We start from the raw sequence: 72,089 nt of genomic DNA, 5'->3' as shown, positions 1-72,089 counted from the left end.
TTCAGTCTGTACTTACTCTCTCTCTCTCTCTCTCTCTCTCTCTCTCTCTCTCTCTCTCTGCAATTGTACATATATTGCTCTACTTCTTTTACTTGTTCATAACTGTATGGTCATATTGCTGTAACCTGGCCTGGGAATATATGGTGAAGGGCAGGTAAGAAATCTTATTTATCAATAAATAACATTCCTCTTGTATGAGACTTAAGGGACACTTGGTTAGATCATCTGTATAATCTCAGATCAGTTGCCCTAATCATTATTCATTCACATTTCAATCAATTGAGGCACAAAATAAAGCTCGGCGCATGAACGGGAACTGCCTATAAAAGCAAATCATGTTAAGAGCAGCCAATAAGATACTAAATGAAAGGAAGAAGGGACAGAACGACTTTAATGTAATTGACCAACTGGCTGTGAAATATGCCAACAGAAGACATTGCTACATCTAGCTAATTAATCAGAGGAATGTCTATCCAACCCCGTGTTTCCAAGTGTCTCTGTGATCTTGTAAAACAGTTCATGCATCTCAAATTTGGGAAATGCTTTTAACAGTTGGGTCATCTCCTGGTAACGAGAGATGCAAGCCATTTTACTACTCACTTTTCTCCTCTTCTGCCTTTCATCCTTGGTAATCAAGCATTAGCACTCTAGTGGCTAATTGCCAGTCATATCAGTGAAGGGGAAGATAGATTGGAGGGAGGTTTTCACCTTCAGGAAACCATTTGCACATCACTTTATCTGCCAAGGATCCACAGCATGCTCTAGAACCATGTTGCCCTACATGATGAAGAATATTTCCGAGGATGTACCCACCACCCTCCTATACCTTCATGGGGCAGGAGACAAGGCCATATAGTTCAGTGGGTAAGCATGCATGGAGAAAGTCCCCAATTCAATCCCTGCAGGCTTGACCTTATAGGAGCAGGTGGTCTTCCCTATCAGCCTCCTTGTTATTTAGGTGAAGCCCTATTGGTGGTCCCTACACAGGATAAACTATGTGGTGTGGGGACCCAGGGGAAAGCCTTTTCAGGCTCCTCACATATGTAACTCCCTGCCTCTCAGGACTTTGTCCACCTGGCTTGGGAGGATGGGGCCCCAACTGACTCCAGCTACAAAAGCTGTGGTCCTGACTGACTCCAACTACAAAAGCTGAGGCTGCCGAACAGACTTTTGGGCTGGGATGTTGTTTGGAGGGTTTTGTTGGGGGTGGTTGTTGCTATCATTGGCGCTGCTTCCTCATATCTTTATTTCAGATCTTGTGATTTATGTGGAAATTGTTCAGTTTGGTTGTGTATTTTTTGATGTTTCATTTATTATTTACGCCTATTTATGTTTCTGTCACATTTTGGCTGGGACATTTAGCTGATATAAATGTGTATGGTTGCAATCAAATTCAAAGGCCGCCAACAATTTACCCAAATGGTAATGTTCATCCATATCTTTGCAAATAACATGAAGAAGCTATGCAAAACAGGTGGATGGGATGGGCATCATTACTGGAGTGAAGGCTTCATCATTTCCAGTTTCTAATTCTAGACTTAGCTGTATTTCACTTCATTTCTGCATATAATTTCTGGGCAAGTATGAGCATTATTCACCTTCTGCTGTCGCACTCAATGGCAGCTTGTGAAGGACAGAGGCTTCTGCAGGAACAATTCTGACCTTTTCAGCTTCCTGCCTTAGGACTGGCATGTTCTTCACATTGTGTTCTTTTACTAGTGACTCCTTCTATCATCTGATGGAGTCCATCTCCATTCAATTTTGATAGGAATCCTTGGGGTCCTAAAAAGCTGCTGTTTTCCCATTCCTTTAGTGCACTTTTCTTGCTTCTGTTTTATTTTCTAGTCCTTGGAATATCTGTAGTCTGCCATTTCTTTCCCCCCAGCAACCAAAATGTATCTGTCCTGTGATAGGCTCATCACAGATCAAGAAGTCCATAGAAGTTATTTACTGTAAACATTACTACACAATACGGGTGGGTGGATGTTAAAGAATCCCTACCCAAAAGTACAGTGGTCCTCAGGTCTACTCAAAAGTAAGTATTTGCGTTTAACAAGGTTTACTCCCAGCTAAGTGAGTATAGGATGGTGGCCTAGTCTTTGGTTTAGGGTTGGCATTGGGGGAAAGAAGTCTCTTGTGCCTTTAGTAGCTGTGTGTCAGGCAGAAATTCAACAGGTTAACCCTTCCCTAGTAGGGAAAGGCAATTATGGGGAAAGCTTCACCACAACACATCACTAATGCAATCAATTATAAATCATTCACAAACTTACTTAATGTTTGACTGTATTATTTGCATTGTATATGCACGCAATGTTTCTTGTGTGGTTGGAGTATATGGGGATTGTTCTATTTTTAGAAACTGAAAAATAAAGTTAGGAATATTTTTTTAAAAAAAATGCATTAAAAGAAAAAGACAACGAACTAATTTTAACACCAGCAGTCACACAATCTATTGAACTGAACAAGGCCTTTTTCTTGCTTGGAGTTTCACTAGAACCACACCAGGGAATGTGTCTAATGCAGGAGTTGCCAACACGGTGCCCTCCAGGTTGCAAACGACAACAGCCACCAGTCCCAGGTGCCATAGCCAATGGTTCAGGATGATGGGTGTTGTAGTCCACAACATTTGGTACACACCACATTGGCTTCCCTGGCTTAATCCATGAGTCCTGTAGTCTAATAATGTCCTTAGCATGTTCCTCTTTCTCTTCATTCTGGTTTAGAGAATAAGAAAACAGATGCTACCAGATCAGAACTAAAACCAAAGGCTTATTCCCCTTGCCATTAACACCAGCAAGAACTGAAGAAATTATATGTTGATTCCCCCCCCCGCCCCCCCGCCTTCAATGGCACAGACATAAATATATTTACCTGCAAAAATTGGTGACTCAAGCCACTGCTAAAGGCACTCATACCAAGGCTGGGTGAGAAGTAAGCAACTCTAAGTGGCAATTAGCTTTCGATGACATACTCCCCTCCCTTCCACTCCACCAGAATTTCCCTCCCAAGTCACCAACCCTCCCTCCCACCAGATCCCATGAATAGCTCACAACCTCTCCACATCATCTGCGAACGCCACCTTCAGCATTACAAAGGTGATCTCCATCTGTCTCTGAACCAGTTTAAGTAGCAGAGTGCTTGACACAAGTAGATGGCAATCATATAATCAACAGGTTCCGCTCTGCAGAGGTATCTCTCTTCTTCGCATACAGGACTTGCAACCAAAAGAAGCAGGGGGAAAGGTACTCTTTGATCTGAAGTACAGAAATATTGTGTCAAGAAGTACGAGGAAAAGAAAGAAAAGGGAGGGAGGGAGGGAGGGAGGGAGGGAGGGAGGGTAATAAGCTAAGCTCTAGCCTACCCAGAAAAAAAAATATTAGTTTTCCATAGGGATGTGCAAGAATGGTTTTGCTTTGTTATTCTATTCAATTTTTTTGTTGCAGAAGTTTTCTTTAGATACTGTTCTGTTCTGTTATTTATTAGAACCTTTTTAGGTTCATGCACACATCTGGATTTTTGAGAAGAAGAAGAAGAGTTTCGATTTGATATCCTGCTTTATCACTACCCGAAGGAGTCTCAAAGCGGCTAACATTCTCCTTTCCCTTCCTCCCCCACAGCAAACACTCTGTGAGGTGAGTGGGGCTGAGAGACTTCAAAGAAGTGTGACTGGCCCAAGGTCACCCAGCAGCTGCATGTGGAGGAGCGGAGACGCAAACCCGGTTCACCAGATTACGAGTCTACCGCTCTTAACCACTACACCACACTGAGCAAGTCCCGTGGGTGGCATCCCCTCTGGACACATCAATAAAATTCATCTGAGCCTTCAGAAGTACATAGAGCTGAAAGAGGAAGTGAGTAGGAGTGTCAGTCTTCCCACTTCCTCCTTCAGCTCCACCTCCTGACCAAGGGGGCAGTGAGGGATTGTTCACAGGCTTTGTGGGCACCAAGAAAGACACTGAGGGCAGGACTGGGGCCATGGGTGCCGTGGTGGCAACCCATGCAGTTAAAAGCATGTTTCTGTAGCTACTTACATTAGTTTCAATAAAGTTCCCCCACTTTTTAACCTCTCTCCTGCCCCCTAAATGCCTTGCAATTACACAACATCTGGGGCATTCTTGGAAACTAATGTGAGAAGAAGATGCCTACTCTTCAACATTGGGGCATCAGAAGAGGCACCTCTTTTGGTCCAGCTGGGTCGTCCCAGAGCACTGGAATGGAAGGCACTTTGGCGCAACCCTGCTGATGATCACCAGAGTGCCAGGCCAGAAGCTGCTCTTCACCAGGGTCATGCCAGAATGCCTTCTGGTCTGGCACTCTGGAGCTTGTCACCAAAGTGAATGTCTTTTGGTCCAGTGCTCTGGCACGAGGACGCAGGTGGCGCTGTGGGTAAAACCTCAGCGCCTAGGACCTGCTGATCGTAAGGTCGGCGGTTCGAATCCCCACGGCGGAGTGAGCTCCCATCAGTCGGTCCCAGCTCCTGCCCACCTAGCAGTTCGAAAGCACCCCTAAGTGCAAGTAGAGAAATAGGTACTGCTTTATAGCGGGAAGGTAAACGGCGTTTCTGTGTGCGGCACTGGTGCTGGCTCACCAGTTGCAGCTTCGTCACGCTGGCCACGTGACCCGAAAGTGTTTTCGGACGGTGCCGGCTCCCGGCCTCTTGAGCAAGATGAGCGCGCAACCCTAGAGTCGGTCACGACTGGCCCGTACGGGCAGGGGTACCTTTACCTTTACCGGACCAAGAAACAGGACATTTCAGGATCCAAACAGAAGCCAGAAATTGGCATCTGTGATCCTGGATGCCCTGCTTACAATGGGACACTTGCCAGGTATGGAATGCTGAACTAAATGGGTTGCTGGCCTGATCCAGCACGCTATTGTTGTGTTTTTAAGAGCCCTTCTTTGACTTTAGCCCCTTAGGGTAGAATGAGAGTTCCAAACGCTCCACTCTGCTGATATATAAATAAATAAATCCCTCCATGTGTTTTTTAAAAAGAAAAGAAAAGAAAAGATCTTTAAAAATGACAGCTCATCAGAAAAGAGGTTCCAGCATAGCCCTCTCTCGGTTTTCTTTTCAGGAAAATTCATTCCACGAGGGAGCATTCAACAATGCAAGCTGGCCTCTGGGAAGGACTGTACCACATTATTATGTTCTTAATGTAGAGCTGCTCTCGGAGGCAGAGAGCTGCAGATCCGGCGCCTACTGTGCTGAATCCAGGAGATGCTGTTTTGTGTGCTGCATTTGAAGTAAGGAATCAGAAGTGCAAGTCACCCTCTGATCTGCAAACCTTCCGGCTCAATACAGTGTGTCTAAATTGGCCCTCCGTCTCCTATCATTATCCCAGCAGATGCTCTGTCCTCCCTGCCCTCCTTTTCCTGGGCCCTGCCAGCTATTCCAAAGCAGCACTGAAATGGCTCTCCTTTTCATTAACAGCTATGTCTTGAGAGGAAACATTTTTTCCATCCCACACGATGGCGAGTGTCACACTTTGGCAACAGGGGAGCAAATAAATCCCCAAGCCCGGCAAATTGCGCTTGTCGGCTGCAGCTCTAAACTGCTCGAAGTCTGAGCTGCTTTGGAATCAGTTCAGCCGAGTTCATTTTGGTATTCATCAGTCCATGTCATTTTTATTTCCCCAGCAAAGCTGGCAAGCCTCAAAATATTTTCCCTCCCCTTGCTCCTTTTCCTTCGCTCAGAGCATTCCAAGTGCATCTAAAATCAACAAAGCAATGCACAAATCTCTGTCACCTTCTTGGAGTCATTTATCACCATCAAAATAAATGAATATTCCAGTTGGTTTGAATGGCACACATTAGAGATAATGGCCCTCCGTAAAATCTGGTGTGTAACTAAACCATTATCACTGAATGTGCAAGGAGAACTTTTATTTTGCCTTCCATCACAAAAAAAAATCCCAAAACTATTCCTCCAGGGATTTGCTAATAAGTTTCTGGATTGTTGGGGGTTTTTTTGGAAAGAAAGAAATACCAAACTTGATCAAGCAGAAGAAAGGGGTAGGGATTCTTCTTCTCTTCAGAGTTGCAAACAAGATCCAATCAGATTGTCAACAAGCATCTCAATGCATTTGAAAGGAACTCTAGGGTGTGTTATGGAGGAAGTAATTCTCATAAAGTAAATCTATCCTTGCTTTCATGAAAACTTCACTTACTGTCTCCCCCCCCCCATTGTCTTCTACCATGTCAACAGTCCTCAGCGTTCTCGCTCACTTCCACTGGTTACTCAAGGCTTTATGAGGCCAGCTCCTTAGACTAGCAAGCTGTGCTTTTTTGACAACTGGAACTGACCACCTGTCTCCTCAATCCTTGCCCATCCTGGCTCATAAAAGCAAGCCCGACATGGCTGGGCAACGGGCATTGTGGGGTGGTGAATGCTTCCCTCTGCAATGGATTCTTCCCAGACCCTCTTAAAGTTATCAAATCACTTCTTAAATAACCATCTCTGTGTGAATGTGCATGCTTGCAAATCAAATCTACTACTACAAACAGGACTTTCACCTCTCTTCCAACCTCCTCAAACACAATGCTTTTCATCAGAGCCCATTCAAACATCCCAATGATAATGGCACTCATTGTCCTGTAATAATTGTAGATCAATCAAATGCATTTTTCACATACATATGTATGAACGTAAGGCAAGCCTGCTGAATCAGGCCATGTTGGGATTCACAGAATGCTGTGTGAGATAGTAAGTCTGCAGGCTTGAGTTTGCTAGCTGATTCAACTGGCTGATGCAATCAGCCTGCAAAACTTTCTGTGGAAGTGCTGGGTCAAAATGACTTAGCAGTAATGTGCTAACAGTTGATTGGCTGTCATCGGTTTAAAAGTGAAACCCATCCAGCAGTAAAGGGGCGGTATAGAGGAGTGTGGTCAGAGAGAGAGAGTTAGAGGTCTTCCAATTTACCTTAAAGGTGCAGCCAAGTACTCTGTTTGACTGTATGAACTGCTCGTGTATTATAGCTTGTAGATATTTGTATATATAGCATTTCTGCTAAAGTGCCACAGAGAATTCACGACAGGCCAGTGGCCCATCTAGTCCAGTAGCCTGTTCCCACAGTGGACAACCAGCTGTCTGGGGAAAACCTGAAGGACCCGAACATAAGAGGACTCTCTCTCCTCCTGCAGTTTCCAGCAACTGGCATTCAGAAGCATTTTGGCCCTTGACCATGGAGCTAAAGCATAGCCTTCATGTGATCAGAAGAAGAAGAAGAGTTTGGATTTGATATCCCGCCTTTCACTCCCTTTTAAGGAGTCTCAAAGCGGCTAACATTCTCCTTTCCCTTCTTCCTCCCTCACAACAAACACTCTGGGAGGTGAGTGGGGCTGAGAGACTTCAAAGAAGTGTGACGAGCCCAAGGTCACCCAGCAGCTGCATGTGGAGGAGCGGAGACGTGAACCCAGTTCCCCAGATTATGAGACTTCCGCTCTTAACCACTGCACCACACTGGCTTCTAGGATGGACATACATGGTCCTAAGAATGTCAGAGCTCTGTTGGATCAGACCAAAGGCCTGCTTAGCCAGCATCCTATTTCCCCCAGTGACCAACCAGATATCTCCCAGAAGTTTACTAGCAGAGCACAGGGGCAATTGCCTTCTCCTGTCGTCGTTCCTCAGCAACCAGTATCTAGAAGGATGCTATCTCGGATCCTGGATGTGTCATGTAGCCATCATGTCTAGCAAACGTTGATATCCTTATCTCCCACAAATTTGTCTAATGTCCCTTCTCAGTGAGTGGTTAAATTAATGCAAGAAAAGCATGCCGGCATGATACCTAGGCAACTCTAAGTATCTCTACCAAGGGGTGTTTATTCAGACTGAACCAGGCCATCTGCTCTTCGGCATCGGTGAAGGAACATTCTCAAGACTAATCTTGACAATCTGTCATTTTACTTGGGTCCATTGCCTGACAGGGACAAGGTGATCTATCAAATCCTTCTTGACTGGACCCCAGTGCAATCAAAGCACAAGTAAAGGAGAGATAATCACAGGTGGTAGCGGCAGCGGCAAATTGTCTAGTACTCATTTGCTCCTTCTCCTAAAAGTAGTGCATGTCACTGGAGAGAGGTGCTGCTTGCCTTAACCGCCTCTGGCTATATTCCTCAATAGGGAATGCTCAACCCTTTTTTTGTGTACGTCTGCGTTAACAGCAGTTTTCTCCCAAGCGCAATGCTACAGCCTCACATTAAGCAAATGCCATTGCACACTATGATTTGCTAGCACCTAGTTTCCTAAATTTTTTAGCTTGTCCCTTTGTTCTTCCCTCTGCATGCATACATGCATGCATTCTATTCTTTAGATACCGTATTTTTCTGTGTTTAACACGCCCCTGTGTATAAGACGCCCCCTATTTGGGGGGACTCAAAATTAAGAAAATGCACTATGCCTATCTGTGTGTAAGACAACCCCTTATTTTAAACTTCAAAAATTTAGGGAAAAATATAGTCTTATACATGGAAAAACACAGTATATTGATGATGCATAAAAGTTTTTTCCCAGGACAGGGCTGAGGAACCTCCAGCTCAGGGAGTGAGTGTGGCCTCCAGCCTTCTCCATCTGGTCCTCAGAACTGTCTCCAGGCCATGTCTCCTATGCAAATCACACCCCTTCGCCAGCCTTCCTCCATGCCCACCTTGAGAGCTTTCACCTGTCTGGAATGTGTCCTTTGAGTATGGCAATGCCTCTTGTTTGGCTGGACAGAAAATGGAGCAGTGTGTGTGTGTGTGTGTGTGTGTGTGTGTGTGTGTGTGTGTGATGTGATGTGGCCTACTATACAAAGGTAAGAGTCTCATTGATTGCTCTGCCCCCCTTTTGGCTCTATCGCCAGCCACTTTTTGACTCTCACCCCTCCTGTCATTGGCATGCAGCCCCTAGAAGTTTGCTCTTGAGGGAATGAGGCACTTGGGATGAAGAATAGTTCCCCATTCCTATTCTAGAGAATTAGAACTGCACCCAGTGGCATCCTGGTCAGAAGGCATCGGCTTGGCTTCTCCCACCAGACAGAGGTACCAGCAATGCCCCTGAGACTGTTTAATCCTCTCCTTGGGCACTCTGCGCCAAAAAAAGTTGTGCAGCAGTAGGATTTCCAGCTTGGGAACTTCCCCTGTATTCACCAAGCCTTTAGCATCCATCATCTCAAAGGGGCAAATGGTGTTCAGCCACTCAGGAATAAGCTGCAATACTTCTGAGATGCCACCAGAAGTCCAATGCTGGTTGAACTTATGGTTCAATATGTGCCTGATCTATATAGATGTCTATGAAAGGTATGGGTTGAGCACCATTGGTGATGAAGATCAGATGCTCCCAGTCTTCCACGTGAGCTAAGGGATTCACATCAATTGTAGATCATGAGCTCACACTGTCCAAAATTATTGCCATTTATACACATTGTCCATCATGGTCATGAAACCTAGCACGGCTAGGGGAAAGGAGGAGTGGCCCTCCAAGCATGAATAAAAATTCCAAGTGAAAAAGACATACACAAATGCAATATATCAAGTGAAATGCTTGCAAAAATATGAATATCAGCCAAAATTTCATACCCAAATGTGTGTGTTTGGAGGACTACACACAGAAATGCTGATGAGTTTTCTGGAGGGCTTTTATTCTTTGGGGGGGGGGGAATGCAAGCTGATGTGGAAACATGGAGGACTGTAGATTGGGAAAAGGAGAAACAGAGAGACTAGAATTGGCAGATTTGCCCATATCTTCAATAAACCTGACTAAACTTGGTCTATCTAACTATCTAGTCACCTATCACACTTTGAGGATGAGGCCTCAACAGATTCTCTTCTTCCTGTGATACATTTCCACTTGGGATCTTTATCAAGTACTGCTAAGTCTTTCCTCTGATCCTTCAGAGTGCAGCCTTCCTGACTTCCCATCGAGTGTGACAGCCAGCGTGCTCAAGTGTAAAGAGACACGCTGTACCAGGGTGACACCGCTGACACAAATAAGGGAATTTAAACTCTTCTAGCATTGTGTCAGGCTGTCTTGGGTGGTACAGGCGTAATTCATATTCATGGAGTATGGCAGGCAGATTATAGAAGCAAAGTCATTGGGGGAAACCAAGAGCTAACATTTTAAGACTGACAGTGAGGATGGCCCTTCAGCTCCAAATGTGTTAATTTTGCAAGGCTTGGTGATACTTTCTCACACTATTATTCCCACAAAGAAAGAAACGTTTTTGAGTTCAGGGAAATGTCTGTCATCACCGCAATAGCAAAGATGGGCAAGAATATACCAGGTGGAAAAATGAGAAATTTCAACAGAGGTTTCAAGTAAGTCACTGGGAAACTTCAAAAATGTTAAACTATGAACCTATGGGAATCTAAATTCTGCAATCAGATAACCATTTCATTCTGAAATTACACGCTTTGGTAATGCAAATGGGGACCAGTCATTTGTAGAAACACAAGTTACTTCTCCTCTCCACAAACTCCCCCACCCCGTCTCTGTTAACCACAAATTGTTAGGATTACATGCATGATGCTTTTGGGCAACTGAGCTTCCACATTCACTTCCATGGCAGAGGGAGGGGGCAACACCATGTGCACACCTAAAATAACAATAGTCTGGAAACTCTCCTAGAATGTAAATCAAGGAAAGGAAACCTGTAATCCTCCCAATATGATTGGCCTACAATTCCCATCATCCCAGACCACTGGTCATGCGGACTGGGGCTGATGGAGGGACACAGATTCCTCATCCCTAGACTAAACCATAGAATTGCCATATCCCTCCCCACACTGTTTTCAAATCAGGAAAATGAGGATACACAAAGATATTTGTAACACACCAAGAACCACCATCTGCAGAGAAGCCAGCTCTGATTTATACACTGTTAAACATTGCTGAACACTTTTTCTCTCTATCTGCTGTAAAGATGGATGAATCTGTCCATGCTGGTTTCTCATTTTTTCTAATGTTAAGTTCAGCTCTCCATAATTCCGCGTCAGTCTGTGATTTTAAAAAGTTTGCGATTAGAAAGGGGGGAAAGTCCTCGTGGCAATTTGTGGGCTTGATATTGCAGATTTCTCCCTACTTGGGGGTTTCCTAGGGGCATCTAGCTGTTTAATATGGAAAGCAAGAAATCATGTAACCACAGAGATGAGTCAGTGTAAGGGTTAAGCAGAGAATGGATTAAGGAACAGGAATCCAAACCACAAAAGTTAAGACATCCTGTTTAACTTTATTGATTTACAAGTATAACACAAGGCTAACAATGCATTTGATCACAAGGTCCCAATCACAAAAGAGGATATAAAGACTAAAAGGTTTGATCCTTTGTATGCAGGCTAAAGATTCAAGGTGCCAACTGCCACCGCCTCTCCTTCACCTGCCTACTCTATAAGACCTGCCTGCAAGCCTTACCCAGGTCAAGAGAAGGGGTATTTCCCATCTTATCCGCTATTTCTGGCCGCAACCTAGCCCCATGTCCTGCTGTAGCATTATTGATAGTTCTTGTCTTCATGGCATAGCCACTCAGACAAAAACTCTATTAGCCTTGCTCCTGGCAGATGCTAGATTACAATTAGCAGCTCGCTGGAAGGATGCAACCAGACCGCCACACCATGACATGGCTTGATAGAGTATGGCACATCGCCACGTTGGAGAAGCTGGCATGCCATGTCTGGTTAATGCAAAGCACAATAACAACAACAAAAGATTTATTCTTCTTAATATGGCAATCTTTCATTGACTTTCTAAACAAACATCAAGGCTTATGCCCTCCGACAAGTCATATTTCACTTTGGAGAGGACTTGTTAATGCAGTAGAATTTGATCGACTTGCCCCTCTGCCACCTACTTCACTTATTTCACCCTCTCACTTCCCCACCTTCTTGCAAAATCTCTCTCCCCACCACTTTTAGCCAGAAAGTTTAATGGTCTCTCCCCAAAACCCCTTCATTTTATTGATGTGACAGCAAGTTCTTATTTATGTTGTATGCCTTTTAAGTGTGTTAAAATTTCAATAAAGGTATTGGAGAGAGAAGGTTGAGGTGGCAGTGGTGGGCATTCAAGAGCATGTGGAAGAATAGTCTGAGACTACCTCTCCTAGCATCCTGTGGGCAAAGAGTTGTTGGGCAGTGGAATGGACCTCATCAGAAGGTGGTGGACCAAGTTTTATTAGGAATGGTTAAGGGAGTTTGGGGTGTTTAGAGAAGATAGGATAGCCATCTTCAAATGGATGGATCCTCCATCCTTAACATGGAGGATGGAGCAAGCTTGATTTCTCCTGCTCCAGAGGGTAGGACCCAAATCAACGGATTGAAGTTCCAACTGAACATCAGGAAGAACTTTCTGATGGTAAGAGCTGTTCAACAGTGGAACAGTCTCCCCTGGGAGGTTGTGGACTCTTCTTCTTCTAAGCAGAGGTTGGATGGCCATCTGTCATGGATGCTTTAGTTGAAATTTCTGCATTGCAGGGCATTGGACTAGATGACCCTCGGGGTCCCTGCCAACTGTACAATTCAATGATTCTTTGATAATACTGGGGTCATTTTCTACCAGGAAAATGGGGGCAGGTGCTTGAAGCTTGGGGTGAGCAGGACCCTGCTCCAAGACCACCCAGTATTTAAAACAGGTTGAAACAAATGACAGTCATAACACTTAGGAGCTAAAGAGGTATATGCAGAAGGTCCCAGGTTCAACCAGCATGGTCAGGTAGGGCTAGAAGAGACTCCTTGTCTGAAACTCTGGTGAGGTGCTGCCGACCAATGTAAATGTCAGACTTCAGGGAATCTGCTTCCTCCCCGTTGCAGTAGATAAACAGAACAAAGGAAAAGGAGTTTCTTACCCGTTAGAAACTTTAATAATCACAGCAAGAGAACAAAGAATCCATCTCCTAGAAATGATGGTGCTGCCAATTAAGTTCACTCCCCCCGCCATCCCTATTAATCTATGTCACTCCTACATCTTGTAATCTGAGCTTGTACCCTCTGTGTTTTCTGTTCTGACACTTTCTGAGCTCTCCGGGACTTTGAGGAAGTGGGGTGGATACTATCCAGAGACTGCGAATCTGTTGACTCTTTCTCTTCTAGTGTTTCTTCTGCTAGCTGTTCCCCACCCAGTATTTCCCAGCTTCTGCCTTCTGAACGATGCCCCTCTGCAAACCACGCTTCCAAATCTATACTGTCCTCCTGCTCCTGGGAAGATTCAGGATCAGGAGGAGCAGGGGGCTCCCACCATTCTCCCTCAGTGCAGCCCTCCTCAGCACTGTCCCTGACGGTAAATAATACTGAGCTAAATGGACCAATGGGTCTGACTCAGTATACAGCAGCATTTTCCATTCCTTCCTCTATTCCTAAAATGGGTGGTGCCCAGGAAAGAACCTCTGAGGAAATAATATCCTATAATAACTTTATATTGTAAAGTTACAAAATACTTCGGGGGCAATCAGAAACAGTTTCTTGCAAGCCCCATTTCGTTTTGACGTATTTCCAGGTCAGGGTGATTAGGGTCCACAGTAAGTGATTCAGAAGATTAATTCACTTTTGCGGTATAAAACCTTTTGATATCTCTCTTTTTTACTACCCTTAGCTGTCCTATAGACATTTTATGAGCCTTATTGATAGTTGTCTGGTTTTAATTGGACTTTCACATATGGAAGTGAAATTGCAGACTAGCTTCCCTGTGTTAGTATTATGGGCTAGCCCCTTTACATTTCCAGCTAAGTTTTTTATTATTAATTTTTTTTGAGATAGCTTAGAAATTGCAAGCTGTGATTACTCAAATTGCTGTACATAAGGTTGGTAGAAGGCAGCATTACTTCGTAAAAAATTCTGCAATAATAGGAACATCAGGTTGGCTCCAGTTATTGAACTTCAGTCCCAGTGAAATCAAAGGGACATATTAATCATTACCTCAATGGGAATGAAGTGCAAAAGAATGAATCTGGATCCAAACCATTGTTTGTGCAGTGCCATTTCCTAGTACTTATGCTTGGAAGAAGAAACTCTTATTCTAGTTCAGATAGTGGGAAACATGGAAGACACAAAACCGCCACACTTCTGGCTCCTGAACAAAAGACGAAGAGGTGACAATATGCACAGGAGGGAACATAACTCAAGATTATCCACTCACCTGGGGCTCCAGGTGGGTGGCCTTTGTCGCATGGTGAAGTCGAGGTGGGTCTGGCGAGACCACCATTTTCAGAGCAGCTAGTGAGGCAGTCATCTCAAGGGTGGGGAATACATCTCTGGCCACACTGGACAACCAGGTGTGTGCAGGCAGTGCCCATGTGGGCAGCCCATCCCTGGCCTATTTAAGGGGGCAGCCAGGTACAGGCTGCCCACTTGCTTGACCATTGCAGGATTCAGTTTGGCTGGTTTCAGGAAATAACTCACAGTCTGGCTTTGCCAAAGGAGAGAGAAGTTGGGGGATGGAAAGAGTAGTGGATAAAGGGTCTGTAAAAAGGTAAAGCTGGCACTGTCAGTCTGTTGTTGTTGTTTGTTGTTGTTGTTGTTGTTGTTGTTGTCGTCGTCATCGTCTGAGGCTCTTCTTTGTGTGACCCCCTCCATTATTGATCTGGAGGGAGGCAACACAAGAATGGGCCTTTTCTGTGGTGGCTCCCCATTTGTGGAATGCTCTCCCCAGGAAGGCTTACCTGGCACCTTCATTACATACGTTTAGGGGCCAAGTGAAACGTTTCTCTATAACCAGGCCTTTGGCTGATTAATTTTAAAATGTGTTTGTGGGAGGAGGGGTTATTGGTTTGTGTTTGTTTGTGTTTTATAATTGTACATAATTTAGTTTTATTATGTATTTTGTGTTTTCGTTTGGTATTTTGATGTTGTGAACCACCCTGTGAACTTCAGATACTACTACTACTACTACTACTTATTATTATTATTATTATTATTATTTCTCTAGTTTGCCTTGGGATCAGTAATTGATAATGGATGGGATACAAGAAATTAAACAGTCACACACGAGAGAGAGAGAGAGAGAGAGAGAGAGAGAGAGAGAGAGAGAATATGCTTCAATATAGCAAACTTACCGGTAATTGTAAGGAATCAACTTGCTGTAGGTAAGCTGTTGTGATACTGCTTCGAAATATGTTCAGGAATGCACCTTACTAACATTGCAAGTGAATAAATTATCAAGTGCTTAGATGCATATTACTTGGCTGAGGTCACAAAAAACTAGCATTAGCTGTTACATTTTACCACATGATCTAGAATACTGCAATATGGAATGTTTTGAACAGCTGTGGAGTTACAGATGGTAAGAGTTGTGAATGAAGCATCAAGAGTACACACCAGCCAAGAGGCAAAAGAGAAGAGACTAAGACAGATGGACTCCTTGCTAGATGAGCCAAGCAAACAAATATGAGACAGCTTCTGCCAAGGAGAACATTGTATGGACCCTGTCATCATGTCTGGTACTAAATTACTTCAGTATTTTCAATGGGATTCTACTACCAGAAGCTAGATACTGTACAGTTTAACAGTTTAACTGCTCACACAAGACATGGTAAGATACAGAATGTTGACAATGTCTTTGCTTCTTTGGGATCACAGGTGACCCTGTGGTCCATCATAGGGATAGAAGAATTTCTGTTTCTCTCTGTTTCTTGTTTTTCCAATCATCGGTTCTCTATATTTTCACATTAGGTAAAGGTAAAGGGACCCCTGACAGTGAAGTCCAGTCGCGAATGACTCTGGGGTTGCAGAGTTCATCTCACTTTACTGGCCGAGGGAGCCGGCATTTGTCCACAGACAGTTTTTCCAGGTCATTACGCCAGCATGACTGAGCCACTTCTGCAGAAACCAGAGCAGTGCACAGAAATGCTGTTTACCTTTCCACCACAGTGGTACCTATTTATCTACTTGAACATTGACATGCTTTCAAACTGCTAGGTTGGCAGGAGCTGGGACAGAGCAATGGGAGCTCACCCCGTCGCTGGGATTCAAACCACCGACCTTCCGATTGGCAACCCCTAGGCTCAGTGGTTTAGACCACAGCACCACTGTCTTCCTCCATTTCACATTAGTTTTCAATTTTTTATTTTTAAAAAATCCTTACGAATATCACCATTTTAGTGTGAATTTTTCCTATTCTACACCCTTTGTGTGCAGTTTTGCCTAATTGTACACCTTTCTTTTTTTTAAGGGACGTGGGTGGCGCTGTGGGTTAAACCACAGAGCCTAGGACTTGCCGATCAGAAGGTCGGCTGTTCGAATCCCCGCAATGGGTTGAGCTCCCGTTGCTCAGTCCCTGCTCCAGCCAACCTAGCAGTTCGAAAGCACGTCAAAGTGCAAGTAGATAAATAGGTAAATAGGTACTGCTCCAGCAGGAAGGTAAACGGCGTTTCCTTGCGCTGCTCTGCTTTGCCTGAAGTGGCTTAGTCATGCTGGCCACATGACCTGGAAGCTGTACACCGGCTCCCTTGGCCAATAAAGCGAGATGAGCGCTGCAGCACCAGAGTCAGTCATGACTGGACCTAACGGTCAGGGGTCCCTTTACCTTTACACCTTTTTTGCAAATAAATTTTCCCTAACATGATGCATTTTTGTACACTGTTATCACCAATATATGAATCTTTATGCACACTTTACCCTAGTATATTCAATTCTGTATACACATTGTCTGCTTGGAGAACTGCAGTGCAGTGCAAATTTCAGAGAAGTGTCGGTTTCGATGGAGAGCTGTGTTTCAGTTTGCATGTTGTTTCAGCAAGTGTGAATTGGGCAGGTTGGCTTTTAAGTGCAAATGAATGAGATTGCTCCCCCGACCCTAGTCTGTCAATGCCAAAAAGCAGATGAACATCGTTCTGCTTCTTGCAAAGAGATTCACAGCTCAGAAAAATATGTTCAGCTCTTTTCCAACCCCAAGCATAATTTATCGGGGCCAATACAAATTGATAACACTGCCCTCCTTTCCCCCTCTGTGAAATTGTCTGCATGGGAAAACTGAATTAGTGTCCTTTAGCTTCTTGAAGTCTTTTTCTTTAAGCTCCTCATCTTTCTGGCTGCCTAGTATGTGTTCATTATAGGACCAGAAGAGAAGAGTTTATGTACATACAAATTTAGCCATGCATCAGAAAGCATGGATTTTGTAGCAGGCACCCAACCTTAAGTTCTGTGCCATGTTGTCAGTAAACATCTTTTGCATATTAAGCTCTCTTCCATCTCAGTCTCCACACACCTACATAGAACGGGAGACTTCTTATATAAGAGAACTCAGGAAGACAAGTGGGAGTTAGGAGCTATGTTACATCTCTATCTCATTTCCTATACCAATAAAACTGTATTTATTGGATCTTCTTGCCTCTGGCACCATTTAACACTTCCAGATTACATTTTTTTTTTTGTATGAAGAGGCTAACATTCTCCTTTCCCTTCCTCCCCCACAACAAACACTCTGTGGGGTGAATGAGGCTGAGAGACTTCAAAGAAGTGTGACTAGCCCAAGGTCACCCAGCAGCTGCATGTGGAGGAGCAGAGACGCAAACCCAGTTCCCCAGATTACGAATCTACCACTCTTAACCACTACACCACACTGGCTATCCCAAAAGATACATCATTGAGTCTGTTATCTGATACAGAAGAGGACAAACAGAAACTGGCCTCCACTGGAGATGGAGGAGAAGACTGGTAACTTGCCAGAAGTGGAAGAAAACACTCTCCCCTTTAACATGACCTGCAGCTTAATATACAGAAATTAGCAGGCAAGATTTTCAGGCACACCAAAATTAAGCATGATCTCCGCCTAATAGCTGCACATTAAGCTGCTGTTAAAGCCACAGGACAACAGCTGGAGACAAAAGTTGGCAACTCAATGAGACAGGTGCACAGTAAACAGCCTCACCAAACAAATAGGTGATTTTCTTTTTTTATTATTATTCTTATTGCTTTACCAGAGAAAGAGAGACTACACGCACAGATGTGAATGAGTCTCTCTCAAAACTCTTTGCGGCAAATTGGCCCATTTCAAAAGTGACGCTGATATATATTCATGATGGCTTGAACCCAGTTCGCGGTGAATTAGTATTCCTCGTCAAATGCTTAATCACTGCGGCGTTCATTTGAAATTCTTTCATTAAGCTAGTTCTGCTAAATTGCAGGTTGAGCTAAATGTCAAAAAGCAAAAGATAGAAATACCTGATTAGCTAAGCACCTAAGCACTTGCTTTTCTCCACTTGTAGCTGGTAAATGTATGCAGGGACGGAGACAATGTATTGTTTATGCCAAGCCTAGTAAGCTTGTGAGCCCCAGATAAATAATTGTAATTACAACTGCGAGGGAAAGCAGCATATATAGGCTTTGTTTAAAGCATATGGGAAAGCTGCTGGGAGCTATTGATTGTGCTTTTTTCCATTCTTTACATTCAGCCTTTAGTTTTGGGATCTGCTGCTTTTATTATTATATTTATATCATGTCATCATGTTGCACATTATTGAGTAAGATAAGCAGGAAATGGATCACTGCCTTGAGGAACTTCCAATCCCATATAAATTTTAACAGTAACACAGGCTGAGAGAGGAAGACAATGGAGAGTTGGAGGTGAGACAAGGGAAAGAGAGGATGAACACATCCTATCGATGAGATTTCCTCCCCCCAAAAATCCCCCTCATAAAAACATCCTTCTCAATTTCTGAAGATCTTGTTTTCAAGGAACAAATGATGCACGAAGAACTCTCGGTCATACCTAACTTCTGAATTCTATACACAATATTGTATGCACACATTTTTCATGGCCTTCCGCCCCATTGGTTGGAACCTGCCAGGGTTCCCCATACGGAATCTGTGACCCTCCAAACGTTGTTGGACTACAGCTCACATCAACACTGGCCATTGAACATGCTGGCTGGGGGTTGATGGGAGTTGGTGTCCAACAAGATCTGGAGGTCTCCAGGTTCCCCATTTCTGAATTAGTTCATCCTTGTGCTCTTCTTTAATCAATGTGCACATTGACACTATATATATATATATTCTGTGTCCTCTGTGTCCATATGATCGTAGTTATGATTACATCAAGATTGTTTTTGTGCAGTGTATTACCAATACCAAGGATTCATGGAGGAGGAGGAGGAGGAGGAGGAGGAGAGGAAGAAGAAGAAGAAGAAGAAGAAGAAGAAGAAGAAGAAGAAGAAGAAGAAGAAGAAGAAGACTGATGCAAAGTCATATTAACGGAGCTTTTGTGTGAATGTAATCAGTGCCATATCAGCAACACAGAGGGGTATAGTTACAAATACAAATAAATTGAAGAAATAAAAGATTTTCTCCTATTTTTTACTCCATTTTCATTTTAGATCCCATTGCCCAATGGAAGCTGGTCCATTAGAGTGATGGGCCCCTGTCCCACCAACCTCAGTTTGTATCAAGGTGGAGGTCAGGAGCAGGCCAGCCATAACTCACAAGGTACCAGTGAAGTTAACTCTTAATTCAAAGAAACAAAACTGATCTGGCCTACTTATCACAGCAACTCTTACCAGTAGGTCTTGCCCCAGTGAGGCAGATGCAAGGACTGACGGTCTTTGTCTTCCCAGCACTCACTAAGACTCCTCCTCCCAGCAATCAGAGACTCCTTCATCTTGTTTCTCTTTACTCCACCCTCTTTGTTCCTTTTTGTGTTCTGGGAGATCAGGGTGGGGGGAAGCTGGTTGCAGCAGGAGGGGAGACTCCCTGGCTTCTTCAGCAACCTGCTCCCACTCCTTTCCAGCCTCCGCTTCTGCTTCTGAGTCTAGGCTTCTCTCTTCCACGGCCTCTTCCTGCTCACTAAACCCTGATACCTCTTCAGCTTCCAACACCTCCTCCTCCCAATCTGCCCCCTCTTCTCCCTCTGACCACTCATCAGCATCCCACCTCCAATCCCCCAGCTCTGAGCCTTCATCCCCAGTGGGTTCCCCACCATAGCTCTGTGTCCAGCCAGTCCATGACTGTTTGACCTCTTCTATTCCCCACCTACCTACCTACCTGCCTTCCAGTCCAATCGGTAGCCCTGCCTGTCAGCTTCCTCCTCCTTAGTGTAGTGTTGCCCTTGTGGAATTTAGCAGGGAAGAGGATAGCAACAAAACTTTAATTTGTTGACCATTGGCTCTGGCGCCACCTACTGTTGAACTCCCCGCCTTCCACCCTATGAGCACCATCAATCACTCCCGTTGCTGTTCCATAATGCCATTCCATTAAATCTGGTGAAGAACAAAAATACAGCTGTGTTCCCTCTGTCTCCTGCTCTGTACACACACACACGCACACCAGTGTTTGCTCTTTCCAACCCAATGTCTGGTACAAACTCAAAATTGAAATGAGATTAATCTTTGAATTTGATTTGTCAGACCTTTGGGGCACAAGAGCTTGAGTGTTTGTTTTTAAATTACCACAAACCAATAATGGATTCCGCTTCTTAGTGACACAGTAAACAGTAAGGAGTGCAGAGACCACAATCAAGGCTATGGATCTCCAAATACCCTAAAATTGGTCAATTAAACTTTAACCCAGAAGATATTGGCTGGGAAGGGAAAGAAAACATTTTTTTGAAAAAAAAGACTTTAAAACAGAACCAGGTATTCCTGCAATTTCTGGTTTGATTGTCTTGTAATTAGGCATTCTCAAGGAATTCAGTAGTTAAAGAATCCAGTACAAACTGACCTGGATGATTGTGCAGATCAGAACAGGATTAATCCTTGCATTTCACTCTTCTCCAAATTTTGTAATGCAGTTTTCCATGCAAAAAGAAATGTACCAAACTGCATGTAAGATATGATGAAATACATTTAGAAGTGCATATTTTGTGAGTTTATATTTTAAATGTCTTTTTAAATATGAATATACCATATTTTTCTGTGTATAACACGCCCCCATGTATAAGACGACCCCTAGTATTTTGGACAGCAGCAAAAAAATGTGAGCGGCAAACTGCCCAGAGTTGTTGAGCTTTTGGGGGGCGGGGGACCACCACCAATCACTCTGCAGGCTGCCCACCAATGATGCAAATCGCACGCATCACTGTGGCCCCCAATCACCTGCACACTCACCGCCAAAAACCCACCTGCACACTCGGCGCAACCACAGCTGATTGTATGCGCGCCTCGCCACTGCCGTAAATAGCCCGTCCAGTTGCCGCAGCAGCAGCCAATCATCAGCAGGCCTTGCCGCAGCAACCAATCACACACCCAATCGCTGCTGCCAATTTCCTGCCAGCTGCTGCCAACAATCGCCCGCTCCCCCTCTGCTATCTGTGTACAAGACGACCCTCAATTTTTGCCTATTATTTCTAAGGAAAAGATATCATCTGATACACAGAAAAATACGGTATATAGTTTCACAGTCACAATCAGCATCCGCATCCTTGGGCAGCTGCCGTGCCCTTGAAGCCTGGCAAGGCTGTCCGAGATTCTTCCATTCATTCTTCTGCAACTGGCAGGTAGCGATGGGGGAGAAATTTCTTTTGGTTCCCATTTAAAGGTAAAAGGTAAAGGGACCCCTGACCATTAGGTCCAGTTGTGGCCGACTCTGGGTTTGTGGCGCTCATCTCGCTTTATTGGCCGAGGGAGCCGGTGTACAGCTTCCGGGTCATGTGGCCAGCATGACTAAGCCACTTCTGGTGAACCAGAGCAGCACACGGAAATGCCGTTTACCTTCCCGCCAGAGTGGTACCTATTTATCTACTTGCACTTTGACGTGCTTTTGAACTGCTAGGTTGGCAGGAGCAGGGACCGAACAACGGGAGATCACCCCATCGTGGGGATTCGAACCGCCGACCTTCTGATCGTCAAGTCCTAGGCTCTGTGGTTTAACCCACAGCGCCACCCATGTCCCATTTAAAGGTAAACCTAATTCGCAATTTCCGAAACACCATGCAAAACAAAACACAGCTTTCAAAATCTGCACTTCTCCAGCCAAGTAGCGTACATAAAAAATGCAAACATCAGCGAACAAAGAACACCAAAATGCATTGCATTGGGGGAAATTGCTTTGTAAAAAAATGTATACATTGGAGGGATTGCATATAAAAAAGTGTATATTTGTAAGAAATTAGCACTAAAATGATGGTGAGCTTTTGTAAGTATCTTTTTTGTTCGTTCATTCATTTGTTTAATTCACAAATTGGTATGGAAATGTAGAGAGCTGGTTGAAAAACAGAGAAGCAAAAATTCCCTCTCCCTACCAGCAAAATCTAACCGCTGCCACTAGAGGGCCTCGTGAGAGAGGGCACCAATTTCACTGGCTTTTTTTACCCGATAGGACGCGGTTTTCCTGGTTGGGTTTACAATATACCAACTGGATCTCCATTCTACAGAGGTGGCATGGGAAAGACAGAGCATATGGCCTTTTGCTAGGAATGTTTCTTGGCCTGATTTGCCGAGATTTACGAGTGCTCGAGAGCTAAACATGAGAATGTATCACTGTCTGGCACCGCAGACATAAAAAGGATAAGTTTGAGAGTCATATTCAATCTGCTTTTGTTTTATGGACCTCTTTATAGAAGGAGCGCGGCAGGCGTGAGCGAGCTGTGTGCCTCCACAGATGTTTGCATGCATTTACCCGTCTTAGCGCACAATGAATGACAAGGGCCCAGTTTGGAATGCAGAGGATGCAGCTTAGGACAATCGTAGAGGGAGAAGGAGGACAATGAGAATGGAGAGGAGGGGGGTGGAGGGAAGAGGAAAAAGCGTTTGCCAAAAACATGGCATCAAGCTTAGACTTTGAATCAAAGGCTAAACAGTGTGTGCATGGATAAACAGACCCCGGCAGATACAAATAGCCATCTGTTGCGATGCCACAAAGAGAAACCCATTTCAAAACACACACACACACACACACAAATTGAGAGCGTGTTCTGGATTTGCATTGCCTCCTGCTTTCACTTGTTCGTCTGTTGAATCATAGAACTGTAGAGTTGAAAGGGACCGCGAGGCTCACCTAGTCCAACCCCTGCAATGCAGGAATCTTTTGCCCGGCGTGGTGCTTGAACCCACAGCCCTGACATCAACAGTCTCATGCCCTACCAACTGAACTACCCCAGCTGCTACGAATGAGATGTTGGTTAATCTGAAAAGCAGCTAATGAGCAGAGCTGTGAACATGAGGCTGCTGTCAATTTAGCAAAAAAGGGGGGGAGGGTATTGTATTGTTTATTTACCTTGCCTGGTTATTTGAAGTAATAGTTTCATAGCTTTCTGCAAAGCTTTATACAGTGTTGAGAAGTTGCTCATTCATAGATCCCTCCCCAGGCTCCAATATGCCATTGTTTTTATGAATTAACATCTCCTTCAATGCTCAACTGTTCTGTGTAGTCTTTGACTTAATTGAATTGAATTGAAATACTTTATTTTCACTTGTACAACTTGTATACAGTGAGATACATGAGCACCCCCTACTCAGCTCTCTTAGTCTTAATTCCCCTCATTTACTGACGCACACCCATCAAACCCGAAAGTCAGTTGCCCTGTTGTTCTTTTCATTCAGCAGGCTAACAGCCCACGGATAGAAGCTATTCTTTACCCTGTTGGTGCGACTAATCATGCTTCTATATCTTCTGCCTGAGGGCAGGAGATCAAGAAAGTGCCAGCCAGGGTGTGAATCATCCCTGAGAATTTTCCTCACTCTCCTGAGGCAATGTTCTAACAATGTAATCCTAACTATCTGCGCTGTGCATTGAAAGCAGTATCATACCAAGCAAGTATCATACCAGTATCAGACCTGCTCTTGCCTGCCCCTCAGGGCTGGCACGTCACACAAATCTAGGCCTCAGCAGCAGCAGCCGCTGCCTCTCGTCTTCCTCACCCAGTCTCCAGAGCCCCTATGAGCAGCCCAAGGGGGGAGGCCAGCAGCAGCAGAGACGCCATGGAGAGGCAACAGGATACTCCCTTTCTACTACCACTGCTCAGGATGAGTGCCGGCTCATCCTCCTCCCTAGCAGTAGTGGGGAAAACAGGGACATTCCGATACATTCCAATACAATAATCTTTATTGTCATTGTCCCATATAGATCAACAAAATTGGGGGGGGGGAGGAATCTACATAAGACATTCAAAACCAACAAGCCTACTATCCCAGCTATCCCAACCTGGTTAGCCCCCTAAAAACTCTGATACCCCATTTTTAAAATACAATATACTCCCACAGAGACTCCTTATACTGTGTTTAAAACCAAAATCACATTTGGATAGAAACTGTTTCTCAGGCAGCTAGTCCTAGTCTTTATAACCCTGTACCTTCTTCCAGAAGGCAGAAGCTGAAATCATTTCCAGGGCATGCACTATCCTGCGCTATCTCTGCAGCTTTCTTATAGCACCTGGAAGCGTAGATTTGATCCAAGGTGGGAAGAGTGCACCCAATTATTCTCTCCGCAGTCTTTACAACCCTGGACAGCATTGTTTTTTCCCTGACCGTGCAGCTCCCAAACCACACACAGACCATAAGTTAATACACTCTCAACAGTACAATGGTAAAATGCCATCAACAGGTGAGAGGTTGTTCCAGTATCAAATCAGAAGCCGGGATGGCATTTGTAATTCCAGGACTGTCCCTGGGAAACCAGGACACTTGGAGGTTATGTCACAATGGTCTATCATTACAGCTCAACCCTGTCTACTCTGGCTAGGTAGTGGCTCCTCAAGGACTGCCTCTTTCAAAATGAACCTACCCAGACCCTGAGACCATCTTCCGAGGTCCTCCTTCATGTGCCTCCTCCTTGAGATGTTCGGAGGGCAGTGACATGAGAACAGGCCTTTTCTGCAGTGTCTCCCCGTCTGTGGAATGCTCTCCCTAGGGAAGTTCGGCTGGCGTCTTCATTATACACCTTTAAGCGCCAGGCAAAAACACTCTTCTTTAAACAGGCATTTGGTTGATCCGACTTACATCCTATGCCCTTTTTAAATGTGGTTTTTTTTGGAGGGGGGGTTGCTGTTCTTATTTTTATTAGGTATTTTGTAGTTTTATATCGTGATTTTTTTTTCTGTGAACCGCCCTGAGACCACAAGTTATAGGACAGTAAATAATAATAACAATAATCAATTTTATTTAAACCCCGCCCGCCCTGGCCAGAGCCGAGCTCAGGGCAACTAACACCAGTAAAATTACAATAAAAACATAATAGGGGGGAAAGAAAAAAGAAAAAAACAATTTAAAATACACGTTAAAATGCAATTTAAAATGCAGCCTCATTTTAAAAGTAGCCCATGGATCAAAACCGTAAGGGGAGGGAAAACATAAGGGTCAGACTAAGTCGTAACCAAAGGCCAGGCGGAACAGCTCTGTCTTGCAGGCCCTGCGGAAAGATGTCAGGTCCCGCATGGCCCTAGTCTCTTGTGACAGAGCTTTCTACCAGATCGGGGCCAGTACTGAAAAGGCCCTGGCCCTAGCTGAGACCAATCTAACCACCTTGTGACTTGGGACCTCCAAAGTATTGTCATTCGTGGACCTTAAGGTCCTCTGCGGGGCATACCAGGAGAGGCGGTCCCGTAGGTACATGGGTCCTAGGCCGCGTAGGGCTTTAAAGGTCAAAACCAGCACCTTAAACCTGACACTGTACTCCACCGGGAGCCAGTGCAGTTGGTAAAGCACTAGATGAATGTGATCCCATGGCAAGGACCCCGTAAGGAGCCTTGCCACGACATTCTGCACCCGCTGGAGTTTCTGGGTCAGCTTCAAGGGCAGCCCCGCTTAGAGCAAGTTCCAATAATCAAGCCTGGAGGTGACCATCGCATGGATCACTTAATAAAAGAGCATAATGCTATGCTTGCTGGCTCAGGCTAATGACCCATCTAGCCCTACAACCTGCTCTCACGATGGCCAACCCAATGCCTATCAGAAGCATGCTAGCAGGACATGAGTGCAACATCATTCTCCCCTTCTGTGTTTTCCATCAATCGGCGTTCAGGAGCCAACTGCTTCCAACTGAGGGTTTTGAATCTGGAGCCAGGAACCAGTAGATCCTTCCCCACCCACCCACCTTTGTCCCTTGCTTTTGGAACTTGTGCTCTGCCACTGAGCAATGAAACGTTTGTTTTGCACTAACCAGGAGCTATGTTGTCCATTATTTCCCCTTTTCTCAACCGTTTCTCATGCAGCATCTTAGCTCTGCTACGACAGCTTCTGACAAGCAACCAAGCTATTGAAACCTGAGCATCTTTCAGTGCTGTGATGGTCATAATTATAGTTGCAATAGCAGTGATGAATGGTCAGGTGGGCTGCCCTTGCATCACACTAAACCCCGTAAGATTGCCCAGCTCGGCTTATGCATCCTGCTGTAAATCATCCTGCATCTGTAAGTACCTTCCTAGACTTGGATCCTTCCAAACACATCCTTCCATAGCAAGATAACTCAAATAAATTTAAAGGTCATTAAAGAAGTGTGTGAAATACGCCCTGCCTTCCGAAAATCCCAGCAGGAAACCAAGCTGAGACTTATTGGAATCGACATTATAAACAGCTGCTTAGGAATGTTAAGTGAGATTTACATAAATTCATATTGTGCGAACTTCCTGCTTTGCTTTAATTTACACAACCATGTTTTGTTTTGTGCCGAGGGACAGAAATCTGGCACGACTGGCGCCAAAGTAAATGCAATCTGTTAGGTGGCTGTTGCTTGTTTCCTTTTTCAAAGGCTGCTCGGAGCAATTCTAAAGGGTCCCCCCCCCCCCCGCTCTCCACCAGAAATCTGTTTTGATTGAAATCCCCTTTTGACTCCCACTTTCCCCAGCCGACTGAGCACTTTGTGAAATCTACAGTTCCGCGCTAAGTTTCCAAGAAGATGCCCCATGATCTGCATGTGGGAAAAGAAAGGGTTTTTGAAAACCCCATTGCCTTGCACAGAACAGTGTCCATGTATATGTAGTGTTGTGAGATTATCAGCCCAAGTCTGCAATTTCTCCCCACCCCATGGAATTGCCTCTTTCTTTACATTGGTTAATAAGAAAATATAATAATTATTATTTATTATTTATACCTCGCCCACCTGCCTGGGTTTCCCCAGCCACTCTGGGCAGCTTCCAACGGAATATAAAAAAAGACAATAAAACATCAAACATTAAAACTTCCCTCAACAGGGCTGCCTTCAGATGTCTTCTAAAAGTCAGGTAGTTGTTGTTCTCTTTGACATCTGGTGGGAGGGCGTTCCACAGGGCGGGCACCACTACCGCGAAGGCCCTCTGCCTGGTTCCCTGTAACCTCACTTCTCGCAGTGAGGGAACCGCCAGAAGGCCCTCGGAGCTGGATCTCAGAAAGAGCATGACGTGTCCCCCACCAGAGATACTATCCCCCCCTAACACCCCATATACACAAACATCCCCCAAAAATCATTTTAAGGCACACTAGAGCAATGGTGGGGAACCACACAGGTCAGGGGCCCACTGTGGCCCCCATTCCTCTCCATCTGGCCCTCAGAACTGTCCACAGGCCCCACACACCCCTGCTTTACAACTACAACAGAATGTGCCCTTGAATTAGGGCCGCCATATTTCAAAAAGTGAAAATCCATATTTCAAAAAGTGAAGAGCTTTGAATTGGGGTGGGGGAGGCAAAGGTGTTGAGCAATTTCCAGCCGGACACTGTTTTCGACTGCCAAATCCCAGCTATGTCTAGGAAATTCTGGGCGTGTGGCAACCCCTAACTTGAATTATACCTTGTTTGCCTGGATGATGAAGAAGAAGGGTTTAGATTTGATATCCCGCTCTATCACTACCCGAAGGAGTCTCAAAGCGGCTCACATTCTCCTTTCCCTTCCTCCCCCACAACAAACACTCTGTGAGGTGAGTGGGGCTGAGAGACTTCAGAGAAGTGTGACTGGCCCAAGGTCACCCGGCAGCTGCATGTGGAGGAGTGGGGAATCAAACCCGGTTCACCAGATTACGAGTCCACTGCTCTTAACCACTACACCACACTGAAGGATGGAGAGGGGGGTTGTGAAGTTGTATAGAAACAGTACAAAGGTGTTTTTTTAAAAAAAAATCATTTGTTGCTCTTTAGCCTCTAGCTCAGCCCACCACTGGAACATGGCCCTCAGAATGTTGCCTAGGAGGGAATGTGACCCCCGGGCTGAGAAAAGTACCCCACTCCTGCCATATGAGTAAGAAGTTCTCAAAGGCACATCCGATGATCTCTCCTTCCTAAGGGAGTCCAACTCAGCAGATAAGCACTGAAAGAAGGGACACATTAACAGTGTGCTACCTTGATTTGGGAATATTCCTGTAAGGATGAAAGGGAAGACCAATTTCCTTTCCTTCTGACAGCGAGCTTTTGTTTATCATATCCTTCCTTCAATATTTCAAAAAGGCATCAATACCGAGGATTGGGTGCTATGCAAATGTATTTAAATCCAACCAATTAACTGATGAAACTCTTTAAAAGGCAGGTGATTAATCAACTCCAAAGTCTTCAATCACTTGACAGCCCTAATAAATACATAACATTATGTAGCTGAGCTGCAAAACTCGTGTGGAGAACTTTAAAATCTCTTTTTAGGTATTTCCCTGTTCCTAAATATTATATACATATGCTTATGTTATTTTCACACTTGCATCTAGGATATTTACAGAGTGGACTTGCAAATGTATTTATTAAAATTACAGCATGGAATGAAGATCTTTTTACACAAATGCACACACACTTACTTGTCACTTTGCCAGCAATTCTGCATAAAATATTAACCGAGGTACCATTAAAGGGCATTAAACTTCTTCAGTCGTTTCAGGAGGGAATAAATGATGCCACCAAAATAATGATTTGCTTACTCCATTTAGGCAGCACAGGTTCTGTTTAGACCTGATTTCTTTGCAAACCAGTAGGAAACAGTCTGTTAATGACCAAATAGTGATGGATGAAAAGCCATACATAATAAAACTATGAATCTTCTCCCTGGGTCTCTCCCAACACCAACAGCTTCAAATAATTGTCTTTAAAAAGTTACCAGTGTATGCCAAATAAATGCAAATTTGTAAGATAACTTCCAACAGTAGCTTTCTACTAAGGTCTGCACCCTTCCTCTCTTGCTCCCCCTAGCAGTCTTAGAACAAGGGCACAACCATCCACAATTCTATTGTCACACCTGTTATCAGTGCTGAGAATCCCAGTGGTCCAACCTCGGTTTGGGTTCTGTTTCCTCGAAAGCAGGCACTATTTGGGGGGCGGAGAGCGCGATGCGAAATCACACAAGATCATGGTGCCAAAAATAGTGACTGCGCTCTCGTAAGAAAAAAACAGGATCTCCTGGTTTTATCGGGACAGTTGAGGGGTATGACTTTTTGTTGTTGTTTTGGTACCACTTTTTCATTTGCTGTTCCTTTAGCGGTGGGGCAATGGAGAGACCCTCCACCTCCTCCCGTCCCTAGATAGCAGTGGTGGTGGTGGGTGATGCCCAACGAAACTGATATGGTGGAAGGCAGGGAGGCCAACAGTAGGTGGCGCCAGAGCGAATGACAGGAAGACCCACTCCCTGACTGGCTTTAAGTAAGAAGGCAGTGAGGATTGGATGAGTACCGGTTGGTGGGGCAATGTCTCCATGGCCAGCATGGAAAGGAGGTGGAAGCTTTGCTAAATAGATGGGAAGTGAAGGTCATGGGACTGCCCGTGCCGGGTGTGGGAACCCCCAAAGTGTGGGGCTAAAGGTGGTCACCCCTGTTCACACACCCCAGGGGTGAACTTGCCTTCTCCAGGCTATACCCAGTTCTTCCCCAAATACAAGTTAGGTCCTTCATTTACCCCAGCAGGGAAAATGCTTGATCCCAGATATCACTAATGGCTGGAACCAGTTTGCAATATTCATTGCAAATCTATTAGCAGAAAACCAGTGAATGCATTTCATAGAATCATAGATTCTTAGAGTTGGAAGGGAAATCGAGGATGATCTAGTCCAACCTCCTGCAATGCAGGGTTTCAGCTGATGAGAAAGATAAACGTGATAATATCAAAAGGAATCCATGGCACATTATACATAAACGAATATTTGGGAAGGGAAAACATAAGGACTAAGTTATGCAAGGGGGGGGAACTATGACTACATCGAGAATTTAAAAAAAGAATATGAATAAAGTTAACTTTAATAAATTGAAACAAATATTGAAGCATCAAATAAAATGACTGTTACAAGCAATAATTATACCAGGCAGAACTAGCATTGAGTTTAACAATTATTCAGCTTTACTTTGATTTACCACCTAGAACTCCCACCTGCCCAAACTGGTTAAAAGCGTTGCTATGTTACAAATATATAGCTCCTTATCTTAAACATTAAGAAAATAGAAAAGAGAGAATATTATAGCTACTCATCAAAGCAGGAATTTAAAGCAACAGGGTTCTGTGGGCTTTGGGGAAGAGTTGAGAGATGCATTCAGGATCCCATAGACAGGATCTGGAAGAGTCCAGAGGGACAAGGAAAGGTTGAAAAATAACGTGGTAAAGTTTAAGCCTCATTGGGGAATAGGTGAAAATATAAAATAAGGGGGAAATAACTTTTTTTAAAAAAAAAAAAAAGTCTGTTCATAATTATTCATGAGCTAAAACCCCAACCCCGAAGGATTGGTTTAGACAGATACAGCTAGAAACCGCCTCAAACCTGAAAAAGGGACAGGTTCAAAATGATAAATTCCTTCTTATCTCAAGGTAGAAGGCAAAAAAAGGGATCTGGGCTCCAAACCCACAAGAACAAGCAGAAATATGTGTCAGCAAACTGGGAGATAAGCAAGAAAATAGGAAAGAAAGGGAGAACTATCTCTGATGTGCAGTCTCTTTTTGATCTGTCCACCTTCCAAATGCTCCTCTCTTCTGATTTGCCCTTTTCCTCTAACCCCACTATTTTAAGACTGAACTTCAGTTATGTTCTGGTAAATGACAAATCAGGAAGCAGAAACCTATCAAAACAGATCTATTTACTTCTTTTAAAAGGAGATTCATGAGTTTCCAAGCCTTAGGGGGGGGGTCTTTGTCCATGGAGTTTTCTTGGCAGGGATACTGGAGTGGCTTGCCAGTTCCTGCTCCAGGTGTATCACATTTGGTCAAAACTCTCCACTATGACCTGTTCATCTTGGGTGCCCTGCACAGCATAGTTCATAGCTTCTCTGAGTTATTCAAGTCCCTTCACCACGGCAAGGCAGTGATCCATGATGTATGGAAGTGAAAGCTGGACCATAAAGAAGGCTGATCGCCAAAGAATTGATGCTTTTGAATTATGGTGCTGGAGGAGACTCTTGAGAGTCCCATGGACTGCAAAAAGATCAAACCTATCCATTCTTAAGGAAATCAGCCCTGAGTGCTCACTGGAAGGACAGATCCTGAAGCTGAGGCTCCAATATTTTGGCCACCTCATGAGAAGAGAAGACTCCCTGGAAAAGACCCTGATGTTGGGAAAGATGGAGGGCACAAGGAGAAGGGGACGACAGAGGACGAGATGGTTGGGCAGCGTTCTCGAAGCTACCAGCATGAGTTTCACCAAACTGCGGGAGGCAGTGGAAGACAGGAGTGCCTGGTGTGCTCTGTTCCATGGGGTCACGAAGAGTTGGACACGACAAAACAACTAAATAAGAACAAGTGGGGTACAGGGAGACTCATTGAGGTCACTCAGAATTGCTAACTGGTATTGTGTTTTTTTCATCCTAATAGATGTCCTCGGTTTGAGTAAAGCATTCCTGAGCTCTGTTTTCATGTTCCAGGAGGACCCAGGCAGAGAGACGTTTCTGCCCTTAACACAGACATTCGGACCTGCTTAAAACATGACCCCAGGTTTTTTTAACCCAAAGTATTCTTCCTTTCAGCCCCATAGCTGTCTAGGGTGATCTTCCCCATGCATATAGATTTGCCTCCCAAAATGAGCTGAACCACAAGACATTCATAGGGCTTGTTTCATTAATGTGCAGCATCATTAATTACCTTCAAAATTAAGTTATTTGGGCTATCACCAGATCAGCTCTCTGGGAACTCTCGAGCATACATAAAAAGTTATGAGCCCTGCAAAGAGTTTAAAAATTAGTATGTGCAAGAAGCAAATTCCTATTTATATCTGTGATAATGGGGTTGTTTATCTATTAGAGTTGCATTCTACTTCTCAGTTAAAGGACTTCTTGGAACCAATTAGAAGCAGCCTATAAAATATCAAAACCATGTAGGAACAAGGCATTGTCTAACGGGGCAACCAAGCAAACACTGCAGAAACGAAAGCCTTTTGTTGGTTTTGTTTTTGTTTCACTAGTTTCCAATACATCCAGGATTAGTCACGCAATCCACACATTTTACTGAGTCTGTAAAGCAGCAACCTGAGGCTATCAATCATAAGAGGAGGCTGATAACCACAGACCTACCAGTCTGATTACTGTTGTGCAGATCTTACAACCCAGTGCTGCAACAGCAATCAAACAGGCTCACCTCTCGTGATCAGGCTGTTACCTATCTCATGATCTATCTCATGATCGATCGCTTCTCATCAGATGGGGGAGACAGAGCAAAAAGCCTTGGCTGACTTGAACTGAGTGACATCTTAAGCCGCAAGGAAGTGAGTATGCACAACGGTAGCTTATAAGCCAGGAAACAGAGGAAGGAGACAGAGGTGAAGCTCTTTAAGAATTGCCTGCTCTATGCTCAAGAAATCATTAGAATGGACCAGATGGCATCCCACATGCATTGAAAAAAACACATAGTCAGAGGGCATATTCACACCATATATTTAGAATACGACAGTGCCGCTTTAAACAGTTGTGGCTTCCCCCAAAGAATTCTGGGAGCTGTAGTTTGTTGAGATCATCAGGCAACCCCCTATTCCAGGCATAGGCAAACTCGGCCCTCCAGATGTTTTGGGACTACAACTCCCATCATCCCTAGCTAACAGAACCAGTAGTCAGGGATGATGGGAGTTGTAGTCCCAAAACATCTGGAGGGCTGAGTTTGCCTATGCCTGCCCTATTCCCTTCCCTCTGAGTGATTTAACAATCAGTCTCTCTTTCCAGTGAACTCTGGGAATTATAACTCTGGGAAGGGAATAGGGGTTGTGTGGCAATCTGTCTTGCTTGCTTTAGTTGAGATTCCTGCATTGCAGGGGGTTGGACTAGACAACCCTTGAGGTCTCTTCCAATTCTACAATTCTAAATCTGTGGTTGACAGGAAGGTGTTCGGCCAGGTAAGTAAATGCACAAGGGACCCATTTTTTTATATTTCAAGCAGCTCCTGGGTGGACTGGCAGATCAAGCTGGGTGTCTGGCTACGCCAGTTGCTGTGCAGTGTGATTCCTGACAATGTCCTGAGTTTAGGCAGATGTTTGCATGGTAAGCCACAGGGCTACCCCATCCAAATCCTCCTTCTGCAAATGGCTTTTGCAAATGGGTCGGTGCTTTACCTCGCCTATGTCTCCTGATGAATCTGACTAATGATTCCGCTCAGGATTTCATCAAGATCCGTCAACAATCCCGTAATATATGCGCTTCATTTTTCAACATCATTCCAATGTTCCTCTGCAAAGCATATATCACTGGAGTGATGGCACTTGGAGCTATACATCACCAGAGCATGTCTGTCCCCCCTGATGTATTACACCACACAACATTCTTCTTAAATCCGCGCCGTGTTCCTCTGGGTCAGAGGGAAACTGTAACTATTGTCGTAATTAGAAATGAGAGATAGAACAAGAATGTGTTTAGATGTGACTTTAAGTGGCAGGGATGGGAGGCTCCAGAAACTTTTTGAAAACATCAGTGAGGCAGGGAAGATTTGTTGAAGGAGACACTCCGAGGAGCTGTCAAAGAATGCATATTTATGATCGTTAGGGTGCTTTGGGGGAGACATGACATGGATGGAATTCTGCCTTTAGGAATCAGCTCATGTGGCTTCAAGAAATATCCAAGGAGAGATGCTTTGGGTCTTAAGCCTCACCCTGTTGTACCATGACCTGAATCAAAGGACAAATTTGCAGCCTATCCAACCCCATTCCCACTTCCATATGCAGAAGCTGTTTGGACTAACTGGTTCCTGAGTCTGGGGCCCCATCTGTGCTTATATACTTAAAGCAATATCATGCTGCTTTAATAGTTGTGTTTTTCCCCAAAGAATTCTGGGAACAGGATTAAAACTTACTGCATGCAATGCTCTGAAAGAAAATGTGATGAAAATGATGTATAGGTGGTATATCACCCCTGTAAAACTAGGTAAAATGTATAAAATAAGTAATAAATGTTGGAAATGTAAAGAAAAAGAAGGAACTTTTTATCACATGTGGTGGGAATGTAAAAAAGTGAAAAACTTCTGGGAAACGATATATAATGAAATGAAAAAGATGTTGAAATATACATTTATTAAGAAACCAGAAGCATTTTTACTTGGCATTGTAGGAGATGATATTAATAGACAGGATTGTAAATTGTTCGTATATGCAATGACAGCAGCAAGAATTTTATTGGCACAAAAATGGAAGCAAGAAGAATTACCAACGAAAGAAGAATGGAGGATGAAGTTGATGGACTATGCAGAATTAGATAAATTAACAGGAAGGATTCGAAACCTGCGAGATCAGAGATTCTTAGAAGACTGGAGTAAATATACGAATTATTTGAAAAGTAATTGTGATGAACAGATTACACTAGTAGGACTGCAAGAAGTTTTGTAAGGTGGATTATTTGAAATAATGCAAGAGAGACTAGGAAGAGATTTATTAGTTAAGGACAATTAAATGTAATATAAAATAAAAAAATGCAGAATAAGTGATAAAGAACGGAAAATCATCAGAGGTGTTTACGGAAGTCTAAAATATTGTATAAGATGAGAAATTATGTTGTATAACTGTTGGAACTGATATGTTTAAAAAATCAATTAAAATGTGTGTGTGTGTGTGTGTATAATTCTGGGAACTGTAGTTTGTTAAGGGTAGTGAGAATTGTTAGGAGACCTTGATTCCTCTCACAGAGCAAATTATCAGAGGGCTGGCTGTTAAACTGCTCTGGGAACTGGAGCAGTTTGCCAACCTCCATTTTCTTCAGATTTGCAACAGAATCGGTATTAAAATGGAGGGAAAGATCTGGCAACGGGTAAGAGTTCTCCATCACACCTGAGAGCAGCAAACTAACTTAGTGGGTGCAGTGCAAACACATCTCTGTCACCTCCCCAGCGTTCAGCATCTGCCACCTGAGGCAGCTACCTCACTCTGCCTAGTAACAGAGCCAGCCCTGGCAGAGGGGCGCTTCTGGTCTGCATTCAGCCAACCCTGTACATGTCTCTTCAGAAACAAAATCCCATTGAGTTGAATGGGGCTTATTCACGGTTATATGGGTATAGAATTGCAGTCTTAATCTCAGAGTAAAAACGTTGCTGATTGTCAGTTGGTTAACTTTGAAAGCAATCAGCACCGCAGTTAAGGAAAGGGGTCGGAACAATTTTGTGGGGTTTTTTGTTGTTGTTGTTCCTTATTTAAAAAAAGGAAAGGAAAGGAAAGGAAGGAAGAAGGAAAGAAAAATGGAACTGTAAACATAGACAGAGTCATATTTACAGAGTAGAGGTGCAATTTAATTTAATGCTTTTTTTTTTTGTCTGAGAATGGCCTTCGAAACGTGGCGCATCCCATTTGCCCTCGCCGTGAAATTTGAGCTGTCTCAATTGTTTCCACTAAAGGTGCTCAGGCATAGCGTGATAAATTTGTTATAGAAAAGTCATCTAAATGTGAAGTGTTATACGATTACAAAATGTATTATTTGATTTCCTATCAATAATTTAACTGCCTGTAGTTTTAATTTCACACACTATCAAGTTCCTTTACTACACACATAGAATTTGCATCTTAATATTTCACAGCAGAGAGAGAGAGAGAGAGAGAGAGAGAGAGAGATGCCATCAGAGTGTGTTTATGATAATACAAATTGTTTGGAGCTGTTCTGAATTACTTAAAAGGTGACTCCTTTGTTTTACTGGGAGTCAAGCAGCTTCTGAAGGGGAAACTATGGCATTTTTCCAACTTTGGTTAGCCTTAATTAAAACTATATAATTTTAATCTTCAATGTAATGGGACAAGCCAAATACTGGTGTTTCCTTTCGCCCCAATACATATTTCATAAGAAGATGGTTAATAGGAACAATATTTTGCGGCACCTTTTATCATTGTCAGTAGCTAGTCCACAGAAATATATACCATTGTAACATACAGGATAGATTACTGCAATGTGGTTTGCATGGGTCTGCCCTTGAAGGCAGTCTGGAAACTGCCAGTGGTTCAAAATGTGGTCACCAGATTTTCACTTGGCAGGGGCTCCTGAAAAAAATACTATGGACATAGTTAAAGCAGCTTTGGCCAGCCTGGTGCCTTCCAGATATTTTTTTTGGACTACAACTCCCATCATCCCTAGCCATCCAGGGAATGATGGGAGTTGTAGTCATCTGGGGCTCATAAAGGGAACCCCACCTAATGTGAATTTTACCTCTGTATGGTAGGCAAGTTTCTACAGACAACTGCAGCCCCACCCACATTATAGTTAGTTATGGTTCAGGAAAGCCTGTCTGAGATTCCGAAGCAGAGCCCCAATCTTTCCCTGTACTGGAGGAATTGTGTTGCATACCTCAAAACCTTTGCTTCTTTCACCAGCAAAAGTTGGTTCAATGTAATATTCACCCCGGGCAATTTGTGTCCCTCCTCTTCTTCTTCAAGATCAGCATGACGCTATTCTTCTATACCCAAGGCTCTAGATCTTAAACACATCACGCCATGTAATTATGGCACAGCTGCCATGGTTTTATCTGTAGTGCCATCTTCTGGAAAGCAGTGAGAAATTAATGGCAGCAATTAGTTGCCAAAGACTGGGCAAATGCATACAATTTTATGATGCACCCCAAACCACGGATAGTTACGTGGGCGACCCAAAGCTTCATCTGACTAGGAAACGAGGCTGAAGAATTCATTGATCCTGCCTTGCAGGCATGAAATGCTGGTGCCTGGTGCCTAGTAATATTCTGCACCACAAATTCTACTGAAGAGGTGACAGCTCTTCATCAAAGGAAGCCACCATCTGAAAGAGCATAGATATATATAAAAGATGCAAATGCACAGCGTATTTCTTCTGCAGGAACCTCTTGGGTGTTAAAAAATAATGTACACGCTCTCCTTTTTTTAAAAAAATGGAAAGTTTGTTTACTTAGAAATAGTCTCATATTAGAGTAACTTCATGCGCAGGTTTAGCAAGAGTTTGCACAATGTTTGGGGCAAGCTGCTAGGTCTGTGGGCTGCCACGGTTGAAGTCTTCTTGGACAGTAAAGAGTTTCTGGTATCTAAGTAACTCTGTTACACCACTGGGTCTTTCTGACCTGGAAGGACTTTAAGCTATGCCAGTGTTGTTCCGTGATTCCTGCTTGCTGGTTGCCCATTGCCCAGCCCTGGATTCAAATGCCGGCTGGCACACAAAGCTCATGTCTGGCCACATTCCAAGCTGCAGGTTGATGTTGTGTGTTTAGCATCCTTCATACCCTCCAACATTTCTCAGATGAAATTAGGGAGGCCTCATTCCATAATGATGAGGGACGTGGGTGGCGCTGTGGTCTAAACCACTGAGCCTAGGGCTTGCCGATCAGAAAGTCGGCGGTTCGAATCCCCATGATGGAGTGAGCTCTCATTGTTCGGTCTCAGCTCCTGCCCACCTAGCAGTTCAAAAGCACGTCAAAGTGCAAGCAGATAAATAGGTACCACTCTGGCAGGAAGGTAAAAGGTGTTTCCGTGCACTGCTCTCTGCTGGCCACATGACAAGGAAGCTGTCTGTGGACAAACGTTAGCTCCTTCGGCCAGCAAAGCGAGATGAGCATCACAACCCCAGAGTCGTCCACAACTGGACCTAACCATCAGGGGTCCTTTACCTTTATTCCATAATGATAATTTTACTATTTATACACCACACACCTTATTGGGTTGCCCCAGCACTCTGGGCAGCTTCCAACATATATATAAACATAATAAAACATTAAACATTAAAAAAAACCTTCCCTATAAAGGATTGCCTTCAGACAGCTCGGGGGTTGCATAATTCCCTACCCTCCAACATTTCTCCAATGAAAATAGGGACATCCTAAGGAAAAGTGGGACACTCAGGGATCAAATCAGAGATCGGGGCGGCTTCTCTAAATCAGGGCCATCCATGGAAAATAGGGACACTTGGAGGGTCTGTATCCTTCAGGAACAGGGTGTGGACCCTCCAGCCCACAGGCCTGCCGGGGGGTAGATTTGGCCTATGAGGATATTTTCCCTGAGCTATGCCCACTTGCCCAGTGGCAGCAGCTTATGGGCAAGAGGACAAGATTTAATCCTGCATTGATTGCAGGATAAAAACCCTGCATTTATCCTGCATCGGCTGCAGCACCCGGTTTCCAACAGGACCTTTGTCTCCTCCTTTCACAAAAGCAGTCCTTAAAGAAGCCTCTCCTGTCCCTTAAGTGGGCAGGCAGCGACACGCATGGTGGCAGGCTCCCCCCGCCACTGTGCACCTGCTTGTTCCATTATTCTGAAGGAGTTCGGGGTCCCTGCACTTTGCCAAAGTGGTGTTTGAAGCAGCCTCCCCCTCCTCCTTTGTTTAAGAGTAGATAAGAACATGGGACGCGGGTGGCGCTGTGGTCTAAACCACTGAGCCTCTTGGGCTTGCCAATCGGAAGGTCGGTGGTTCAAATCCCTGCGACTGGATAAGCTCCCACTGCTCGGTCCCAGCTCCTGCCAACTTAGCAGTTCTAAAGCATGCCAAAAAGTGCAAGTAGATCAATAGGTACTGCTCCGGCGGGAAGGTAAATGGCGTTTCTGTGCGCTGCTCTGGTTTCAGTGTTCCGTTGCACCAGAAGAGGCTTAGTCACGCTGGCCACATGACCCAGACAAAACTGTCTGTGGACAAACGCCGGCTCCCTCGGCCTGTAAAGCAAGATGAGCACTGCAACCCCAGAGTCGTCTGCGACTGGACTTAACTGTCAGGGGTCCTTTACCTTTACCTTTTCAAGAACATGAGAAGAGTGCTGATGGATCAGACCAAAGTCATGGTTCTCACAGCAGGCAACTAGCAACCTGTGGGGAACCCCCAACAAGGTATGAGCACAGTAGCCCTCTCCCTTCTATGGTACCCCAGCAACTTGTATTCAGAGGACTATGGCCTGGAGGTGACATATAGCCACCATGGCTTGTAGCTGCTGACAGCCTTATCCTCCATGAATCCACCCAATCCTCATTTAAAGCCATCTGACCTGGCAGCCATCACTATATCTTGTGGTCGTTCAGCTCCATAGCTTTCACATTGGGCAAAATGGATGTTTGCAGACCCTCGAGGTGTCCCTATTTTCCAGGGACATTCCTGGATTTACGGAAGCCAGAATGTTCCGCTTTTCCTTAGGATGTCCCTATTTTCATCTGAGAAATGTTGGGAGGTATGCATCCTGGGCTAGATGAAGTAGAGTGAAAGTCGATGTCATAAGAGATTCATAATCTCCAGATTGCAGCTGCCATGGAAGAGGTGAGTCTGCTAGGGTTGCCAACTGACCAGGACAGGAAGAAAAGACATGGCCCATTCTTGTACCTTTGACAGTAGCCTAATCTCAAGAAATCTGTGAGGGGAAACTTTTCACAGAATGGAAGTAAGCATTGTATCTTTTCACAGCATGAAGGCAAGCAATATCTCCACATCATGCAGATATTACTACTGCAGAAGCCGGGGCTTGTGAATAAGTTGGCAACCCTGCCCACACATTGTATTACTGTATGTCAAAACCATCAAGCACTGTCTCAAAGAACCTGCATTTTCATAACCTTGTTTTGCCGTATTTTATTCAAATTGGAGTTACGAGGTTGCATATTTCAGGTATCTGAATGAAGAATTGGCATTAATAATTTGATTAATAGGATTAACTCGAATAATTACATATTGCCCCAATAACTAAATTAACTGATGTTAGTATATTTCCATATTAATCTCTTATAACACCAAAAGATTGCTCATTAGTGTGAAAATGCTGTCAGAAACAGTTAATGAAAACTGAAGGATAGACCACATTATAACAATCTTTAGGGATTAGGTCTGTGATTTCTCCTCACCTGCATCTTGATTTACAGTTACGTTAACTCAAGAGTACTTGGCTTTAAATAGGCTTACTAACGAATCATTTAGTTGAGAACTCCAGGGCTTGCAACAGAATAATACAGACGAACTGCAAGCAGGAAGAAATGCTCTGTTAAATCTTAAGATTCATGTAATGGCTTGGAGGATAAAAAGGGAAGGGTTTATTAAAGTACGGAGCTCATGAACTGAGAAGAGACACCAGAAAGCTACACGTTCCAGGCTTCCTTGCACCTAGGACTCTGTTGCGCATGGCAGGAACCTAGGTGCAAGGACTCTTGGGAGATGTAGTTTCTAGGTTTCTCAGGCACCCTGGAAAGCTACATATCCCAGAGTCCCTAGCAGCATTCCAAAATCCACAGAGATGCCTAACCTGAGCCCTTCCCATCACCACAACCATCATCAGAAAAACATTGTGGGGAATCGATGACAAGTAAGGGCACAGTGAAGAAGCTCAGATTGACTTCTGAACCCTGTTTTCAACTTGATCCCTGACTCTGGCGCCAGAAGTCCTCAGACCTCCAGATGGCCTCTTGTTTTCAGAGCTCCCCCTTGGCTCCTTTCATCAAAGGACTCCACTCTGTTTAATATAAAATATTTTCTCTTGTCCCTTCCCTTATTCATCTCTTCTCCTGGCTCCTCATGTACAGTGTCATCTCCTGCCTTCCTTTCCTTCTTTCTGCCTCACCACTAGGGGTGGCAACCTTAGATCCTTCTGTCCTCTTCCTCTTCCCCCTTCCTTGTTGTCCTGGCTGTGGCCACCCTCATTCCTTTCATAGCTCGGCTCAGTTCCCCCCACCTCCTGCTTCCTTCTTAAATCTCTTCTCCACTGCCACCCCAGTCTCTCACCTCCTTCTCTTCCTGGCTGGGACTAGAGAGGATGCTCTCAGACACTCCCACTGTTCTTATCTGCCTCCACTTCTGGCTGTGGATCCCTCAGCTGTGTGTCGGCTTGGCTGTCAAGTCAAGCAAGGAATCCCAACCTCTGTCAGAATCCCTTCACACCCATGATGATGTCATCATGACCATGATGGGGTCCTAACTATGGAAGAGTTTCAGAAACAATAAGAGTTATTTCCAAAACTGGGGTGTGGAAATAACTTATACAGTGGAACCTCAGTTTTTGAATGTAATCCATTCCAGAAGACCGTTCAACTTCCGAAACGTTCGAAAACTGAAAATTCAACACAGAACCCTCAAAACAGAAAAATTAATACAGAAGACTCAATACAGAATTTGACTTGGAAGTTCTGCTTCTGAGGCACATTCGGAAATGGAAGCATTTATTTCCGAGTTTACGGTGTTCAAGTTCCAAAACGTTCGTCAACAGAGACGTTCGAAAACTGAGGTTACACTGTATTATCCAATCCTTTTCTAAAGCAGAACTTGGGTGGGGATTTCCAATCCATCACCTTTTCAAGAGGCTTCTACTGAACTTTAGAATATATGATTTGCCTGCCTTTGTGCTTTGATGATTGAAGGCTTATATCTCCTTTTCCATAAGAGAGACTGCACAGAGAAAAGGGAAGCAAGCGAAAGCACAGTGGAGGTTTGTGAAATTTTCATGGTGTGGAGACAGTTGTTAGAGAACTATTTTCTCTCTCTATGGTAGCCCTGCTCAAGCATTCAGCTGAATATATTAAGGCATAATCTATGTAGGCATACCCTCCAACTGCCCGGAAAACACCAGATCAACATGAAAACCCTTATGCAGAATCCAGAATTTCCAAGGGGCCTTCCCTTCAGTACAGCATTTCAACATGTTACTGGAAGTTCAGATCCGTATGTCTAACACATTTCTTACAAATATGCCTCTCCTCCCTTTCCTCCCTCCCACCCAATATGGCGTCACTTCCTGTTCTTATGAAAACAAGATCCATTCACTTGAATGCCCTAAGAAAGTTTTCACTGTTTCCCTGCTCCTCAGTTGGTTGGTCTACCATGAAGAATGTGGTAGGTGGGGGAGCAAATAAGGAGGGCCTGTCCATGAGGCTACTGCCATCGCTGCAAGGGGTGCTGAGGTTTTTGCAGGCACTGTTACAGTCTTTCGCTTCATTTGGCGGCTGCTTCTGTGTCCCTGACCCAGCCTCAGAGGAGGAGACATCCCAGAGGGGATGAGACACTGATATATGTCCCTATTTTCATCTGAGGAACGTTAGAGGTTATGTGTAGGGCATGAAGGATGTACACACTGACCTCCTGCCACCCCAATAACTGCACACTGGACCCATTGCCCCAATAGCTGTGCCCCTTGGATCTGCCACCAACCTTGAGTGAGAAGATCTGGAAGCAGCTTCTAAGCATATTGGGTTGAATCCTTCCTGCACTTAGGAATCCTGATCAGGAATCTTGAAGTCTCCAGTTGCAGGGACACCTCTAAGCATGTTCAGCCCGAATTCATAGAGAAGTCTATCACAGGCAATTCATAGAGAAGTCTGTTAAGTTGTGGGTAGACATAGCAGACGACACAGCGATTCTTCCAAAGCAGCTCTGTATTTGTAAGCTGGAGCAGAACTGAACAGCAAACAGCTCAGCCGGCCTGCTTTTATAGGCAGCCAGATGTCAACATTGTAGCAACAACAACCCAGGGTTTCCCGCCTAAAATAACTGACGTGGACCTGAGTGAAAACTACATACACAATACTCCTGGTGGCCAGGGTGAGAACTTCAATACATAACACCCCTCCCCACCGAGATAAGGCGTTAGTTACAATCGTAATGGTTTCGTTATATACAGCACTACACGTAATGGTTCAATTAGGCAGAAAGCATATCGGTACATTTCACATACTTCCATTAGACCAACAGTGTTACATGTCCAACCACATAGTCCTTTAAATACGGTCTACTGGCCTTGTGGAATTCCTGGGCGGAGAGTTCAACAGCTTCTGAGGCCACGGCCTCCTCGGTGGCTTTCTGTAGCGTGAGGTCTGGCTTGGTGAGGAGATGCCATTGCAGACGGATGTCCCGGACCCCGCAGATGATTTGATCCATCAGGGCATTGTCTAAGTCTTGGAACTCGCAGTGCATTGCAGCCTGTTGGAGGGCGGTGCTGTAGTTGTTGATTGACTCCCCCTCTGCCTGGTTCTGGTGGTAGAATGCATGGTGGGCAGCAATCTTGGATGACTTTGGGGTGTAGTGGTTGTGGAGCTTCTCTTGAATCATGTCCCAAGGTGCTGCCTGGACTGCTAGAGGCGCAACCGATGCTCGGGCCGTCGCGAACACTTCGGGGCCACAAAAAGGCTGAGGAAGAGGCCCCGCTTCTGCTCTACAGACCCTCTTGTCAGTTCATTTGCTTGGAGGTAGCAGTCAAACTGAGCGAGGTAGGAGTCCCATGATTCAGAGGCTGGGGCAAACGGCGGTAGAGGCACGAGTGAAGCCATGATTCCGATGTCGACGTGGAGACAATGGATGGAACACCGTGCTCTAGCCAGAACGGTCAGCTCTGAATTGGTTCTGCTCCGTGATTTCGCTCAGTGTTTCAGCTCTGTGATTCAGCTCATCTCTGAGGGTGGCCGCATCTGGCTGTGCTCTGTTGTCCATTGATCCCATCCTCGTCGCCAGTGTTAAATTGTGGGTAGACATAGCAGACGACACAGCGATTCTTCCAAAGCAGCTCTTTATTTGTAAGCTGGAACAGAACTGAACAGCAAACAGCTCAGCCGGCCTGCTTTTATAGGCAGGTGGCTGTCAACATTGTAGCAACAACAACCCAGGGTTTCCCACCTAAAATAACTGACGTGGACCTGAGTGAAAACTACATACACAATACTCCTGGTGGCCAGGGTGAGAACTTCAATACATAACAAAGTCTTTCACAGGCAATTGCCTTTTGGAGGTCAAGGAATCTAGGAAGCTGCCAATGGTCCATCTAGCTCAGTATGCAGTACACGGACAGGCAGCAGCTCTCTCCAGGATTTCAGACAGGGTTCTCTCCCAAACTTACTTAGAGATGTTGGGACTGAACCTGGGACCTCCTGAATACATAGCAGATGCTCTGCCCCAAGCTATGGCCCTTCTTCAAATATCCGGAAATAACACCATCTGCAGCTGTAATTGCAGACATTTATCATGTTAGGGAATGAACCATATATCAATGGTAAGGCACATGCTTTGCATGCAAAGGTCAAAGACTCAGTTTCTGGCATCTCCAGTGAACAGGAGTGGTTGTCAGGTGCTGGGGAAGAGACCCAGAACTAACCAAGACCCCGAATTACCACTCCCAATAAGATACTGGGCTGGAATGGATACAATAGTTAGACTTTATAGGTGGTGATCTGCTAAGTTGAACACAAAACCCACCGAAAGCTTAATGAACCTTTCTGAGTTTGCTATTTGCTTGGGACTGGTGGGTGGGGAGCAGAGGCTGTTTGTGTATGGCTGGACATAATACATAGCTAGTAGAATAAATAGGACTTGAGTCATACTCCAAAATTGTGCTGGCCTAGCCTGGGTTATGGTACAGTATTTCCCAATGGAAAAAGGAACAAAGCACTTCACATTTCCTGCATAACTCTGAGTATCTGTTATTGAAAATGTCTAAGAGGCAGAGACATCAGAAAATAGATTTAAAATGGAGAACATTAATATAAGAATGCAAACTCTACCCTCATGGTGATAGGACGGAATGTTCTCAATTCTTGAAATGTACACAAGAGGTGTAATTAATATATTCAATTTCAGTTTCATAAAGCACATGAAATTGGGAGTGGGCATTCAGCAATAGAGAATAGTCAGAGGTACAAGCAGCAGTTCTGGTTAAAATCAGCTCAAGGTGTTCTTATATAATGAGAAGCATAGATGTCCTGAACCAATGGTTTACAAACTTTTTACTGTTACAAACTTTTACTACTAGTAGGATCTACTAATGAGAGAGTTTTCCTGATAACAAGGTTTAACTTTCACTAGTAAGAGGGTCTCCAATTGGAGAATGCAGCCGAAGATATTGTTTATTTCACATATATTTCATAAAATATATTTCATATTTCATATTTCATAAAATTCATACATTGCTTGACTGTAAATAACCACCACAACAACTCAAAGTTGTTTACAAAAGATAAAACAAGAAAATCAAGGGGAGTGGAATACAGCCATACTTTAAAACATACAAAAGTTAAAATGCTATAAAACAGATGAAAATTACCACAAATTTCTATGCATCTGGGTAGACTTGTCTAGACAAGGTTGTTTATAAAGGTAAATGTAAAGGGACCCCTGACCTTTAGGTCCAGTCGTGGCCGACTCTGGGGTTGCGACGCTCATCTCGCTTTATTGGCCGAGGGAGCCGGTGTACAGCTTCCGGGTCATGTGGCCAGCATGACTAAGCTGCTCCTGGTGAACCAGAGCAGCGCACGGAAATGCCGTTTACCTTCCCGCCAGAGCGGCACCTATTTATCTACTTGCACTTTGACGTGCTTTCGAACTGCTAGGTTGGCAGGAGCAGGGACCGAGTAACGAGAACTCACCCCACCACGGGTATTCGAACCGCCGACCTTCTGATCAGCAAGCCCTAGGCTCTGTGGTTTAACCCACAGCGCCACCCGCGTCTGCGATGTTTATAGCAGGCGCCAAAAAGAGTTAAGCAGGGTGTTATGACACAGATGATGCATAGTTAAACTATGCAACTCACTATCACAAGACGCAGCGTTGGCTACCAACTTAGGTGGCTTTGGAAGAGATTTAGGCAAATCCATGGAACATAAGACTATCAGTGGCTACTGGCCACGATGACTATATTCAGTCTCTATTGTTGGAGGTCGTATTGTGGGGTCTCAGGAAAACCCACAGAGGCCTGTTCTTGTCCTCTTTTTTTGTTAGCCTAACTGATGCCATTTTGCTTTTGTAAAAAAAAACTGCCTGCTTTAGAATTTAGGAGGGTGAGCCACAAACATGTGATGACCAGATAATGTTGCTAGGTGATTTTCAATAAAACCTCCCTATGCCAGGCAGCTCTCCCCTTCAAGGTCTCCAGGCAGGGTGTCCTGCTTCGATCAGCGCAAGGAACCTCGAAAGGGGGAAAGGGAAGGGGGTTGCCTATAAAAAGTATGAACAAAGGCTATTTGGCACAGCTTCACCATCACACAGGTGAGTGTGGCTCGTCCGCTCTGTTTTACTCAGCTGAATAAACGAGTGATTATGGGAATCTCCTCTGTCTATGGCGTTTATTGACTTTTCAGTGACCAAGACAGTCTGGCCCAATTAGCGGACCCTAACAGTATTCCTCTGAATACAGTGGTATCTCGGGTTAAGAACTTAATTCGTTCTGGAGGTCTGTTCTTAACCTGAAACTGTTCTTAACCTGAAGCACCACTTTAGCTAATGGGGCCTCCTGCTGCCGCTGCGCCACCACTGCACGATTTCTGTTCTCATCCTGAAACAAAGTTCTTAACCCGAGGTACTATTTCTGGGTTAGCGGAGTCTGTAACCTGAAGCCTATGTAACCTGAAGTGTATGTAACCTGAGGTGCCAGGGAGCCCTGTGAAAAGGCAGGATGCAGGACTGCATGTATGGGCCTTTGGCCTGATCCAATAGGCCTCATCTTGTGTTCTTAATGCAAAGAAGACTTCTATGCAAGTTCAGCCAAAAGCACTTAGGAGCCCACTCAGACCTTACCACTCGATGAGGGAAAGTCAGGGCTGGAGCAAGTACACCTGGCATGTTTTGGGATGGAGCTTGTATCCCGCCCCTCTCCATTTTTAGCCTTCAGATATCTAGGCTGGACACTCAAAGAAGGTTAATCTGGAAACCCAACATGTATTTTGAGTCCCTTTCATGGAACACGGTAAAGAATTCTGGGAGTTTTATCAACTTTCTCTGTTTTCCCTATAGAGCAATAACACACTAACAAGTTTTTACTTATATGCTGAGGCCAACAAGCATATTCTTTCCATAATTAATGTAAATTTCAGCTTGATTAGTCCATAACCATGCAATTAGCCACTTTACAATGGAAATTACAGGTACAAGAGGAGATAATGGACCCCTCAGCTACTACCTCAATTACAGACGGATTGCTCCCAGTTAATTGAATTAACTATTATGAGTGACCACAGAAGACCATCTGGTTGTTTGTAACCTTATATTGTTCCAATTTTAAAATCCCCCTAGCAGAATGCATCAAACGGCGTCCATGTTTTATGCCTCTGCAGCTCCAGTTGTGAGTGTTGAAATTCAAAAATGTTTTCTACGGGATTCAGCCGAAAGCTGTAGGCAATTTGTGAAAATCCAAAGCCATTTAATTATAATGTATCATCTGGCAGCCGTACAGGAGGGAACTATTTTGACCAGCCATGTTACCTTAAAAGGCTTCTTGCAGAAGTACCGGTAGGTTTTGGAAATTCATTATGAGTAAAATGCCCACATTCAGAAAGGAAGGGCAAAATAAATAAATAAATAAATAAATAAATAAATGGGTTCATTTATTGAAGGGCTCTCACCCCATGTGGTCTTTAACAGTGGAAACAGCTTCACAGCCCCCCAGTGCATAGGAGGTATGTGGTTTTTGTTTTATTTTTGTGCCCCACTGCAGCAAGAACATTTTTCTTTTTTCCATGGCAGCCTTGCGGCCATGGAGATGTATTAATTGTATCCTTAGGTCCAAACTAGATGGAACATCTATTTTATTTTCCAAAAGTCAACCATAGGGTGGGGTCTGATCTAGATCTGGCCTATGGCACTCAGGGGGGGGCAACCTTTCTGCCCCAAGGGCCACGTGTAGTGGTGGGTGGTCAGTTGAAGGCCACATATTGGTACATGGAGCAAAACCAGAGCCAACCCGCCCATGAGGCAGAGTGAAGTGGCTGCCTCAGGTGGCAAAAGTGCAAGAAGCGGCGCTCTGCCTGCCCTACCGCTTCCATCACCAGCAAGACAAAGGCGTTTCAGTGTGTGGCATTGCCACTCATCTTCCCTGCCCCCAGGGGAAGAGCCAGCCAGCAACTCTTGGAGGTGTGCCCTGGCTTCCACCAAGTTCTGCAAGAGTCGGGGCATGGCAGTGGCGGGAGTTGGGGGTTGCCACAGGGGGGCAGGAGGCAGCAATTCCCATCTCACCTTGGGTGGCAAAATAGGATGGGCCACCCCTGGGCAAAACACAGTGGCAAGTGTAGCCAATGATGACCTGGTGTACCTATAGATGTTACTCAGTTCCAGCACCACTCAGGTGGGCACCATTGCCATTATAAGAGAACAAGGGAGGAGTTTGTGGTGAGTTCCAGCACCTCTTTTTCTAGAAAAATAGCACTGGATGTTACTACTGACAGCAAGTAGGATGCAGAAGGGCAATTTTCAGTGGGGAAATAATGCTTGTGTAAAGGATTAGCTACTTCCCACTCCACATCCCCAGCCATGATTGCAAACTAGCCAGAATATGATTTTTGTTGATGAAAAAGAAGTTGGTCTTTCCAATCAAGGAACTCTATGTCATTACTGAAGCTAAGTCTAAAATATGGACTTGACATGCCCCATTCCTTGCCAGTGGTCAGAGGAGCAAGGCATTAATTGTCTTTTACAGCTCAGTGGGAACTCCCAATACGCAGGCCAGCCCCAAATGGCAGAGCCCCTTTTGGAGGATTCTCAGTCACACTAAGGCGTGGCAGAAGATTAAAAACTGTCCTTTTATGCAGCCTTGTCCTTTTTTTATTATTGCAACTCACATTGGCCAGACACATCTGGTTAGGTTCAACCAGGGGTGCTGATTTCAAGTTTCTGTATCGGGAGGGGAAAACACAGGGTCACAGCGAAGTTATTGTAGTCCTGCTCTTAAAATAGATTCAGTAGAGGCAGATCCATGAGGGCAAATGGGACCACCAACCTCAGCCTGTCCTCAGCCAGCTCCCACCTGGATGCTGGACTAGATGCTGCACCAGGTGGGTCACTGACCTGATCCATCAGGCTCTTCTTATCTTCTTACGCTTACCACCACCATCCCATTCCCCACAGGGGACAAAAGATGGGTGATGTCTCCCAAGCTTGTAACAAGTGTATGTGTTTATAGATATCTGGACCAGTGCTCCTACCACCAGAGCAACTAGGATCCCTGCGCCTTGGTCAAAGCCACATTCTAACAAGTGTGGTTGGGCATATCCATGTGTTGATTGTCCCTCACCCTCACTGGGATCAGAATCTTTAAGCATGTGCAAAGTGCCTCTCCATATCCCCTTTAGAACCCATACCTCACAGCTCCTGGACTTAGAGGAAATAGCCAGGCTTCTGCTCTCAGACCTCTTCCTTTTTAGAAAAAAAGTGGCACTAACCTCAGGGGTCATGAGAATTTTGTGCATGATATCTGCCACGGTAGCAGGATCTTAGTCAATGAGATTTTGCTACAGGAGCCAGTGCATTAAGGATTTCCACTGGTGTGTGTTGGAGGCTTTGCCTGTTGCATACAGATTCCAATTCTGGAGGATACGGAAGGCGCAAGTTAACAAGGAACTGCCAACCCGTCTGACAGTTTCAGTCAACAAAAAATTAATATTTTACTGTGGTCCTTAAGAACCATACAGACAGGCAATTATACAGCAGGCTGGTGTCCGGACATGGGCCAGACCTGTTTACAGCAATAGCAAATGAATGAGCAGTGCTGCCTCTGCTGATTAATGTGATCGTTGGAGAGGTTTAATGTGCTGTGAGGGGGGTGAAATATGCTGTCTGCTAATTATGGGCTCTGCATCAGAGTGTGCCAGCTGAGAAGTCTGTATGTGTCAATGCTGCTGAAATAGGCCCAAAATTACCCCTTGAGAGTTGCATCCCTTGCAGTCACAAGGCTCAAAATCAGTAGCTTATTATATGACACACACACACCCCGGCCAGAGTAGACCAGGGGTCCATCTAGTCCTATTTCCAAAACTGGCTGACCTTACTAGATGCCTCTGGGAAGCATGGCATGAAGGCCCATAGCCCTCTCCTATTGTCCCTCTCCAGCAGATATGGGCAACCTGTGGCCCTCCATATGTTCTTAGACCTAGCTCCTATTAGTCCCAGCCAGCATGAACAGTGATCAGGGATGATAGGAATTGTAGTCTGGTAATTAACAGGTTGCCCTTCCCTGCAGCAGCTGGTTTTCATTGACCTATTGCCTCTGAGCATGGAGCACCCTTATAGCAATCACAACTCCAAGGGCCTTCTGGAGGTTCCCTCACTGCGAGAAGTGAAGTTGTGACTGCCCTGTGGAACGGCCTCCCATCAGATGTCAACCAGACAAGCAACTATTTGACTTTTAGAAGACACCTGGAGACAGCCCTATATCGGGAAGCTTTTTATGTTTAATGATTTATTACGTTTTTATATGTGTTGGACGCCACCCAGAGTGGCTGGGGCGGCCCAGCCATATGGATGAGGTATAAATTTAACAGCAACAACAGCCCTTGATAAAGCGATCCTCCATGAATGTGTCTGCTCATCCACTTAAAGCCATAGACATGGGAGTGCTGATGCTTATGTAGTCAGAACTTATACATGTATAACACAGACCAGGTGCCAGTAGGATTCGAGCACACATTTGCCTGTGGTCTTGCCCACTTAGAATGGTGGAGGAACCCTTTCCTCAGGATGCCAAGGGGTGGGGCGAACCGCCCGGTGATGCACGCACAACATCCGTACGGATTGCGCATGTGCGACATCCTGTATGGAGTGTGCACGTGTGGCTACCATATGGGCTGCCACACATGTGCACTCCGTACAGGATGCTGTTCGCACATGGTGGCCATATGGGCTGCTGGGCGAGCGGCATACCATACAGAGTGCGCATGTGTGGCAGCCCATACGGTTGCTTCGTGAGAGGCAGCCCATACGAACGCCTGTACGGACAGCATGCGAGAGCGGCAGCCCGTACGGTCACCCTCAGAGGCTCTACAGCTGGGGAAGGCAGGGGCCATCTTGTCACACACACAAACCCCAGAGTGGCACCCGGGGTGGCCCGCCCCCTCCACCCCCACTTCGTATGCCCCTGCCCACTTATCCTCTACCCACTTTCCCCTCTGGCTCTGCCCTTCATTGGCACATGGATTCTGGCAGGTAGCTATGGACGGGTGAATCTGACCACTGTGGTTTCTCTCCGTTTCTCAGTTCTTGACATTTCCACATCAGTCTGCGATTCCTTTAATTAAAGAAAAGTCTTCGTGGAAATTCATCGGAGTGAGTTGCTCCTAATATGCACATTTTTGTCTAATTTTCTATAATATGATGCATTTATTTCCATCAATAGGTGCACTTTTTGCACATTTTACCCTCGTATATGTAGTTTTGCATGCAGTACTTGCCTGGAGAACGGCAATGCAAAATTCAGAGAAGTGTGAACTTTGAAGGATGGCTGCCTTTTCGTTTACATATTCTTTTGGAAAGTGTGGATTAGGTCCATTTGCCTTTATATGCACACTGAATCCAATTTCTCCCCCGTTCCTACAGACTTCTTATTTGAGAATGTGGCCCACTTGGCTGAAAAACATGCGCCCGCTTTGCCATAGGTCATAACAAAGGTAATGTAAAATTAAAACAGCAGCAGCTAATGCCCAGCTCAGAGGACACCCCCAATACAACAAACACTGCTAGATGTATTCAGGGTTAATCAAAATGACAGTCAAGCACACTCATTTTAATAATCATGTGTCACATTTAAACCATTATTTGCATAATGCTCTTATTATTAGAGAGTAAATAATCTGGTGTTTTTTTTAAAAAATAAAGACCAATAACTTTGTTCAGCTGGGAATGCAAAATGAACCTTCGCAATGAAAGGGCAATAAACCACACGCAGTGTAATGTTCACCTTCTCTAATACTACATACGTAGAATCTTCTATTATTTCATTTTCTTCTCTCAAGTACTAGAGTGCACCGAATTAAATCTCTGAAAGCTAAGTGCACTTCTCTGCCCATGACTAGTAGTATTGAATGTTCAATCCAGCCTTAGTACTTAAAACCTGGCATACAAAGGGACAGCCATATACCCAAGTCTCTTTTTTTTAAAAAAAAATGGCAAGTAGATTGAGAGTATCACAAGTTTTGAGTCCAGTCAAACCTCGGTTGTTGAACATAATCCGTTCCAGAAACCTGTTCATGCTTCCAAAATATTCAACAACCGAGGAGTGGCTTCCAATTGGCTGCAGGAGCCTCCTGCACTCAAACAGAAGTTGCGTTGGATGTTCAGCTTCTGAAAAATGTTCGAAACCCAGAGCATTTACTTCTGGGTTTTCAACGTTCAGGAGCCAAAATGTTCCAAAATGGAGGCATTCGGGAGCCGAGGTTTGACTGTAGTCACTAGGGCTGGCCCTCCACTGAGGCAAGTTGAAGAAGCCTGGTAGGGGAAACAGGCTGGAGATGAATAGGCAATGGCCACAGGCAACAAAGGATAGGTGGGCCTTCAGAGTCATGGAGGAAGAGGCAAGTCTTGGTGGGCCGACAGCTGTCGATACTCCTCAAATGATATAGGACATAATATACAGTTTGAGGACTGGGAAAAGCTGTGGAAGACAGATCTGAAATTTACTGACTGTTCTCTGTTGAAGGAAAACTATACGAAAATGATGTATAGATGGTATAATAGGTAAAGGTAAAGGGACCCCTGACCCTTAGGTCCAGTCGTGGCTGACTCTGGGGTTGAGGCACTCATCTTGCTTTATTGGCCAAGGGAGCCGGCACACAGCTTCCAGGTCATGTGGCCAGCATGACTAAGCTGCTTCTGGCGAACCAGAGCAGCGCACAGAAACGCCGTTTACCTTCCTGCCAGAGTAGTACCAATTTATCTACTTGCACTTCGTGCTTTCGAACTGCTAGGTTGGCAGGAGCAAGGACCGAGCAACGGGAGCTCACCCCATCGCAGGGATTCGAACCACCGACCTTCTGATTGGCAAGCCCTAGGCTCTGTGGTTTAACCCACAGCGCCACCCACGTGTGATATGCACAATTTTACAATATGCAGAGGATAATATGTGCAAAGAAACCAGAGAGAGGAGCTGAGGGAAGCCCTTGGGGGAGGGAGAAGGAGGGAGGAGAGGAGGGAAAGGGGGGGAATGTAATTGGATATATTGATTGCTAATCTGCTTGTTAAAATTTTTCAATAAAAATATATGTGTGTGTGTGTGTGTGTGTGTGTGTGAGAGAGAGAGAGAGAGAGAGAGAGAGAGAGAGAGATATTCCTCAGCAGTGGGCCTACACAGGAAGCATCTCCAGTTCTGAAGTTGTCAGGGGGCAACTGGGATGGCAGTGGCAGCCCCTCTCAGCTGTCCCCAGCCTGCCACTTGAGGTGACTGCCTCCCCAAGGCTAATGGGTGGGCCAACTCTGTAACTTATGCTGCCCATCCTGAAACAATACAAAGCAGCTATCCTTCAGTATTCGCAGTTCTCTGAATTTTGAAATGCAGTTCGGCAGCCCTAATGCGGAAGCAGATATAAACACTGCATATAGAATAATAAATGGGAGGATGCTTTCCTGTTCTGATTTGTGTGTGCATGTTCAAATACAAATAAAAATACTGAAAAGGGAATGACAACATTTCAAACCAAACACAACCGAAATCATCTTTTTGGAGTGGGGTCCAGCTTTTCTAATTGTGGCAGCATTTGTGCTGGGACTTTTCGAACTGAAGGAAACATGAGGCTTAGATTTAAGAGCCAGCTGTTCCTCTGCATATATTTATCAAGAACAGTGCCTGATTTTGCACATCTATTTGTATTTTATTTTATTCTTTACATTGGTGAAATGCATTTGGGTACTTATTTCAGCATTTGTCCTCCCTCCTTCAATCCTTATTTCTCTCTTTGTCCTCCCTCCTTCAATCCTTATTTCTCTCTTCAGATTAAGCATTTAAGATATGAGAATGTGCAACCAACAGTCCCAGAAATCATAATAATTAAGATTTTGTTGACATTTTTAAACCTCTTGAGCTAAACTGCTTCTTACGGCTGCTGGCTTGTGCAGCACCACTCGAGGGAATGAATCGTAACATGGATTGAGAAATCTCCTCTTATCTGTTTCTAACATCTGTCCATCTAGGTGTTCCATTTTTCTGTCTCTTTCTGTTAGTACGGCCATGGGATTTATTTATTTTTTATGAAATCCTTTTACAGAATGGGTAGAAGGATTAGAAGGCTCCAAAATCAACCTTCCTTGCTTGCAATTTTATATATTCAACACTTAACGACTTTTATTTCATTTTGGTCTCACCTTTCAACCGTTTGTCATCAAGACTGTTTTTGCAACAGTTTAAAACAGTGTAAATTAAAAATAATTAAAAAACAATCGCATTACAGGTAAGTCCAAATCGCAGCTAAGAAAACAGCAGGTGGTTGCTTAAAAGCCTTTAAAATACATTAACGGCTGCTGAAAACTTGACTAAAAAACACAAATCTTTAGGGGGCATCTAAATAACTGATGCCCGGCGAATGTACATGAGGAAAGTATTGTGCAGAGGGGGGGTCTGCCACACAAAAGGCCCCCTCCCAAGGAGCCATCTGCCTCATATCTGCAAGTAGGGGAGCCTGGAGCAAGGCCTCAAGCAGAAATCTTAACAGTTGGACATGTTGATATATTTCACACAGCTTGCCCAGTGGTGACTTCCAACTGAATGTGTGGGCTGGTTCGATCTCTGCTCATCAGTTGATGAATTGGGATTAAATCCTTCTGCCTGCCTGTCCTCCAACATTTCTCTGATGAAAATAGGGACGACTTCTTCTTCTTCTTTTTCTTTTTCTTCTTCTTCTTCTTCTTCTTTTTCTTTTTCTTTTTCTTTTTCTTTTTCTTTTTCTTTTTCTTTTTCTTTTTCTTTTTCTTCTTCTTCTTCTTCTTCTTCTTCTTCTTCTTCTTCTTCTTCTTCTTCTTCTTCTTCTTCTTCTTCTTCTTCTTCTTCTTCTTCCCTGCCCATCTGACCAGCCACTCTGGGCAGCTTCCAACATATATACAGTGATATCTTGGTTTTCCAATGTAATCTGTTCTGGAAGACCATTCGAGTTCTGAAACGTTCGAAAACCAAAAAATCAACAGCCAACAGCTAGGCCTCAGGATCTTACACTCAATGGAAGCCGCGTGGCATGTTCGAATTTTGAGGCGTGTTCAAAAAACGAAGCATTTACTTCCAGGTTTACCCGGTTCGTAAACTGAAATGTTTGTCAACGGAGGCGTTCAGAAACCAAGGTACCACTGTAAAACTATAATAAAACATTAAATCTTTTTTTAAAACTTCCCTGTACAGAGCTGCCTTCACATGGCTAAGGGGTCGGGTAACTCTATGGCCTCCAACATTGTTCCGATGAAAATAGGGACGTTCCAAGGAAATGCGGGACATTCCAGAATCAAACCAGAAACTGGGGTGGTTTCTGTAAATCTGGGCCTGTCCCTGGAAAATGAGGACACTTGGAGGGTCTAGAGCAGGGGTTCTCAACCTGTGGGTCCCCAGATGTTGTTGGACTACAACTCCCATCATCCCTGAGCTCTGGCCTTGCTAGCTATGGGTGATGGGAGTTGTAGTCCAACAACATCTGGGGACCCACGGGTTGAGAAAGGCTGGTCTAGAGCATTGCCAGAACTACTTGAGCTGTTTTTGAAGCATCTCCCCACCCCAGCCTCTTATAAAAAGAAAGTGTAGTCTTCAACTGCAAGCCCTGCATCCCATGAATCAACTATAATGAGTCTAACTCGTCAGAAAGCAACACTCAGGAAAGCTTTAGAAGGAATGAAAGGGGGGGAAGTTCCCAGTTCCTTGCCGTCGGCTTCCCTCCGACTCAGGCCTTCAAATTTATTGTTTTGTTGCTAGACTTTTTCACAGATGAATGGCCCTATTGCTTCAAATAAAAGCTCTTTCCATCTCCCCAGCACATTCTGACACCAGAGGCACTGCTGATGATATGTTAACAGCCAAGAGGAGCTGGAGGTTTGGAATCAAGCCCAGTGCAGTAATAAGGTCTACACTTAAAACATGCAGGCAATAGGTCCTGATGTGAGGAATGTTCCAGTCTGAGCCTGCAGTAGACCCAGGTAATAGCAGTGGCAGAACAACATGCTGCAGCCCCTAGAGCGGAGATCAGGCAGGGGCGCGGCTGGCGCACGTCCTAGGAGGCGTGGTGCATTGCCCGCTGGGGCGTGGTGTGTCGGTGTGGGGGCTTGGCACACGGTGCAGGGGCATGGCGTGTTGCCCATGGGGGCGTGGCAGTCGGGCGGGCGGGGTTGCGCGGCATGCATCCCGAGGGGTAGCCACAATGGCACCCTTTCCCAAAATAATAATAATAATAATAATAATAATAATAATAATAATAATAATAATAATAATTTATTATTTATACCCCGCCCATCTGTCTGGGTTTCCCCAGCCACTCTGGGCGGCTTCCAACAAAACACTAAAATACAATAACCTATTAAACATTAAAAGCTTCCCTAAACAGGGCTGCCTTCAGATGTCTTCTAAAAGTCAGATAGTTGTTTATTTCCTTGACATCTGACGGGAGGGTGTTCCACAGGGCGGGCGCCACTACCAAGAAGGCCCTCTGCCTGGTTCCCTGTAACTTGGCTTCTCACAGTGAGGGAACCGCCAGAAGGCCCTCGGCGCTGGACCCCAGTGTCAGGGCAGAACGATGTCACCCGGTGCGGTACGCTCCCCTGCCCCCCCCATACACCAGTGGGTAGTAGAATGAACTATGCTGCTTCAGAGCAATGGTTAGGGGAAAATCACAAAATCTGAATGCTCCCCAGCAGCAAAGGTAAACGAGAACCTCATGGTGAACGTTTTCACATACTCAGAAAAAGAAAGAACTTTTTATCATCTGTGGTGGGAATGTAAAAAAGTAAAATGCTTCTGGGAAATGATATATAATGAGATGAAAAAGATGTAGAAATGTACATTTGTTAAAAAAAACAGAAGCATTTTTACTTGGTATGGTAGGAGAAGATATAAGCAGACAAGATAATAAATTGTTTTTATATGCAGTAACGGCAACAAGAGTATTATTGGCACAGAAATGGAAGCAAGAGGAATTACCGACGAAAGAAGAGTGGCAGATGAAATTAATGGACTATGCAGAATTAGATAAAATGACAGGAAGAATTCAAAACTGGCGGTATCAGAGGTTCTTAGAAGATTGGAGTAAATATACGAACTATTTGAAAATTGACTGTAATCAATTGAATACGCTAGTAGGACTGCAATAAGTTTTGTAAGGAGGACTGTATAAAATATTGCAGGTAAAATTTATGAAAAGGACTATTAGTTATGGATTTTTAAAAGTAATAGTGAAAATAATGAAATGCAAGACTAAGTGATGAAGAATGAAAATCATTAGGCGTAGCTGATGGAAGTCCTAAGATGTATAAGATAAGATGTTATGTGATATTTGAAAAATGTATATATTATATATAATTTACATTTTATATATATATATATATATATATATATATATATATATATATATATAAAAATAATAATTTACATATATAATTTACCATATATATATGGTAAATTATGGACCTAATAGGTATCTAAAGCCATTTGCACATAACAAAATATGTATTTTATCAAAGTAATTGTTGAACTTATCTTATATTTTGGAAATACACATCCAGGTGTTTTTTTCCTTTAATTTTTTTGAAGGCCCCCAAGAGAGTGGGGCCCTAAGCTATAGCTTGTTTAGCTTATACGTAAATCTAGCACTGATGTAAGCTGCCTAGAGTGGCTGGGAAAACCCAGCCAGATGGGCAGGATATAAATTATATTATTATTATTTTTATTATTATTATTATTCAATTTGTCTACCTAATTTAGTAGCTCCTCAGAGCTTCAGGTGATACCCTTTCCCAGTCTTCCCTGAACATAAGGGGAAGATTCATTCAGTCCACATTTTCACTTCCCAAATCAACAGAAGAATCGAAACACCATTCCCTGAAATTTGCAGTTCTCCTAATTGTTCAGTGTAGTTCTCCAATCAAACAATGCATACACCAGGGTAAAGTGTACATAAAATGCAAATATTTGTGAGAACAACATATACAAAATGTGTTACCGTATTTGGGGGGTGTATATTGGGCAGAACTGCATAGAAATGTGCAATATTAGGATAAAATTGCATTAATATGCTGATGAATTTACCATGAGGACTTCATTTTTTTATATAAAAATCATGAACTTAGGTGTAAAAGTGGAGAACTAAACTTAAGCTTAGAAAAAATGAGAAACTGAGCAGTCCACTATCTGTGACTGAATGCTCTTTCTAATTTGCTATTAAATGGTTAACGACATTGATTAAAACAAACCAAAAATATTCCGCCAAGAGAAAAAACAAAGAAAGCCAAGTGACCCCCCAACAACAGCTGCTATTTAAAAGAAAAAGAAGAAGAAAAGCTAGTTTGTGTAAGGAAGTAAAAAGCAGATCCTGCTGTTATTGCCATTTTCATGAAAATGTCAAGCAATATTCATATCAGTATAGCTTTCAAGCCCCAATTGCCTGAGCATATGTTCTGGAACATTAATATGTGAAGGGGAAATCACTGCACAAGCATACATTTTCAGCTTTCATTTGTACAGAAAAGCTTTGCTGCTTATATGGAGTACAGATGGCAAATTGTTCTTTATAAGAATTGTTTTTCTGGATCAGACCAAAGGCTAACTCGCTGCATCCTTCACTGGCAATTTGTGGTGTGCACAAGATTCAGACAATTTCTGAAATGAAATGAACTGCTTTGACTGGATTTGGGGCTTCTCCAAGCAAAGTGGGATGAGCCGACAGCTCCAAAAATTGAAGGGGAAAAAACCAAAAACACTGCAGACAGTGGCTGGATCTAGACACGTCAAAGAAGCGATTCAGTTAAACGTGTTGCAAACCTCAAACAGAGAAATCCCGTTGGCAAAAGGCAGGACTCCACAGCGCCATCTGGTGTCACAGTGTTATAACACATATAGAGCGCTTTATCTTTACAAATGTAGCTGAGTCCAGGGTGTCTGCAAAAATAGAAACGTTGTTCCTCAAGTCTTCCATACAGGCATCTCCCTACTTGTGTGTGTTTGACAGGAAATAATTAAATAAATCGATTTAAAATTTGGGGGACCGGTTTACCTTCGACTCACAGCCCTCTACATCATCCTGCAGCAATGAGGAAGACTGAGAGCCCCCATTCATGCCTGTCTGGTAAGTGCTGCTGGTTTTTTAAAGGGCTTTTCAGGGGTTTCCAGAGGTTTAGAGGATGTTTACAGGCTTTTTAGTTGGTGTCCCCCACTATATGTTATTTCATGTATATACATAACCCCTGTATGCTGGTCCTAAGGGTTAACCGTGCGACGAGGTCCGAGTCCAGTCTGAGGTCGAGGGTGCGGTATGGAGGCTGTCCGTCAAGGCTGAAGCTGGGTCCAAGGCAGGGAGACGGGTGAGGTCAGGAACTCTGGCACAAGAGCAGGCAGGAACAGGCTACCAACAATGTTGCTCCCGCAACCTGGGACTGGGGCTGGCTGGCTTTTATCTGCCCTGAGGCATTGGGCGGCCCTGGTCCACAGGTGACTCACCTCTCCTGGCCTGGAGGCGAGCACTCCTCCTGCGGGAACTTAGTTCCCTCCACCTCTCTGCCCTGAGCCTCTGCAGCTCAGGAGAGGCTGGAGGGTTACCGGACCCAGAGGCAACCTCAGCTTCCCCTGACGGGGCTGAGAGTGGAGCACCTGCAGGCAATGGGTCCTCCAGCACCTCAGGAGCCAGAGCAGACTCAGCTGGTGCCTGCACCTGAGGATCCAGCACAGGTGAGGACCCTTCAGGCTCAAGCCCCAGCCCTGGCTCAGCTGGTTCTGGAGGCGGGGACTCCTGCGCAGGCTGGGATTCCTCAGGTTCAGCCCCCGAGTCCGAATCCCAGGCCATCACACCCTGTAGAATCATAGAATTATAGAATCATAGAGTTGAAAGAGACCACAAGGGCCATCGGGTCCAACCCCCTGCCAAGCAGGAAATACCATCAGAGCACTCCTGACATATGGTTGTCAAGCCTCTGCTTAAAGACCTCCAAAGAAGGAGACTGTGTCAGTGTCCTATTCTTGCTGTATCCTTTTGAACAGGCGCAGGCAAACTCCAGCCCTCCAGATGTTTGGAACTACCATTCCCATCATCCCTGACCACTGGTCCTGTTAGCTAGGGATGATGGGAATTGTAGTCCATCTGGAGGGCCGGAGTTTGCCTATGCCCGCTTCTGAGGAGGATCTTCATGAAATTGGGGGGGGGCAGCCCCTTCCTTGAAAATACAGGGGGGCTTGCCCTCTGCCCCATAGATGGCAACCCTGCCTGCAGCTCTGCTCTCTTTCTATCAAGCAGAGAAAAAGCTCTCCAACACTCTATTCAACTTAGCAGTGTTCACAGTGGATTCTGAAAGACAGCATTCTTGCTTGACGCAAAATGGAGTCTCTTCTTCACTAGGTACCTGCCTCCCATGTGAACCAACGTTAGCCAATCACATGAGAACTACTGGAGAACTCTCGAGAATTCACTTACCAACCAATCAAATTTAAATACATAGTAACGCATACAAGCATTTACAATTTCAGCAAATTAATTTACTATACTTAAAAATTTGGGGGTTGTTGGGGGAGCACATGCCTAAAGAGAATGTGTCTACCTTGCATATTCTCATTCATGCATCCATGACAATCAAACCCAGACTCACAGCCAGGGCCGGATTTAGGTTTGATGAGGCCCTCAGCTTCTGAAAGAAATGGGGCCCTTTATATGTCCAGCTGTCCTTTGTCAACAAGAAATTGTCACTGTTTTTTTGTGTTGAATATATGCTAGATGGTGATTTATGGACCTAATAGGTATCTAAAGCCATTTGCACATGAGGAATGTAGGCACCCTATACAGTGGTACCTCAGGTTACATACGCTTCAGGTAACAGACTCCGCTAACCCAGAAATAGTACCTCAGATTAAGAACTTTGCTTCAGGATGGGAACAGAAATCGTGCTCCAGCAGCAGAAGGCCCCATTAGCTAAAGTGGTGCTTCAGGTTAAGAACAGTTTCAGGTTAAGAACGGACCTCCAGAACGAATTAAGTACTTAACCCAAGGTACCACTGTGTATAGAAATGAGCAAAGCAGTGATATTTTAGGGAGCAGGCGAGCAGGCGGGGCCCATTACTTACATCATAGAAGCTTACACAACACAAAACACTATATGTAGGTTTTATTTTATTTGTTTTTTATCTGACATTTTGGAAATGTACATCCAGGTTTTTTTTCCTTTAAATTTTTTGGGGTCCCCAAGAGAGTGGGGCCCTAAGCTATAGCTTGTTTAGTTTATATCAGGGGTCTGCAACCTTTAAGACAGAAAGAGCCACTTGGACCCGTTTCCGAAGGAAAAAAAACTGGGAGCCGCAAAACTCATCATTATAAAAATAACTTTTTTGTCACTTTTTTTTATTTCTTTGTTTGACCCCTCAGAATTACTCCTCCTCATAGAAATAAATGTTAAATTAACAAGTTACCTTTTTGTGTGTGTGTGTGTTCTTCACTCCCCTTCAAAACATTGACCAGTGTACATGCCCCCTTTCAATGCAGTGACCAGGGTACATGCCCCTTACAATGTAGCGGGCGGGCGGGAAGGTGATGTCGGTACGGTGCGTGACTAACGCACGCACCACCCCCATGCGACGTCACAGCCAGTACAGCGCCCGCCACAGAGGGGAGTGTCGGGGCGCACAATGCATCTCCTCCCCTCGCTAGTATCCGCCCTGGAGCCGCGGCAAAGGTGTAAAAGAGCCACATGCGGCTCCGGAGCCGTGGGTTGCAGACCCCTGGTTTATATGTAAATCTGGCACTGCCCACAGCACTCTCTTAGCTGATCTGTACTCATCAGCTGAGGAAGGGGGTTATCAGCCACTCACCTCATGGCTGATCTGATGACCACAGACGGCGCAATTTGCATCCACATCAGGGCACTGTGTATGAGTCGTATGACCTTTAAAGCCCTAAAAGGCCTCGGTCCAGTATACCTGATGGAGCGTCTCCACCCCCATCATTCTGCCCAGACGCTGAGGTCCAGTGCAGAGGGCCTTCTGGTGGTTCCCTCATTGTGAGAAGCAAAGCTACAGGGAACCAGGCAGAGGGCCTTCTCGGTAGTGGTGCCCGCCCTGTGGAACGCCCTTCCAGCAGATGTCAAAGTGATAAACAACTACCTGACATTCAGAAGACATCTTAAGGCAGCCCTGTTCAGGGAAGTTTTTAACGTGTGATTTTACTGTATTTTTGGTTTCTATGGAAGCCGCCCAGAGTGGCTGGGGAGGCCCAGCCAGATGGGCGGGGTATAAATAAATTATTATTATTATTATTATTATTATTATTATTATTATTATTATTATGTCACCTCTTGCTAACCTTCTCTCTAACCTCAAAAGCCCCATCCATGAATCTGGGGCCTTCCACAGGGAAAGCATATTCTGTGCTTCTGAGCTACAGTCCTCCCACTCTAAATACTAATGACCATCAACAAGTGCTACCTGCCACACAGTCAGAAACAGCTGATATATCCTGAAGGGATAATTCAATTTGCATCAGCTACATTCATTTGCCTTGGCTCCATCATTTGGGACACACATTCGTTTCTGCCAAGGCCAGGGGTGTCTCTGCTGCTGCTGCTGCTGCTGCTGCTGCATTTTGCCACATCCTCTACTCATTTATTTGACAGGAAAGAGGATTACGTTGGGGCGATAAAAATCAATACCTTGCTCATTGCTGGATTAGAACACCTTGCTAATAATAGAGGCAGGTAATTAGAAGTGCATTGCTTTCCTCTGGTTGCCAAAAACACTTATCTCTCTTATTCCTGTAAGAGCAGCACATGGTAGCAGGGAGAGGCGAACACACGTTTACATCTAATTTGCTACTAGCATCAGAAGAACATGATTCGTCGTTGGGTTATATTTAAACTTAATTAAGAATTGCTCAAACAAAGCTGCAAAATCTTGGCATATGGCATATATTAACCACCTGTTTAATGTGGTCGAATTCTTATGTTCACGTGTAGCTTACTGACACAGTAATTTCTCAATCATGGAAAAGCAAAATGTTCTGCAGAATTTATTTTTTTTAGAAGCATTTTCTAACACACTGTGCAATCAGCTTAGAATCACCCTATGCTCATACATACCATATATTTGAAGCAACTTTAAAGCAGAGGTGTTTTCCTGGAAGCTGTGGTTTAACCCTCACAGAGCTATGATTCCCGGCACCTTATACAAACTATAGCTTCTGGAAATGTTTTTTGGGGGGAACCATGTGTAGCGATGTAACTCACTGTTCTGTACCTGTTTGTCTTTGGATGACATTATTGTTTCTCAAATTATCTCCATTGCAGTTCACGTTTCATCAAATGTATACAATCTCAGCCCAGTCTGGCGATCTATGAAAACAACAAATCCAATCAAATTCTTCCTCTGTGAAAGAGGCTTCCATATTTATGCTTCATCCTCAGGGCCCTTGAGAATTTCTTCAGAATTTTGATGGGTGGGTTTCTGTTAAGTTGTGGGTGAACATATCAGACGACACAGCGATTCTTCAAACAGCTCTTGTTTATTCACAGGCCAGAACAGAACTGAACTGAACTGAAGGGTTCAGCCAGCCTGCTTATATAGAGCTTCACTAGAACACAACAGTAACCATTTTCTGTAACTATCCAATCACTGAACGTCACTTTCAATCCCTTATTTGCATATGTGGACCTGAACTATCTACAGTATCCCCCTGCTGGCCCAGGGTGAGAACTTCAGTAGATAACAGTTTCAAATGTATCATTATTGTGAGGAGGCCTAGGGTTGTGTGTGTGTGTGTTTCCTTTCTAGTAAATGTTTCTCCAGCACTCTGCAGCCTCCCTGGGTGCTCATTCTTTTTTATGCGAAAATCCTCACAGGAGGGGTTACTTCGTGGAATATTCACCTGGGCTTTAAATGAAGCTTAGCCATCTGGGAAGATTATATATAATCTTATATAATCTTAATGTATATTTTATATTTTATATTATATTTTATATTTTACATAAACTGCTGACAGGTTTGTATAACCAAGCAGTATACAATCCCTGTTAAAAGAAGAAATATTTTACCGACATTTTCTTTGATAACTTTTAAATGCTATTTCTTTTCTCATTGACTGTGTTTGTTTGTTTGTTTGTTCCATGTATATCCCTCCTTTTTCTTTAAGGAGCTTAAGGTATTGTAAAAGACTTTCCTCCTCACAACAACCCTGTCAGGTAGGTCAGGCTGAGAGGCAGTGACTCGGCTCAAGGTCACCCTCTTGGCTGAATGAGGATTCAAACCTTGACCACCCACTTCCTGGTCTGCTACTCTAACCATTGCACTACAGGCTCATTTGTTTTTCTGTGTTACAGGGATAATGTGCAGCCTAACCAGATGCTCAGGCCCACTGCTGTTGCCCTGTGGAACCAGCAGTCTTTTGCTATCATTTTGACCAAAGCTCTCAGCCAAGCTTCTTATTTCTGACCGGCCAGTAATAAATCTCAGCTGATGCTACTTGCGTTTATGGTCACAGCAAGGGCTTATTATTTTTCATGATGAACCATAATACATTCTTTGCCCATATTAAAGTAGAGTTAGACAGCTTGCTCTCAAAGTATCCATCGATGTCTCCTGAATACTAAAGAGGCACCCAAGTCACACTTCGGGAATTTATTAGACCTCGCCGGCCACAGCAGTCTGTTTGTTGGTACTCATGGCCAGCTTTTGCAAGCAAAACCGCTGCCCAAACGCCAAGTTGTGTGGCATCCAAAACGGCTGGACGGGGTGGGGGGGTGGAATAGTAATAACAACTCGACTCTTAATAATGCCATCTGTATTGGAACATATTGTTTACCATTCCAGGAAGCAGAAACAGCATTTTGTAGAACTTCTCATGCTAACTGATGCATTATGCAAATAGAATCCTCAATTTCAAATGGGGGGAAAAATTGTGGGGGGAGGAGGTTTGAATCCACTCCAGTATGGAAGTTTAAAAAACAGTGCAAAAAAACCCCTGCACAACAAATCATTGTCTTTACATTCACACTCTCTCACATACTCTATGTCCAATCTTATAGTTCAAGGCATTACACAGGATATAAAATACAATCTTGTTTGTGTGGTATTTGTGTATAGGGCAGTTGTTTGTTGAAGGGGAAGTGGGGCTAGAATTTTAATGCCCTCTCAACTTTGCATCTGCTTCCCAGAATAGCCCCCCCTCTTTGGAAAGACAACCCCAACTCACAAGTAGGAATGGGGGAGAATTCTCATTCAGTTTGCATTTAAAAGTGAACCTATCTAGTTTGCAGTTCCAAAGACAATATGTAGACCAAAACACAACTCTCCTTTGACATTTGCACTTTTGCAAATTTTGCAAAGCAGTTCTCCAGCCAGGTAATGTGAACAAAAATGCATATGCTAGGGTAAAGTGTTCATAAAAATGTATGTGTTAGAGAGAATAGCATACAGAACTGGGTTACTTTAGGGAAAAGCTGTATTGGGAAAATGTATGTATTTGGAGAAAATTGCACTAAAATGCTGGTGAAAGGACTCCAGCTGTAGTGTTGTTATCAAGAATGCCCTTCTCAACTGGCAAAGGCAGGCCAAAACTCTCTCAACTAGATACCGTATTTTTTGCTCTATAAGACGCACCTTGTTTTAGAGGGGGAGAACAAGAAAAAAAAAATCTCCCCCTCTCTGCTCAGCGCCCCTTCAGCGAAGCGGCAGGAGAAATGGAGCCCCTTCCATTTCTTCTCCTGCTTCGCTGAAGGGGCGCTGCGCAGAGAGGGAAAGCTGTGCAGCACCTCTCCAGCGAAGCGAAGCCAGGAGAGCAAGAGGAATCGCTGTGCACCGATCCCTCTCGCTCTCCTGGCTTCAGCGAAAGCAACGCAAAGCCTCTGGAGTGAGGAGGAAGCACTCCCTCTGCGCTTCGGAGGCTTCACGTTGCTATCGCTGAAGCCAAGGAGCCTGCATTTGCTCCATAAGATGCACACATATTTTCCCTTAATTTTTGGAGGGGGAAAAGTGCATCTTATAGAGTGAAAAATACGGTATATCAAATGGTAGCTCAAGAAGATCTGTGCAACTATAGGATATGCTTGCCTACTCAGGACTAAGCATATTGTGTTCAGTGAAACTTACTCCTAGATAAGTGTGCGTATGAGTGCAGCCTCAAAGAATAGGAGAGATCAAGAATTATCATCACTGTATGATGACGTATGTGGTACCATTCTCCTCTCCTTTTGTCACAACTAACCCGAGAGAGCCTCTGCCAGATAATTCTGGGCTAGACTTGTGACCTGGTACAGGGTAATTTTTATGTTGCAAGGACGGATATGTACCAGCTTGCCTCGCCCCACAGCCATGTGGTCAACAAATCTATTTCCACACGAAGTCAGTTACTCTTTGATGTTTCTAAAATCCATTCTTTCAGAGCTACCCAGGTCACAGTAAGTGCAAATTGAGGATTCAATTTCAGCACTGGAGAGCGTCCTAGCCAGCCAGCACTTCATATTGGGAGGGTGTAGCATCAAACTAAAAGCATTGCCCGTTTTCTCTCGCAACGTGTTTACCTCTCTAGGATTGAAAACACACACCAAAATCACAGCACAGCTACCAGAGAGATAATTAGGTGCTTTATATACCTATAATCAAACAAATTTCACATCTGTACACAAACATACTTCTCCTTCTGGCTACAGTGAAGCTCCTAATCAGGAGAAGGTACTGAGGAAATGATCCCCAAATGACTGTTTATTGTTCTTCTGATAATACTTCTGGCCTGATCCTGTGCACAAAGGGAATGAATAGAATGGGGCACCAATCCCTGAAGTCCAGTGCCACACAACTGATAGCACTGCAAGAACCACGAGACCCAATTCTGACAACAGCCCAGAAATTGCCATTGTTGACAGCAGGAAACAAGGTTCTACCTACCTTGCAGAACTCTCCTATTGTTTCCATGTGAGGGTATTCAACTAAATCAGGTTTCCTCAACCTCGGCCCTCCAGATGTTTTGAGACTACAATTCCCATCATCCCTGACCACTGGTCTTGCTAGCTAGGGATCATGGGAGTTGTAAGCCCAAAACATCTGGAGGGGCAAGGTTGAGGAAGCCTGAACTAAATATTTGCACTAGCACAAGGATTAGCAGTAGTGCAACAACTGGAGGAGGACTCCCCTGCTCAGCGCCTGAGGGCCCCAGTCCTGCCACTCACCACCTGGCCTAGGGCGGGGACTGATGGGCTCTATGAAGGACTGGTGCCGCTGCTGGGCAAAGAGGGCTCCGTCTTCTTTTGTTTTTGTTTTTTGTTTAAAGTGCTGTTATTTTTTACCTATGCCATTTTAAACTGGGATATTAATGCTGTATTCTTAGTTTTAGATTTTGATTTTTGTGGAAATTGTTTCCCATTTGGTTGAGTATTTTTTTGATGTGGTTTATTTATTGTTTCTGACTTTTGTAATTATGTAAATCTTGTCATGCCCTCCTAGGTGTGTGACATCCTACTGGGTCATAAGGAAAGGGTTAACTAAGTGTAAAATGATTAACCCATAGGAACCCAAGGGGAGGAGTTAGAGTTAGAGTTGTTCAGAAGTCAGTCTGGAGTGAGAGAAGAGAGAGGGAGGATAAATCTGTGGGTTGGGCTAGTCTGATGTGAGAGAGTGAGAGGAACTGTTAAGTTGAGATAATCAGTCAGAAGGTATTAGGAAGGTATAGGCCGGTAAAGAAACTAAGGATAAGAAACTGACAAGAAAAATTATCTGAAACCATAAACTTGTTAATGCTTATAAAATAAACTTGTTTATTTGGTTTAATGTTAACAACTGTCTGGACTCAGTGTGTACCCGAGAGAAATAGGTTGGTGGCAGCGGGGAAGTGATCACAGTGGTGGCACAGGGATCAATAGACCGTCAAACGTCCGGGGACCCTGTGTGATCGCCACAGCCGCCTTGAGCATTGTTTTTTTAACTGTGGAAAGGCGGCATACAAATAAAAAATGATGTTGCTGATGAACCCCTGCTCTCTTTGCATGTGCCCTGCACTGTCTCTAGATTTGGTCTAAAGGGTTGAGGGAACCTCAAGAACAGTTTTAGGGGAAGGAGAACATCCCCTTGCACAGGAGAAAGTCCTTGAACTCATGGAAAGTTACACAAGAACATAAGAAGAGCTTGCTGATTCAGGCCAATGGCCTATCCAGTCCAGCATCCTAGTCTCACAGTAGCCAAGGAGATGTTGATGGGAAGTTTGAGTTCTCCTTCGTGCTATGTTGAATAGCCACTGCTATTTTTTCAGGCAAGGATGAGAGTAGTATCCACAGTTCAACAGGCCTCAGAACAATGTAGTCCAGCGGTTCTCAACCTGTGGGTTCCCAGATGTTGTTGGACTACAACTCCCAACATCCCTGAGCTCTGGCCTTGCTAGCTAGGGGTGATGGGAGTTGTAGTTCAACAACATCTGGGGACCCACAGGTCGAGAAAGGCTGATGTAGTCTAAAAACTCCCCTAGATTTAGCTTGTCTTTCCATTAAACATTTCTGCAATCCAGCTCTCTGCAGCCTCACCAGCTTCCCACGCTTCCTGATCTGGAATAGTCTTCTGGAAGGAGTTAGCTCCTACATTGCAATGGGCTGCACTAAATGACTCTCAGTTCTCTTCCAGCTTGATAATTCTATGATGTCTTTCCCCTGGAATTTAAATGGAAGTGTGAAAAGCCAGAGTAACTATACATTGCCAAGCATCTGAGATGGCTGCACTTGCTCATTTTGTTTTTAAGGAAAATACTTCCTCTTGCCTTTTTTAAAAAAAACCTTCCATGACGGATTTTGTTAAAAGTAAAAACAGTGTATTTTTTAAAAATAAATTTATCTAACAATGAACAGCTGTTAGGTCCACAGCAGACAGCCTCACAACCTTCCTGACCTTTGATGAAAGCCCAGGTGAGAACACCATGAGTTTTTTTTCTGGAAGTACATAAGGAAACTGCAGAATACAGACCATTGGGGAGATAATTTGCAGAATAAAATAAAAGAAAGAACACTCACAGACACGCTTCGGCCACCTTATAAGTAAGGTTAAGTGCAACATGAAAACCCATGAGAATTTCACGAAAACTGTTGTTCACCTTCGATAATTTCTAAGTGCAGCTTATTTCTCAGCAACTGGCAGAGAAAAATCAGCAGAAATTATCAGCATCGTGCACTAAAAGATCACAGCTGGCAACAGCGACAACACTGAAACTCACCAAAGAACGTTTAGTCCTACAAACCTGTTGAAGCAAGCTAATCTCACCCATCTTCCCAAAAATTAAAAGGGAAGGCTTCGCTTCAACAGGCCTCCCAAGGGAGAGGGCTCAATAATCTGAGAGCCACGTCCAAGAAGGTCCTGTCCTGTATACTCACCTGCCATATATTAGATGGGAATGGGACAATGAGAAACTTTCTCATTGCTGCCGCCTTAATCTAATTCTTCTTTCTGTGGCTGCAACTGCTTTAAGTCTTTTTTATATTAAAACAAAAACCAAAAACCAACCACCTCGAGATCTAACCACATAGATTACATCCTAATGTTTTAATGTTGTATTTTAATCTTGTTTTTTTAAATTGTATTTTAATCAACTTGTTTTTATTATTGTTTGTTAGCCACCCTGAGCCCGGTCTTGGCTGGGGAGGGCAGGGTATAAATGAAAATTTATTATTATTATTATTATTATTATTATTTGGTTTGGCACAATCTTGGAAAAATACCTTTGCTTGGAAATAAAGCCCTACCAATGCAAAACATGAAAAAAAATAATCTCTGAAAATATTTCCTTTGCAGATTTTTCCCCCTCTTGAGCCCCACTGAAATCAGTCATCTTAAGGCTGAAATTTATGGATTCATCTATACCTAGCCAAAGGAGAGGTTTCTCCCTTTTCTTTTCTTCTCCCCACCTCCAGCAAAAATAGGAAGGACAATGAAACTGTAAAATAAACGACTGAGATTGATATTATGACTCAGTGACAACTGAAGCCTTGGAAAGAAATGGTTTTTAACGCTTTTTTGTGAGAAGCTTCCAAGTGCCCATTTAAACTTTCTGTAGAAGCAAAGTTCAGGCACAAACGTCAGGAGGTGAGGATTGTTCTAAAGAAGAAAAGGGATTTTTAATATTTGCCTTACCTCCCAATTAGGTTAATCCACATATCTAAAAGTAATTAACAGAAAAGAAAAGAAATCAATGACTTTAACATAAAAACTCTTTAGCTAAAAAAAAAAATCAGAGTAGGTGCATTCATCCTCCTCTGATGAGCCTTTTGCCTGCAATAATTAGTTAGGTCAGATAGATGTATGCTCTTGATAAATTTTGCAAGACAAATGAGCTTGGGAAGTTGCCTTGTTTCAAAGCATAAATTAGGTATTATTCAAAAATGGCTGAGTTCCTGTGTCAGGCTAATAGGATTCCAGACACTATAAAGTAGGATGGGGCTGAAAAAAGAGTTTAGAGATGTTCAGTGATGTACTCATATTTCAGACAAGAAAGTTTTCCAGGTTCTGTCTCACTCAACAAAATATGTTGAAAGAGCTTTAGATATTTGGAGTGGGCTTAAATGATTTACACTTCTCAAAACCCCATTTCCTGGTAGAATATCTATCAGATGTGATCTATACACAGACACACAGAAACAAATATGCCTGCAGTACTTCTATCAAGCATTAGAAGGGGAAGCAACTCGCCTTCCAGATTGTTCTCAGAAGGAGACAATATGCCTTTTCTGAGAGCCCAGACTTTTCCAGTCTGGCACCTGAGTCAGGGGCAAGCGAAAATTGTTGGTCTGAGAAGCAAGCTGAAGTCAATCTTGAGATGCAAGGCACTCTATTAGGGCGGCCGTGTGTCCTACTTTTCAGAGGACAGTCCTCTATTCGAAGGAAGGGCAGTCCATTCAGGTGCAGGCTGCATTCACAAGGCAGTTTGACCCATTTCCTCCAGTGCTTACCTAACTGTTCATTTCCATGTCACAGCTGAGCTTTCACACATAATAAAAAGCCACTTCTGGAAATGTAGCAGAATATAGTGGAAATTTAGCACTCATTTCCATGCTAGTTGGTCCTAACAGCTGACACATTCTCTCTTAAAGGGAGAGAGTGATTCCAGGAAGAGGCGTTTGGGGTGCTGGGGTGGAGAGAGTAGTACCTCTGTTGGGGAACTCTTTCCTTCCAGGGTAGCTTGCCCACATTTGGTCCTCATCCTAACTCAGTTCTCACCTGTGACTCCTAGAAGCTGCCAGCATGCGACAGCAGCCACAACACAGGGAACAGCTTTGACTGGCTGGCTAAACCAAGCCAGCTAAACCAGGGACTTGCCCTGCATGCGAAGACAGGCTCTGGCAGATTGAGCGGGTGAGACCAACAGTGGGTAAACACCCAAGAAGGCAGCTTCTGCACGTTCTGTAGAGAGAAGTGAGTGGCAGATGGGACTTCATCAACCTGGGAAGGGAGCCCGACTGGGAAGAAGAAAACTCTTAATCCTAAACCTCTGCTGCCTTGTGGGATATCTTCAGAAGATAAGGCGGAAGGGTTAAACCCTGCACAAATCCAGAGTAAAGTCCCTAACACAGTTGGATGGTTCTAATTACAGGTAGGTAGCCGTGCTGGTCTGCTGTAGTCGAAACAAAACAAAAAAAATCCTTCCAATAGCACCTTAGAGACCAACTAAGTTTGTTATTGGTATGAGCTTTCGTGTGCATGCACACTTCTTCATATACACTGAAACAGAAGCCACCAGACCCTTATATATAGTGAGAGGGTAGGGAGGGGTATTACTCAGAAGGATGGTGGGAATGGGTGATTGGCTGATAGGTGTGGTAAACCTGTTGACAAATTGCAACTTATTACCAAACTTAAAACCATGGAGAGACCTGGTCTGAATAGAGACATTGGATTCTTATCTCATTATACATGACAAAGCTACTGTATTTTTCGCTCTATAAGACCCACTTTTTCCACTCCAAAAATTAAGGGGAAATGTGTGTGCATCTTATGGAGTGAATGCAGGCTCCATGGCTTTCGCTGAAGCCTGGAGAGCGAGAGGGGTCAGTGCACACCAACCCCTCTCGCTCTCCGGGCTTCAGGGATAGCCGCCCAAAGCCTCCGGAGTGCAGCGGGACCTACCGC

This window comes from Podarcis gaigeae (assembly GCF_964106915.1).
Source record: "Podarcis gaigeae genome assembly, chromosome: 11".
NCBI classification, from domain to species: domain Eukaryota; kingdom Metazoa; phylum Chordata; class Lepidosauria; order Squamata; family Lacertidae; genus Podarcis; species Podarcis gaigeae.
This window is presented reverse-complemented; position numbering follows the sequence as displayed.